General features: G+C 35.8%; 3 protein-coding genes and 2 pseudogenes across 3 annotated transcripts; 1 reads left to right on the top strand and 4 right to left on the bottom strand.

Moving 5' to 3' along the window:
• Positions 1–2,749: 2,749 nt before the first annotated feature.
• LOC122748091 (olfactory receptor 52E8-like) lies at positions 2,750–3,706 on the bottom strand. The gene has a single exon (XM_043993811.1). It carries the CDS (start codon positions 3,698–3,700, stop codon positions 2,750–2,752), a length of 951 nt encoding a protein of 316 aa, XP_043849746.1. The 5' UTR covers positions 3,701–3,706.
• A 16,482-nt stretch (positions 3,707–20,188) lies between these two features.
• On the bottom strand, positions 20,189–21,136 carry LOC122748092 (olfactory receptor 52E4-like). The gene has a single exon (XM_043993812.1). The coding sequence runs from the start codon at positions 21,134–21,136 to the stop codon at positions 20,189–20,191; it is 948 nt and encodes a 315-aa protein (XP_043849747.1).
• Positions 21,137–35,929: 14,793 nt separating this feature from the next.
• LOC122748094 lies at positions 35,930–36,871 on the bottom strand (annotated as a pseudogene).
• Positions 36,872–43,725: 6,854 nt separating this feature from the next.
• LOC122749114 (olfactory receptor 52E8-like) lies at positions 43,726–44,667 on the bottom strand. Its single transcript, XM_043995300.1, has one exon. The coding sequence runs from the start codon at positions 44,659–44,661 to the stop codon at positions 43,726–43,728; it is 936 nt and encodes a 311-aa protein (XP_043851235.1). The 5' UTR covers positions 44,662–44,667.
• Positions 44,668–61,567: 16,900 nt separating this feature from the next.
• LOC122749766 lies at positions 61,568–62,560 on the top strand (annotated as a pseudogene).
• The last annotated feature ends 9,529 nt before the right edge of the window (positions 62,561–72,089 follow it).

The raw sequence follows: 72,089 nt of genomic DNA on the forward strand, positions 1-72,089 counted from the left end.
TCTGTTCCCCCAGTTTTGGGGGAAACTGACTAAAAATCACTGATAAAACGAGTTTAGGTTTTTAAGGGTTTATTGGAAAATAGAAAGAAAAAGATTGAGAACAGAATTCTAACAGCCTGGCATTCCTATCTTTCCTCAAATTTCCTGTGAAGTCCTCTCCGCCACCACCATCAAGTCAGGAAGCCAAAAAGCCCCAGTGCTCTCTGCGCAGGCTCCCTTTCCTCCTTCCTGTCTCCTCCCAGACCATAGGAGGCTCCTCAAGTTGATTGGCTGGTAGCCTTGATAAACAGCACCCATGAGCAAACGTCATTTACTAATGCCAAGGAAAAGCCACAATGCCTCTGAGGCATTTTCCTCATGATGGAGCTTTCCCACAGCAAGTCTCCAGTAGGTGGCGTCATTCCAATCATTACAAAAGCCAGAGGAAAATGTCTCAGATGTTGTGTTCTTGGAATCCAGATTTTAAAAGCTGCAAGTATGTGGGCTTGAAGGAGAATACTATTCCATCTCTGTGTATACAAGCTGATCCTTTTACCTGTAAAAATATTTTTTCTTCAATGCCACTTATCTGAATCTATATCTTAATTGATCACTTAGCACAAGTGACAACTGCTTTATGTATCCCTGATCTACTAATTTCATATATTACTTCTTCAAATGTAATCAAATTTATTTGTATGTGTATTTATTTCTTTGGAGTCTACATTTGTCAATAAAATTCATACTTCCTGATTTCAGGAATAGTCTTGCTTTTACCTTTGTCCCCAATATCTAGACAGCACATATAGTAGACATTAAGTAAACGTTTGAAAAATTGAATTGGTTAGCTTTCTCCACCCCCTTGCCATTTAATAATTTAGCTATTATATAGTATTACTTATCTGCTTTAAACCTACAAACTACACGATACTTTATTAAGAGGAAGAACAAGTGTTTCCATGCTTCAGACCATAATATTCAGTATACATGAGTACAATACAACATAGTACATTTCAGTGAACCAGAGGATTTTTGAGTTGGAAAGGGCCATAGCAATCATCTAGCTCATCTCATACCTGAAAAGAATCTTTCATCTCATAGTATCTCCAACAAGGCTTGATAGCTATTTGTTAAATATGGTATAGTAGAGATACCTTTTGTGTATGGTTTTCACTGGGCAATGCTAAAGTGTTTTGTCAATCCCTATGACTTTTCTAATACTTTGAAACATATCACTGAATGTTGATTTGAATATATGGACTGAATCATGACAACCCTTACTTCTCTACCCTAATAAATGAACATTTAGTTTAAAAATGAAAAGGAACAGCTTTTATTAAATAATTTTTTCAAATTTATTTTATTTTGAATTTATGTCATAAAACAAGCATTGAAATAACATAGTTTATTAAAATGATTCTATGTGAAACTGCAAATCTATTATTTTACAACTTGCTATTCCTTTTGAATATGTGATAAAGCTGTCATGTAAATTTTTTTTCTTTTTTTCCCTCCCCCTCTCACTCTAGATATGACAACCATTAAACACAAATATATATATATATATGGAGATAAAGGTAAATATGTATATATATATATATATCTATAAATATATTATATATGCAAAAGCATTTTATATGTACTTTTATTTATCAGTTTATTCTCTGGATGCTGATAGTGTCTTCCTTCATGTTTCCTTTATACTTAATTTGGGTGTTTATAATAACCAAAATGACTTAGTTCCTCAAAGCTGTTCTTAAAGCAATATTGCTGTTACTGTATAGAATGTTCTTTTTGTTCTGCTCATTTTACTCTTATTTCATGTGTCTATCCATGTTCTTCTAAGATCATTGAGCTCATAATTTTTTTATAACACAATAGTAAAAAAAATGCCTTACATACTCTGTGTCTAATTTTCTTCGACATTTTTGAGTATGATAAAGTTCTTTTATCAAGAGTGAACTGTGTTAGGAGATGATAAATTCATATAGAATTGTATAATTTTACTTAGACCAGGAGGCACATAAAAGACCATCTCATTCATCCCTGCATTTCACCAATGAGGAAAATGGTCCAGAAAGGTAGTGATACCATGAGTGAAAAACAAACAAACACTGAATTAAGAATGAGAGAAACTATATCTGTGCTATGATACTTGCTACCACTGTTACTTTGGGAAACAAGTTAAATTTTCTTGTCCATAAAACTAAGGCACGAGACAAAATGCCTTCTAAGTTATGTTGTTAAAAGGTTCATTTTGGTTCTGAATTCTGTTTTAAGTATTATTCCCTGTAACTAAAAGTCATCATTTGACATCCCCATTCAAACAACATGTATTGTACTTCCCTAATATTTTTACATTAAAAAAGTCATCAAAAACAACTATATTCTAAACATTAATGCTTGACCAAACTTTCATATAGTCAATAGATGAATCATCATAAAGCATATTCCAATCATTCCTGCTCTGGAAGATAGGTAAGTATCAATGGGCCTCTAATTGAGATCAGAAGAAGAAACAGAAAGGAACAGGATAATAAACCTAATAGACTAGAGACAACCCTTTAGTGACATGTTTTGATAGTCCCTTTCCATAGGGCTGAATCAGTTCATTGTTGCCAGATTTACCACTGTCCAACAATAGTGTTAGAATGGCATATTTAGATTCTCTGTCACTGTAAAATATGTCTTCTATTTTAATAAACTCCTGAATAAGTACATTTGCTCATATGAGGTAGAGCACAGAAAAAAATATGCTATTTTCTTCATGTTACACAGATGAAAACAAGACTTTCTTAAATTGTCTTAGCACTAGTTCACGGATTTGCTTTGTTCTGATTCCATAGATAACAGGATTAAGTGCAGGAGGTACAACCACATAAAGATTAGCCAAAAGGATGTGGATATATCCAGGGATATTATGTCCAAATCTATGAGTGAGAACAGAGAAGAGGGCTGGGATAAAGAAGGATAAGATCACAAAGATGTGGGAGCCACAGGTATTGAGAGCTTTGATCTGAGCATCCCTGGATGGAAGGTGAAAGACAGCATGGAGTATCTTTATATAAGATATGGCAATAAGAATCACATCCCCAAATATCATAGCAATAATAACTAATCCAAACACAATGTTAATTTTAATGTTAGCACAAGACAAACGGGCAATACCCATATGCTCACAGTAGGTGTGAGGAATGATATTGTGCCCACAGAAGGGTAGCCTCCAGACAAGAAACACCATTGGAAATATCAGAAGGAAATTAATCAGGATCAGAAGTGCTAGAGTGACAGCAATGACTCTGTTGGTTAGTATCATATTATATCGAAGCGGGTGGCAGATGGCAACATAACGATCAAAAGCCATGGCCACAAGCACAAAAGTCTCCATAGCAGTAAACATGTGAATGAAGAACATCTGGGCAACACAGCTCCCAAAGCTAATCTCTCTCTGTTTAAGCCAGAAGATACCCAGCATTTTGGGAATGGTGGAGGTGGACAAGCCTAGGTCAATTGTGGACAACATGGCTAGAAAATAGAACATTGGCTGGTGGAGGCTACGCTCAGTCTCAATCACAAAGAGGATGGTGAGATTTCCCAAGAGTGCAATCAGATACACAGAGCAGAAAGGAAAGCCAATCCAGATGTGCATTTCTTCCAGTCCTGGGATTCCCAGCAAGAGGAAGAACAATGGATGAAATTGAGTGTCATTGGAAGGGATCATCTTACCAGTGATTGGTTCTGTACACTACCACATTTTTTTTTTTGCTGTAGTCTGGAAAAGAAAAAAAAATTAATGAATATATAGCCTCCCTGATTTACAATACAGATAATACTTCTCATATTATCTTCCTGTCAATGTTCTATCTAACCAACAACCTATAATTATAAGATGGTATGACCAGATTACCAGATACACAGATTGTGTATCTATTAGGTGAGAGCAGGATTTAAACCTATTCAAAAAAGGACCCATTCTGGAAAAGGCAGATTTTGGTTCCCCATAAGGAAAAAAAAAATCTTTGTAAGGATTAGAATTTCTCATAGTGCAGTGGGCCATTTCATGTGTTTATGAATTCTGTATCACTGAACAAAATTAAAGTGGAAAGCAGATAATCATATATAAGAATTTGTGTTGAGGGACTTCCTGCTAAAGTGTAATCTAAACTGTGTGACCTCAGATTCTGTTAACCTGTTTTTCCTACTTACTGCATTTCCTACTTTTTTGTTTCAGGTCAAGGAAACTGTTTAGCATCCTCCTTTGATCAGAGGAAGATCTCTTAGATCTTACAAACTAAGAAAAAGCTTAACTAGTCTTTAAACTCTTACTGCTTTTGATTTTTCCCTTTGCAGTGTATTTCTCTCCCCTTTCCAATCTAGTAGAGTAAGGGTACCATCCTTTTTAGCCTTGAATGAAGACATTCTTGGGGGAAAGTCTATAAATGTTTTACCAATTTCCACTGTATCATAGTGCAAGAGATGTCCAAACTGTAACCAGTAGAATTTTGTTCTCTTTCTATCCCCCCTTTGTCTACAGTTTCTCCCTTCAAAAATACTTTTCAGACCCTACCAAGCTATAGCAATATATAGCTGGTTTAGTTGATCAGGATTTTATTTTCCTCAATTAAGTAGAAAAGTACCTCTGATTCCAGTCTACAAGGTTTGAATCATTTAGTGGAGATTGGAGAGGAAACATAAATAGGTATTTAGGCCACATAGTCACATGGTATCCCACCATTACAGATCTGGGCTATGCAGAAGGTGTAGCAAACTATGAGGGGCTCATCATCATTCAGGATTATAACCCAGAGCTCAGCCACTCCCTCACCCTTTCTTGTCAACTCTTATTACAGTTTCCTGAGAAAAAGGAGTTTTCCAAAAAGGCAGCCTGAAACCATTCAGTTCACCCATCACAGAGGGATTAGTCAGTTCACAAGGGGTCTCTCTCTGTTGAACTTCTTACTTCCTATGACTACTCATATTAGATTAATAGTATGTGTAATTTTCACTCAGGTAATAAGAAAAGGTGATTCCCATTGGCATTTTGTTTTGAATGGGTGACAAAACATCTGAAGTATAAACCTGGAGCTTTTTAAAAAATTATTTCTAACCAAAGAGGAGCATTCATTTCCTCTCCCATAATCATTCCCATAGTCCACCACCTATTTAACATTCCCTCTTAGCCCCAGTCTTGGCCCTTTTCTGGACTGGCAGAAGTAAGAAGTTCTCTGGATAATATCATCTCTACAGGCCTTGTACAGTACCTTAGAATAACTGGAAATTTTTAGGGGACTAAAATTGGCCCCTTCCCTAATGAAGTTGCAGCTGGTAAACCAGAGACAATTTGAAGGAGGTAGATATACTGTGAGTGTCGGGGTGGAGTAAGAAGGTATTATTGTATAAATTTTTGTGTTAATATTCTCACATTTCTTACTCTAACTTATTCCCTTAGCCCTCCCATTGGCTGAGCCCTTGTGCCCCACATAGGAGACTTTTTTAGCTTCACATATAGTCAGTCACTATCTCCTTAATTATACAGAATTTACCATGTTTCACTCTCCCTCCAAGCCTTCCATAGGTGTTCTTCTAGCCTTTCTCTACCTGATTCTTCATTTATGAACCAAATATACCTCTGGAGTTCTACAAGATGGTCTCATTAATAAGAAAGATATTAATAGATATCCTCTTCCCTCATTCTGTGTGTTTCCCTGTCTACCTTTCTTGGGAGATTGACAGCTTGGTTCCTATAATTCAGGTACCTGCCTTTTTTTTCTTTTTGTTCTCTATAAAGTTACTATTTTGGGGTAAATATCTGAAACTATTAAGGAATAGACTCACCAACTGCCTTGAAAATGAGTAACCCTCTCTCAAGGACAGGATTCCACAGCTCCCATCTCTGTGCCTTCTCTATTTTTCCTGTACAACTGGGAAAGGTTTATATAGAGGCTGAAGTGCTTTCTTTTCCCCCTTTCCTGACTGAGAAAAATTTTACATAATGAGGATCCCCTGTGCCTGCAGTGTTCCTGGCTTCAGTATTTTATAGTCCCAGGGCACAGAAATAGCCAGAAGGAATGGAGAATGTCTTTGTGATCATATATTCACTATAAGGCAATGGGATTGATGACTAGAGACATTTTCTTCTGCTACCTACTCTATACCAGAGTTAGTCTGTAAATTCTGATTCTGCTGATGTCAGTCCCACACCTACTGGTGAATACTGACATACTATGACAGAAGAGAAGACAATATATTTAAAAATGGTTATTCCAGAAAATTATATATTCATATTGGAACAAAATAGAATACTGGACATGTCCTGGACCATACCAAAGCTCCACCCTAAGCTAATAATCAATTAATCAACAAATATTTATTAAGTTTCTAATATGTGCCAGGAATTATGTCAGGCCCATCCAAGAAGGTAGAATTTACTACCACTCCATAACTTAACACACTTTTTGATAGTTCTTTTAGGATGTTTTCCTTATATGTGATGAAAAGATGTCTCTGTGCAACTTTAACTCACTGATCCTAGAACTGCCCTGGGACCAAGTAAGATAAATTTGTCTTTACCATATGACAGTCCTTCAAATGTGGTAGAATAGGCATAGGTTCTCTATCCTAAGCCTTAAAATTTTATGATACCCTCCTCACTCTACAATGTAGAAATTTAGCTTTGTGAATATTTCCCAATATTTGGTTCTCAGAAATAAACATAATACTTTAGCCATGGTGTGACCAAAATAGAATATTGCCCTAATTTTAAACATTAAGCACATCTTAACACAGCATAGATCACATTAACTTTTTTTGGGGGGGGGGCAATGAGGCAATGAGTGACTTACCCAGCGTCACACAGCTAGTAAGTGTCAAGTGTCTGAGTCCAGATTTGAACTCAGGTCCTCCTGAATCCAGCATCCATGCTCTATCCACTGCACCACATAGCAGCTCCCATATATCTTTCTTTAAAGGGGAGCTAGTACTGTGGGTCCTAATGACTATAAATAAGTGTTGGAATTGTAAAGAAGGAAGTTTGATCCCAGAGAAAAAAAAGCACTGGCTTTATCCACTGTGCCACCTAGCTGTCCCCCACATTAACTTTTAAATTTACTAATATGAGACAGGAATCTAAGGTATTTAAATATATGCTGGTATGAGTAGATAGAGTTCTAGACTTTAAGTTAGGAGGATTTAAATACAAATTCTTACTTAGATATTTACTAGCTCTGTGACCTTGATCAACTTACTTAAATTCTCAGTCTTAGTTTTGCCTTCTATAAAATGAACATATTAATAGCACTTTTCTCACAAGGTTGTGTAACAACCAATAGATAGGAGTCAATTAGATAAATCATTTCTTCTATAAAGAAGGAAATTATATATCTTTATTTTTCTTTTTTTTAGAAAAATTTAAAAAAAAATTTTTTTGCTGGGCAATGAGGGTTAAGTGACTTGCCCAGGGTCATACAGCTAGTAGGTGTCAAGCGTCTGAGGCTGGATTTGAACTCAGGTCTTCCTGAATACAGGGTCCATGCTCTATCCACTGCACCACATAGCAGCCCCCATGTATCTCTCTTTAAAGGGGAGCTAGTACTGTGGGTCCTAATGACTATAAATAAGCATTGGAATTGCAAAGAAGGAAGTCTGATCCCAGAAAAAAGTTGAAACAAAGCATTTCCCTTCTTTGAAGAGTTGGTGGGATACTACTACATATTGTCAAATATGTTTGATATATTGGGAGGTTTTACTAAACTTATTTTTTTCATTCTTTTTAAAAAAATTCCTTGTTGGAAGGTATGGCTTTCTGAGTATGGTAAAGGAAACTATTTAGAAATGAAGTTAATATAAAAACGAAAATCAAGAAAATAAAAATTTTAAACTCTGTGGAAGATCTTAGACAATAAGGCCCATACAACCATTAAGATTCTGTTGGGCAAAGGGGAAAAAATGTAATTTCTCAGAAAAAGGTCTCATCTAAAATATATAAAGAACTTTGTCAAATATATAAAAATACAAGCCATTCTCCAATAGATAAATTGTCAAAGGCTGTGAACAGGCAGTTTGCCAACAAAAAAATCAAAACAATTGATAGTAATATGAAAAAATGCTCTAAATCATTATCGTTTAGGGAACTGCAAATTAAAAAACCCTATAGTGTTTTACACATATGAGATTGGCTATAATGATTGACAGGAAAGTGACAAATGTTGGAGGGAATGTGGAAAAATTGGAACACTAATTCACTATTGGTGGCATTGTAAACTGATCTATTTGGAGAACAATCTGGAATTATGTCCAAAGAGTTAGTATATCCTTTCACTTAGCAATAGCACTACTAGGTCTGTTTCCCAAGATGGTTAGGGAAAAAAGGAAAAGCACCTATATGTTAGTGAAGTGTTAGTGAAGAGCTGGAAATTTCAGGGATATCTGTCAACTGGGGAGTAGCTGAACAACTTTTGGTATGTGATTAAGATGGAATAATACCATGATATAAGAAATGGTAAGTTTGATGATATTAGCAAGACATGTATAGATTTGCATGAAATAATGAAGAGTGAAAGGAGCAGAACCAAGAGTACATTGCATATAGTAACAGCAATAATGTTTTAAGACTGAGTGACTAAGTCATTTTGACTATTAATAAAAACCCAAATTAACAACAAAAGAACTATGAAAGGAAGATGTTTTCTGCATCCAGAGAAAGAATGGACAAATAGAAGTATGTATAGAATGCTTTTACATACAAATATATATGCATATATACACACATACCTACCTACCTACATAAATAAATACATATTTGGGTCTAATGGTAGCCATCTCTAGGATGGGAATGGGGGAAGGGAAGAAAAAGGAAAAAGTTACCTGATAATTTTGTTATACATTTAAAAGGAATAGCAAGTTGTATATAATAGATTTGCAGTTTCATGTTCAATCACCTCTTTTTTTCCTATTCTACTATGTTATGTATATGCTTGTTTTATTTCTTAAGTTCAGAATAAAGTAAATATTTAATAGTCAAAGACAATACGCAAAAGAAAGCTGAAAATTATGTGGAGGGGGTAGACCTGGGGTACAATATTCTGTGAAAACCAAACCAAGCAGAACTGCTGATTGAAAATGGAGAGTAACTGGGTAAGTCCAGATTCCAGCCCTCTATAAAGGAAAACTTTGGGAGGAGTTTAGTGTTTCAACCTCCCTGCTTTCCAATCCGAGGGGAGAAGAGGATAAGGGAATTAGTGATTGTTGAGTGTCCAAAATTAAATCAATCTGGGTGATGATGAGATTTTAGGTGATCATCTTATCCTGGGTGGGGCAGGATATTATGTAGAGTCCAAACCAAGCAGAGCTTCCTGGAACATTCAGAGTTTGGGATCTTGTAATCTTAGAACATTCATCTTCTATGCAGGCCCCTTTCTTCCATGAGTTTGACCTGGTACCTAATTTTTAGCAGAGGCTCAGACTAGCAGGCACCCATTGTTTTCCTTTCGAATACCACCCCCTTTTATGATTTTCTCTGTCTATGTTTTTTTGTTTGTTTGTTTGTTTGTTTTTGCAGGGCAATGGGGGTTAAGTGACTTGGCCAGGGTCACACAGCTAGTAAGTGTCAAGTGTCTAAGGCCAGATTTGAACTCAGGTACTCCTAAATCCAGGGCTGGTGCTCTATCCACTGTGCCACCTAGCTGCCCCCTCTGTCTATGTTTTGAATCATCTCCTACAGAAATCATCTCATCCCATTAAAACAATACCCATTCTTTAAATCCCATCTTAATGGTCACCTTCAACAAGAAACCTTTCCTAATCCTCCCACCTCTTTTCTCTATGAAATAAGACATTTCAATCTCTTCTCCTTAATACTTTCTTTTCTCTTGGGTTTTCATAACACTGCTCTCCCTTGGTTCTTCTACCTTTTCAGTCTCCTCTGCTGGACCTTCAGCCAGTTTTCACCTGGTAACCATAATTGTCCCTCAGGGCACTGTTTTGGGTCCCTCTCTCTTCTTCTATACTATTTCATTTGGTGAGCTTATCATCTCTATAAAGATTGATTCTCTGATTTTTCCAATTCTATGCTCTCCCCTGACCTCCAATCTCAGTTCTTCGATTGCCTATTGGATATCTCAAAACTAGTGTTTATATAATGCTTTAGGGTTTTTACAGCATTTTGTAAATATCATTTCACTTTATCCTCACAAACACCGAGGGTGGTAGAGGTTATTATTATTCCCACTTTATAGCTGAGGAAACTGAAGCAGGCTGAGGATAAATGTCACATATCTAGCAAATGTTTGAGGCAGAATTTAAACCCAAGCAATTCTGGCTTAAGGTCCTGCACTCTCCACTGAGCCACTTAGCTATCTCAACATGTCCAAAATTAAGCTCATTATATTACACCCTTCTCCATTCTTCCTAAATTCTCCATTACTATGTTGGGTATGATGAGCCTCCCAGTCACACAAGCTCACAACCTCAGTTTCTTCCTGTACTCTTTCCTCTCTCTTGTCCCCCATATCCAATCAATCATCAAATCCTGTCATTTTAACCTTCACAATATTTCTAGTATATATTCCCTTCTTTCCTCTCACACTACCACTACTTTGGTGCAGATCTTCATCACCTCCATCCTGGAGTACTGCATTAGTCTACTATTTACTCTTCCTGACTTAAGTCCCCCCACACAACAGTCCATCCTCCACACAGCTGTCAAATGGATCTTCTTCTTCTTTTTTTTTTTTTGGTGAAGCAATTGGGGTTAAGTGACTTGCCCAGGGTCACACAGCTAGTAAGTGTTAAGTGTCTGAGGCCAGATTTGAACTCAGGTACTCCTGAATCCGGGGCCGGTGCTTTATCCACTGCGCCATCTAGCTGCCCCCAAATGGATCTTCTTAAAATGCAAAACTGACCATATCACTCCCCTATTCAATAAAATCCAATGGTGACCTATTGCCTCCAGAATCAATGCTCTCTTTGACTTTTAAAGCCCTTCATAACCTGTCTATTCCTATCTTTCCAGTCTTCTTATGTCTTACTCCGTATCAGATACTCTATGATCCAGTGACACTGGCCCCTTCTTTTTCTTTGAAAGAGATCCAATCTCCCAACTGTAGGTATTATGACTGGATATCTCCCATGCATGAATTCTCTCCCTCATATTCTTTGCCATCTAGTTTCCTTGGCTTCTTTCAGTTATCACTCGAAGTTCTGCCTTCTGAAAGAAGCCTTTCTTAGTCCTTCTTAAATTTAATAAATCTCTGAGATTATCTCCAATTTCTCCTGTGTATATTTTGTTTGTAAAGAGTTGTTTGCTTGTTTTTACCCCATTAGGTCATGTTCTCCTTTAGGATAGGAAGTATGTTTATTTTTCCTTTCTTGTTTTCCCAGTGCTGAGCACAGTGCTTGATGAACACAGTAGGTATTTAATAAATGCTTGTTCCTAGCTTAGGAAATGACATGCCACTTTGATATATTACATTAAAGTTATTACCTCTGACTTAGTATTATAACATAGAAGAAAGACTGAGCAAGGAGAGACCTAGAGTCATTTATCATTACATAATTCCTTTCATGATTCTCTTGGTCTCAATTTCCTATTGTTTATTTATGATACTAACACCTACATTGTTCTATAGGATTACTTTGAGGAGAGTGTTTTATGAATCTGAAAAAATTATAGAAAAATGAGTTTTGTCGATGGTGATGGTTAAACAACAGAAGCTGGAGAAAGAAAGACCTAAGTTTAACTTTAGCCTCAAACACTTACTAATTGTGTGACCCTGGACAAATCCCTCATCTGTAAAATAAGGACAAGAATAGCATCTACCTCCCTGGGTGGTTATGAAGTTAAAATGAAATAATGTTTGTAAAGAGATTTGCAAATATTAAAGCATTGTATAGATGCTAACAATTATTGTTATGATAAGATATTATTAATCAAGTTAGACATTACCAAGGAAAGTGGGATTCTGGGGACATTCTGAAATAAGAGAAAGTGAAGGACTGAGGTAAATAGCACTTCTATTGCTAAGGGAAGATCTGACTGTATTTTTTTTCCGGGGCAATGAGGGTTAAGTGACTTGCCCAGGGTCACACAACTAGTAAGTGTCAAATGTCTGAGGCTGGATTTGAACTCAGGTCCTCCTGAATCCAGCACCTGTACTTTACCTACTGCACCACCTAGCTGCCCCTGACTGCATTTTTATGCTCTATCTCTTTAGGCAAATTCTCTCAGTCAAGTCCATTTTTACCAATCCTCATTCATTTTACTCCATCAGTGATTAAAATAGCATAGGTTGTCTAACTTAATCTGGGATACACAAATCCAAATATCATATTCAAAAATGTGTTTCTAACTAATGGATCTTTAATGAAAATTATTTTTCTCCTCTGAAACTGCTACTTTCAATTAGCAACATTAATTAAAAGCACTTGTGATCTGAACTGATTTCATTTCTTGCCAGGATTTCATGATCCTCTGTACTGTGTGCCTGCTCCAGCTGCTGTTGGTCTTGGTAAGTTTTTTTCATGAGATATCATTTGTCTTTATTTGATTCAGTAGAAGTGAGAAGTGAAAGTCAGACTTGACAAACCTTAGAGGTTTTTATTTTTTTAATTACATCTTAGACATATTCTCCAGGAATAGAGCAGGTCTCTCTATTAATTTGCAAAAGTCACCTAGGCAGCTAGGTGGCATAGTGCATAGAACACTGGACCAGAAGTCAGAAATATCTGCATTCAATTCTGGCCTTAGATACTTGCAAACTGCGTGATCCTGGGCAAATCATTTAAACCTGTTTGCCTCTATTTAATTATCTGTAAAATAAGCTGAGAGGGAAATGCCAAACCACTCCAGTATCTTTGTCAGGAAAACGCCAAAAGGGGTTAAAAAGAATCAGATACCACTGAAAAATGATTAAACAACCACCATCTAAACAGAAAGGTATCTGGGTATGCCTTAGTAGTGTGTCATCAATTGCCACCATTTACTAAATCTGCCTTTGTCTTTGAGTAGATGAGAACTTTTTGAGAGTAGAGGGGAAAACAGCAGTTGCTCTGTAGTCAGAGGACTTGGGTTCAAATCCACTTCTGAGGTTTATCGTCTATGTGACCTTAATTAAGTCAATTACCCTTCTTGGGATTTTCTAGCTCTAGACTTGTGATCCTGTAATTATTCTTGGCAAAAAAGAAGCTACATTATTCTGATTGGACACAGTTCTGATTTTGATGGGAAGAGCACCAAATCTATTTATCAATAGAAGAATGACTTGTATTCTTATAAATTTGACTCAGTTTTCTATATATTTGAGAAATGAGGCTTTTAACCAAGCTATTTGCTGTAATTTCCCCCTATTTTTCTGCTTTCCTTCCAATATTAAATGTATTGGTTTTGTTTGCACAAAAACTTTTAAATTTTATATAATAGAAATTGTCCATTTTACATTTTGTAAGGGTCTCTATCTTTTGTTTAGTCCGAAATTCTTCCATTATACAAACATCTGGCAAGTAAATGATTTCATTCTCCCCTAATTTGCTTATGGTATCACTGTTCATGTCTAAATCATTTATCCATTTTGAACTTATCTTGTATATAGTATGAGATGTTAGTAGTTTCTGCCATATCTCTTTCCAATTTTCCTAGCAGTTTTTGTCAAATGAGTTTTTGTCCCAAAAGCATGGATCTTTAGGTTTAACAAGCACTAAATTACTATGATTATTTATTACAATGAAATGTGTGCCTAATCTATTCCACTGATCTATTATTCTATTTCTTTTCCAGTACCAGATTGTTTTGATGATTGCTATTTTATAATACAGTTTGAAATCTGGTATTGCTGAGCTACCTTCATTCATATTTTTTTCACTAATTTTCTTGATATTTTTGATCTTTTATTCCTTCAGATGAATTTTATTATTATTTACGTTAGCTCTATAAACTAATTTTTATATAGATGTATTGGTATGGCATTGATTAAGTATGTCAATTTGGGCAGAATTTTAATTTTTATATTGGTTCTGCCTATCTATGAACAATTAATATTTTTCCAATTGTTTAGAATTTATTTTATTTGTATGAAAAGTATTTTGTAATTGTGCTCATATTGTGTCTGGGTTTGTCTTGACAGGTAGATTCCCAAGTATTTCATATTGTTTACAGTTATTTTAAATGGAATTTCTTTTTGGCTTTTTTTATCTCTTGCTGCTGGACTTTGTGGTATTATATAGAAATGCTGATAATTTATGTGAGTTTATTTTATGTCCTGTGAATTTCCTAAAGTTGTTAATTATTTCTTTTGTTGTTGTTGTTGTTGTTGTTAATTATTTCAACTAGTTTTTTAGTTGATTCTCTAAGATTCTCTAAGTATAGCATCATATCATGTGCAAAGAGTGTTGGTTTTATTTCCTAATTGCTTTTCTAATTCCTTCAACTTCTCTTTCATCTCATTGCTATAGCTAGTATTTCTAGCACAATATTGGATAAGAGTGGTGATAATGTGTATCCTTGCTTTATCCCTGATCTTATTGGAAAGGCTTTTAGTTTATCTTCATTACAGATAGTGCTTGCTGATAGTTTTAGATAGGTACTACTTATCTTAAGGAAATATCCATTGACTCCTATGATTTCTAGTGTTTCAATAAGAATTGGTGTTGTATTTTATCAAAGGCTTTTTCTTTTCTTTTTGTCAAAGGCTTTTTCTGCATTTAATAAGATAATCAGATGATTTAAATTGGTTTTGTAATTGATATGGTCAGTTATCCTCATAGTTTTCCTAATATTAGAACCCTGCATTCCTCGTATAAATCTCACCTGGTTATGACTCTTGTGATAAATGCTGTAATCTCCTTTTACTCATATTTTTTGTTGTTTTTTTGTTTTGTTTTATTTTTGTGGGGCAATGAGAATTAAGTGACTGTCCAGGGTCACACAGCTAGTAATTGTCAAGTGTCTGAGGCTGGATTTGAACTCATGTCCTCCTGAATCCAAGGTCAGTGTTTTATCCACTGTGCCACCTAGTTGCCCCTCACTCATATTTTAATTTTGATGAGAGTAATGTTCAAGGGTTGCCCATAATCCCCCTATCTTTCCCTCCATTGTAATAGTTCTTTCATACCTCTTTTATTTGAGATAATTTATATCACTCTACCTCTCCCTTCCCTCTTCTCCCAGTGCAATCCTCTTTCTCACCGCTTAATTTAAAATAATATTTAAATAGTCCATCTTAGTCAATGCACACCTGCATCCTCTGTTTATGTATACTCATTTTAATTGCCCTAATAGTGATAAAATTCTTAAGAGTAACAAGTATCATCTTTCTGTGTAGGAATATAAACAGTTTGGCTATATTTAATTCCTTATATTTTTTCTTTCTTATTTACCTTTTTATGTTTCTTTTAAGCATTGTATTTGAAGATCATATTTTCTGTTTACTTCTAGTCTTTTCATCAAGAATGCTTGAAAGTTCCTTATTTCATTAAATATCAATTTCCCCCTGAAAGATTATATTCAGTTTTGTAAGTTAGTTGATTCGTGGTTTTTATACTAGCTCCTTTGCTTTTCAGAATATCATATTCCAAAATTTTTGATCATTTAAGGTAGAAGATGCTAAAGATTTTATGAGCTTGACAGCAGGGCAGTTAAGTAGTGCCATGGATACAACACTGGCCTTGGAGTCAAAAGGACGTGAGCTCAAATATGGCCTCAGACATTTGACACTTACTAGTTGTGTGACCCTGGGCAAGTCACTTCACCCTAATTGCCTCAAAAACATCTGGGACCATCTCCAGTCATCCTGATGTAGAGCATGACATTGGACTCAGATGGCTTTAGATAAGAAAGTGAGGCTGGATTGTACAGCCTTCTCTCACTTAAATCCAATTCACTGTAAGTCATGATATCACCTCCTGATGTCATGGTCCTCTTCAAAAATGAAGAAAAACAACAACCTTTCCTGACAGCAGCTCCACAATATTTGAATTGTTTCTTTTTAGTTCTTTGTAGTATTTTCTCCTTGGCTTGGAAGCTCTGGAATTTATCCATAATATTCTGTAGAGTTTTAATTTTGGAATCTCCTTAATGATGTGACTAGTAGATTCTTTCAATTTCTATTTTACTCTCTGGTTCTAGAATATTAGGGCAATTTTCCCTGATAACTTTTTAAAATATGAAGTCTGTGATCTTTTTTGCATTATAGCTTTCAGGTAGTCCACTAATTCTCAGATTATCTGTCCTTAATCAATTTTCTGGGTCAGTTTTTTCCAATGAGCTATTTTACATTTTTTATTTACTTTTTTATTCTTTTGAATTTATCATTTCTCGATGTCTCATGGAATCAACAGCTTCCACTTGCTCAATTTTACTTTTTCAAGAATTATTTTCTTTATTTAGCTTTTGTACCTACTTTTCCATTTGGTCAGTGATACTTTTAAGGAGTTGTTTTCTTTGGTGAATTTTTAAGTATCTTTTTCAGTTTTCTGTATGTTTCCTTTACCAGGCAGTTAACTGTTTTTTCATGATTCTCTTGCATTCCTCTAATTTTTTTCAATTTTTTTTCTACTTTTCTTATTTGATTGTTAAAATACTTTTTGAGTTCTTCCAAGAGTTATTTTTGGGTATGACACCAATTCACATTTATCTTTAAGGCTTTGCACGTATCCATTTTGACATTGTTGTCCTCTTCTAAGTTTGTGCCTTAACCCTCCCTGTCACCATAGTAACTTTCTAAGGTCAGGTTCTTTTTTTGTTGTTGTTGTTCCTTTTCCAATCTATTTCATGACTTCCCACTACATGGGATTTTGGGGGGGCTTTTCTCCTGGATTGGAGAGGGCACTGTCACAAGCTTCTTATGTTGAGCTTTGGGACCTTCTTACTTGCACCAGGCCTTAGGGCCCCACTGCTGGCTTGCTCTGGGGGGCAAGGCCTTACTGGTGGCTTGACCTATAGCCTAGTGCCTCCCTGCTAACCTCCTGGGGTGTAACCTGCTACTGACTTGCTCCGGCTTCACCTGAACTGGACCATACTTTCCTCCCACCCCAATGAGACAAACCTTTTCTGCTAACTCTTCAAGATGTCCTGGGCTCAAAAATTGCTTCACTTTACAGATTCAATGCAATTAATTTTGAAGAATTATTCCAAGGTTGTTTGGAGAGGAATTTGGAAGAGTTTAGATGAGTTCCTGCCTAGTCCACCATGTTGACTCTAGAAATTAAGGTCTTTTTTTGATAAAATTATTGATAGTTTAAATTTCTGCTAAACTTTCTGTTCATATTTTTTGATCATTTATCAATTGGCCCATGACCCTTGTTCTTATAAATTTGAGTCAATTCCCTACATAACATAGAAAGGAGACCTTATCAGAACAATTTTATACAATGATTTTTTTTTCTGAGCTATTTCTTTTTATCAGAGCTGTGTTGGACTTGTTTTGCAAAAAAACACTGATTACCTTTTAATTTTGTATAATCAAAATTGTCCCTTTTATCTCCTGTCATTTCTTTTATTGATCATGAACTCTTTTCTCCATAGATTTGATATGTAATTCTTACATGTTTTTCTAACTTATTTGTAATATTCTACATAATCTTTCACAGGCATAGGGCACTTTCCTTCTTAAAGTAACAACAACAACAAATCTAAAGTGACTTCTTATTGTCTTTAGGAGAAAATATGGACTTTTCAGCCTGCTATTTAAAACTCTTTGTGATCTACTCTTTGTGATTTCTAAAGCTACCTTTCTAGCTTTTTTGTTTGTTTGTAATTCTGACCATTAGAAATACAATATGCCAGACAAACTGGATTATTACCTACTTCCTAACATGATTTTGTTTCTCCCCAATCTGTATAGATGAACAGACTGAAATTCCTTTTCTTCCTCATTATTTTCTATCAGAATCCTCAACTTTATTAATTACTTAATTAATCTATCTATCTATTTATTTGTTTATCTATATATCTTTTCATTTATTTATTTATTTTATTTTATTCTTTTTTTGTGGGGCAATGGGAGTTAAGTGACTTGCCCAGGTCACACAACTAGCAAATGTCAATTGTCTGAGGCCAGATTTGAACTCAGGTCTTCCTGAATCCAGGGCTAGTGCTTTATCCACTGTAACATCTATTTGCCCCCCTCCCTTGACTTTATTTATAGCTAGATTCAGGGGTCACCTCCACCAAGAAGCCATTTTTTTATCTTATTGCTCCCCCAAATACTAATTGTTAACGTTTCCTTCTTTCTCAAGTTACCTTGTAAGTACATACTTTGTATACTGTTGTAGACCTCCCCTCGAATATAGGTTCCTTGAGCTATTTCATTTTAGTCTTTGAATCCCTAGCATTAACCCAATGCTTTGCACATTACATGGGCTAATTCACTGTTTTAAGGGTTGAGTTGATTTTGATTTTTCCATTTTTTTTCAAGAAGCATACAATTTTCTGAGATTGTGTTACTTTGGAGAGAATTCCTTCCATCTTTTGCCACTATATATGGAATAGACATTTGAAAACTGATTGGCATTCTAGAATTTGTTGTTCAGAAAGATAAACCTTTCCTCTTACACCTGAGATCAGTTTGAATTATCATGATTTTTGAGTAAAACAGCAGAATTGAGTCACACGAAGGAATTTTGGGAAAAAATGGACTCTGTGAGTGAGCAGACTGAGAGGAAGCAATTTGACTGCAAAAGTTGAACTGTAGGAGAAGTGGCATCTGCAATCCCCTTCCTGAGACTCAATGGATTGAAATGGAGATAAATGGTGCACCACCGAGAAAAGAGGAGAGAGAAACAGAGACAGAGACAGAGAGACAAAGACAGAGATTGGGGAGACAGAGACAGAGACAGAGAGGGAGGTAGACAAAGAGACAAAGAGAGAGAAAGAGAGAGAGATTGGAGAGGGGGGAAGATAGGAGAAAAGAGGAGAGGGAGAGGGAGATGGAGAGAGAGAGAGAAAGAAAGAGATAGAGAGAGAGAAAGAGAATACTATTACTTCTTTATTTCTTTTAATAAGAGATAGGTCACTGGGTGGCAAGAGGATGCATTTTGAAATGAAGATGATATAAAATATTTTAAAAGTCTTGACTCAAGTCTTGACTCAACTTATATAGACACATACACTTGTGTGTGTGTATATATTTCCTTCCAAAAACTCAGTTTAACAAAGAAGCTACTGGGTCTCAAGCAGAATTACATTAATAGTAATTTTGACCTTACCATATAGCTTCTATCTTCTTATTATTAGATTTTCAAATGCTCCTCTGATCTGTTTTTTCCTATATACCTTTTAAATGAATAATTGAATTTGTTTAGAAGCTACCTAGCTGTACTATCCTGATCCGAAATTTCTCCATATTGTCCACAGAAATAGTCTAAGAATTTTGTTACATGGTTATCTGAAATGTAGATATAATAAGTTGGCAGTATTTCCCTCATTTGCCATTCTATTAAGTCTGTCATAAAGGGCGAAGAGTAACTGGAATACTGACTCTTAAAGCCAGAGTCCTAAGCAGTATGAATAACTGTCAATGACAATATTACTATGGAATTCATCCCCTATTTATTTTTCCACATGGAATAGTTACTGGCTCCAGACTCTCTTCTGTAACCTTTAAGAGAAATGAAAATATCTCAATATCCCAATATTCCAGTTAATTGGAACCAGCCTCCTCATAAACAGAAATGAAAATAGAGCTTCATAAATAAATGGTTGAGAATAATGGCAATGGTTTATATGTTCACACATAGTACTATAAATTCAAATCACTGTTAGGCCTGAATTCACCAGGTTCTTCCAAAGAGTTGATGATAGTAGTGGTGCTGGAGAGGATTTTAAGATCATTGTTACCATATCATAATTTATGGAAATTTTAAACACAACGAGGCTTTAATTAACCATCTTAGTGCCAAAGCAATTTTAAATGTATTATTTTAAATTTCATGAGATTATTTGTATTTGGGGACTTGAGTATTATCAATGTTCTATCGCAATTTTTAAAAATCACATTTATTGGGAAAATTTTTTGTTATATTCTCCTTTGTAACTTTGTACAATTTCTATAGAAACAAAATTTCTATTTCATGTTAAAGTTTATGGAAGTATGTACAATTATTGATTAACAAAATTTACTTTATAGCTAACTTTTCAAGAACACATTTCTTTCATTAAAGTAGTTGTACATGCATTTCTTCTATCTGGATGGAGCTCTTAAAGGCTGTCTCTGTGCCTCAATTAGCCTCGATTTTTCCATATGAAGAATGTTGCTACAACCCTCTCCCGGATTTGCTTGGTTCTGACTCCATAGATGATAGGGTTCAGTGCAGGTGGTATGATCACATACAGATTGGCAAGGAGGATGTGGATATAATGGGGGACATTGCGTCCAAAGCGATGAGTCATGAAAGAGAAAAATGCAGGAGTGAAGAAGGCTAAGATGACACTTACATGGGAGCCACAGGTGTTGAGAGCTTTTATTCGAGCTTCTCGGGAGGGGAGCCTAAAGACGGCATGAAGAATCTTCACATATGAAACAGCAATTAGAACCATGTCCAAAAGCATCATACAAACAAGAAACAACCCAAAGATCACATTTACCCTAATGTTAACACAGGCCAGTCTGGCAATTCCCATGTGTTCACAGTAAGTATGAGGAATGACGTGGTGTTTACAGAAAGAAAGCCTAAAAATTAGAAACACCAATGGGACAATTAAAACAAAATTTTTTATTACTGCCATCCCTCCAATGATGCAAATGGTTTTATTGGTAAGGATGGTGCTATACCGGAGAGGGTTGCAAATGGCAACATAACGATCAAAAGCCATGGCCACAAGTATATAGGTCTCCATTCCTGTGAACATGTGGATAAAGAACATTTGAGTGACACAGCCCTTAAAGCTTATGTCCCTTAAATGGAGCCAGAAGATACCAAGCATTTTGGGTATTGTGGCTGTAGATAAGCCCAGATCAACCACAGACAACATAGCCAATAAGTAGAACATGGCCTGATGCAGACTCTGCTCCATCTTGATCACAAGCAAGATGGTGATGTTACCCAATACTGCAACCAGATACATAACACAGAAAGGGAAGCCAATCCAGATGTGCATGGCTTCTAGCCCAGGAATGCCCAGCAGCAAAAGGGAGGAAGGATGGGATACAGTATCATTGAGAAAGGACATTCTGCCAGGATCTTCCAGTGACTACACTCATTGCAATGAGGCTTTAACTCCCAGGAATGAACACATCTGTCTTCCAAGTAATGGAAATAAGCAGAAACAAAGAATATATTATGAACTCCATTCTCTTCTGGGAGCTTAGAGGATAAAAGACTGTTCCTTCAACTTCTATTCTTTACTCTCCCTTCCAACAGTCTTAAGAGTTAATGAAAAAGAGTGTAAAATGGTGGGCTGCATGGCCACTGGAAGAGAACATTTACACCAAGGTAATAGAACAATGTAATTGGAATAAGGAGAGCTGGGTTCTATTCATTTTCTACCATTAACTAACTATATGACCTTTGACAAATTCTGTGTTCTATGTGTGCCTGAGTTTTTAAATTCTCAAATAAATAAATAAACAAATACACGAATAAAAAAATAAATGGATGGAGGAATAATTCAACCAGGTGCACTTGCACATTCCCTTTTTTCCTTTCCTGGGTCCCCTAAGTACTCTGAACTTCACCATCTGCTCCTATCCATGAATCTTCCTCCCTACCTCCCTGGATTCTCTGCTTTTTTTAGCTCCCTAAATGTTGCCATCATTTATTAGAATGTAAGCTCTCTGAAACCAGTCAATAAACATTTTAAAACACTTATTATGTGCCAGGCACTATGCTAAGTTGTTATTTGTCCTTCATTCTTGAAGAGGACCATGATATCACGAGGTAATATCATGACTTGCAGTGAGTTGGAATTAAGTGAGAGAGGATTGTGCAAAGTCACTAGCCTCACTCTCTCCTCCAGAACCATCTGGGTCCACTGTCAAGCTATACATCAGGATGACTGGAGTTGGTCCTGGATGTTTCTTGAGGCAATTTGGGGGAAATGACTTGCCCAGGGTTACACAGCTAGTAAGTGTCAAGTGTCTGAGGCTGTATTTGAGCCCAGGTCCTTCTGACTCTAGGACCAGTGCTGTATCCACTGCACCACCTCACTGACCAACTATGCTAAGTACTGAAGATACAAAGAAAGACAAAATACAGTCCATGTTCTCAAAGAGTTCACACTCTAATGGGGGGAAAACATTAAAATAACTATGTACTAACAAGTTTTAGACAGTTCAAATTAGAGGTAACCAACATATGTAAGGCACTAGAATTAAGAGAGATTAGGACAGTCTTCCTGTAGAAGAAGGAATTTACATACCACTTAAAGGAAGACTGGGAAGCCAGAAGGTAGAGGTGAAGAAGAAAAGCATTGCAGGCATGAGAACCAGCCAGTAAAAATGCCTGGAGTCAAGAGGTGAAATATCTTGTTCAAGGAACATCAAGAAGTCCAGTGCTATGGGATCACAGAGTACATGGGGGGATATAAGGTGTAAAAAGATTTGAAAGGTATGAAGGAGGAGTTATTATTTGAATGCCAACAGAGGAGTTTGTATTTGATCCATCCTGAAACATATAGGGAGCCATTGGAGTTTATCAAGTGGAATGATGGGGAAGGTAGTGACATGGTCATATCTTTATTTTAGGAAGATCACTTTGTACGCTGAGTAGAGGATGGATTGCAGTATGCACACAATTCTGGTAAGTAGACCAACCAGCAAGTTATAGCAATAGTTCTAGTGTACAGGAAGGAAGGCCTATGTCAAGATGGTGGTAGAGGAGAGAAAGGGAGGCATGTATACAAAATAAGTTACTAAGGGAAAATTAACTTGCTTATGCATTTGTGCTCTCAGTGCTTATCAAAATGCTTAGCACATCATATGCACTTAGTAAATGTTTGCTTAATTGACTCCTAACTCTCAAATTCTAAGATTCTGAGAGGAGGGCAGAAAAACCAGATAGACTGATGCCATGAATATTCCTTTCACAGCTTTCTAATTCTAAAAGGCATAGACTAATATGATCTAGAATTGGAAAGAACCTGAGAAGTCATTTAGCAACATTTTACAGATGAGGAACTGATGCCCAGAAAGATGCAGTGACTTTTCTTAGAGCATACGTGTAGTAAATAGGGTAACCTGGTAACTGCTCCAGAACGTCTTATTCCAAACCCAAATGTCCTTACAACTATACCTTGTTGTGTCATACCTTCTAGCCATCTTTCTTACAGTGTAGAACTTCCAGAGTGATCTCTTAATTGCCAAACCAATGGCATTTTCTCAATCCTTGTTTTTCTTTATTTTTCTGCAGCCCTTGACACTGTTGTTTACCACATTCTCCTTGATACCCTCTTTAGGTTTTCAGGACAATACTCTTTTCTGGTTCTCCTCTTACCTATCGGACTATTCCTCAATCTCTTTTGCTGAATCCTCATTCAGGTCAACTCCTTCTAACGGTAGGTGGTCCAAAGGGAGCTGTCCTGGGTCTTCTATTTTTCTGCTTCCATGCTACTTCACTTGGGGATCAACTTGATTCCCCAAAATATAATTATCATCTTTATAATGTAATTGTCAATTTTGCTCACCTCCAGTCTAGCATCTTGAAATATTTTTCACACATCTCAAATTGAATATCTAGTAGACATCTTAAACTCAATACATCCAGAAGTGAATTTCCTATGTTTCTCCCTAAATTCTCCTCCCTCAACTTCCCTATTACTATCAAGGGTACCACCATTCTCTCAGTTCCCCAGGATGACACAACCTTGGTATCATCCTATACTCCTCACTCTCTCTCATCCCCCCACCCCAATCCAATCTGTTGCTAAGATCTATTGATTTCCCCTTTGCAACATATCTCAAGTATGGCCCCTTCTCTCATTTAACTCTGACACTACTCTCATTCATGTCCTCATCACTTCACACCTGGATTGTTGCAATAGCCTGCTGATTGATAGGGCTGCCTGTCATATCTCTCCCTACTCCTATCCATTCTTTATTCAGACCTCAAATGAATTTTTATAAAGCACAGATATGACTATGTCACCACCACCATTAGTCACATAAATACCCAAGAACTCAAATGGCTCCCTATCACATTCAGTATCAAATATAAAATCCTCTGTTATTCAAAGACCATCATAGTCTATTGTCACCCATGCCACCTTTCTAATCAGAGTTGGGGGGAAGTTGAATCTGGTGCTCAAAATGATTCATTTAAAAATGTTTTAGCGGGGCAGCTAGGTGGTGTAGTAGACAGGCCCTGGATTCAGGAGGACTTGAGTTCAAATCTGGTTTCAGACACTTGACACTTACTAGCTGCATGACCCTGGGCAAGTCACTTAACCTTCATTGCCCTGCAAAAAAGCTTTAGGTTCAAATAATTAAATATTATGTTTTAAATTCAAAACTAAAACTACTTTAATAACTCTAACATGTTAAAATAACTAAATACAATGCATTCTTCTATTAACTTCATTATGTAACTTGCAACTATCTTGTTTGCATATAATTATTTGTATGTTCCTTTTCCCTCCCCCATAGATAGTGAGCCTTTTGAAGGCAAGAACTATTTTTGTCTTTCTCTGTATTCTGTTTTTAGCAAAGTATCTGGTACATAGTAGGCATCGTCTAAATGCTTGTAGACTTTATATGTTGACATATATATGCTAGAAATTTTTTCCCCAGTATCTTCTAGTTAATTTGGAAATGGTTAGATTTCTTCACATACCTAAATACATGGAGTTGCTATGATTACTTATATTTTCTATTTAATGGATTCATCCATTAGACCAGAAACTCCCTGAAAGCAGGGAGATTGTCTACTATTTCCTTTCAATTTCCTCAATGCATTCATTCAAAATGATAATGGAAAAGTTATTGGTAGAATCATTTGTGATCAGTTGCCATCACTGTAACTTACATAAAATAGACCCTGTGATAGGAAAAAAATCCTCACATTTTAAAATTTATGTATGTGTATACTACATTACTGGATGTCCAGAGACCTTTCAAAGACACATCTCCTTTCTGAAAGTGTGAGAGAATACTGAAGGACAAACTATGTTAGCATCATATAACCTCACATTGCTCAATTACTTTATAACATCTTTTTTTCTTTTTCTTTTTTTGCAGGGCAGTGGGGGTTAAGTGACTTGCCCAGGGTCACACAGCTAGTAAGTGTCAAGTGTCTGAGGCCCGATTTGAACTCAGGTACTCCTAAATCCAGGGCTGGTGCTTTATCCACTGCGCCACCTAGCAGCCCCAACTTTATAACATCTTTGATTATAAAATTACTGTGAGCAGAGCTCATTTTTGTATTTCAAGTGCCTATATCAGTGCTTTACCTATATCAGCATCTTGTATTGAATTGATTGTATTATCTCAATGTTACGCTGATGTCATAATCTCTCTTTTGGGTTTCCATTGCTTTAGATTACTTAGATGCTTCCAAATTTGACTATAACTTCACTGTGGTCCCTGATCATCATAATGAGCTAAGTTCACTGTTTTCCTCTTCACTGAAAACTGGTAGAGATGAAATGGGCTTTAATTGTACCAGGGAGGTATGCTATTAGCTATTGTGATGACTTCCTGAATTTATATTTGGGGAATCAAATGAAAACCTGGTTTCTGTTACCAGGAGTAACTAGACTTGACATACTGGGATGATCATTACAATTTCTGTTGTACCTTCTGTGATCTTTGGAGTATGAATCCATTTTTAGGAGTAAAGGGACATAATGTCTTCATATTGCAGAGCTCAGTTTCTTACACATAGCTATACTGTCATTTTTTCCTAAAGAACAGTCTTCTTCTATCTCACCAGGAGATGCATTGCAATTAAACCATGAGTTATTATTTCCTGAGTTTATTATGGATTTATTGAAGTTCTATCTGGAGAGTAGAAAAGTTTTGCAAATTAATAAATACTACCAGGGAATTTCTCTGGGAAGAAGGAACTGCTCTATTGGATTTCATCAAATGTTTGTAGGTATTCCCCACACTCAAAGAAAGAATGAGAACTACCACTTTGGACTTAATTCTAACTAGCTAGGAAGAAATTGTTTGTGGACTGTAACTCATGGGAAATCGAGAGAAAGTCATTCTCTTCTAGATTGCAAAATCCATTACACTTGCTGACTGAATCCTACCACTTTATTTTAGGCCCTCATTAGCATTGTGCCTGACATAGAATAGGCATTTACTAAATGTTTGTTGATTGACTGATACTCACCTGGACTATAATAGCCTCCTAATTGATCTTCCTGCTTCAAATCTCTCCCCACTCTAATCCATCCTTCTCACAGCTATCCAAGTTATTTTCCTGAAACATAAAACTTACTCCCCTAAGTCATTTAAACATACAATTTACTCTCTATATGTCACTCTCTCCTCCTACTAAATCAATCAGTCAAGAAACATTTATTAAATACTTGCTATGTGCCAGGCCCAGTGCTAAGTACTGAGGATTCAAATACTCAAATTGGAGTAGCTCCCTATTGCCTCCTGGATGAAATTAACTCCTTAGATATACTTTAAAAGCCCTTCACAGTCTGCCTTCCACCTATCTTTCTGGTCTCATTTTACATTATTCCTCTTTTCCACGCTCTGTGGTTTTAGCTATACTGGCCTTCTTTTTGCTTCTCACACAGAACAATACATCTTTCATCTCCATCTGTTTTTGCTGGCCATTTCCCATGCCTGAAATTCAGCACCTCCTCACCTCCTCCTCATAGGATCCTTCTTCTTCTCTAGTGACCTTATATTTACTTATCTTTTATTTATTTTCTATATATGCATTTGATATTGACTTATATGTGCACATATTGTCTCTCTGATATAAAGTAAGTTCTTTAACAGGCAGATTTCCTTCACTTCTTTTGTACTTGCATCCTTATTTTCTTGATATATAATAGAAGCTTAATAAAATCCTATTGATTGATAAGAGTAGATATAGTACAAGTATTCTTTATCTGTGATCTCATTTTGTTAATATTGTGATAACTGAATTTTAATGTAACTGGTTTCTTTTTACTCCTACATGTTTTATTTTATGTTTTTAAAACATTATCATGATAAAAGGTTCATAGACTTCACCAAACTACCAAAACAGCTCATGACACAAGAGGTTAAGAACTCACAATTTAATATAATCCACAACCTAATTCCCAATACATTATAATCAACAGTCACCCCATGCTGCTGCAACACTGCCACTTTGTATGATATTTGATCATTTAACATCTCCTTTATCAGTTTCCTCATTTTTAAAATGGGTATAATAATAATAAACTACCTATGCCACAAAGTTGTAAGAACATGCTTTGCATATCTGTAAACAGGTGAGACATATTTAAATGATTGTCATGTGAAAGAATTTGAGAGCTACAGAAATTTATGTCCCTAGTCATGCTTGAATCTCCTCTCCCTAAATTATTGCTACTTGATGCTTCATCCCCTTATGCTTCCAAAGGAGTGGAGAGAAGTGTCAAGGGTTATCTCAGGCCACAAAGGTGTTTAGATTTTCAGTGTCCCATGAAACTCCCCTTTCCTTCTTTTGGGGGAAACCTTGGGGTCAAGAGATCAGTGACCTCTTTTCAGCCAATGATCTATGTTCTACCTAGCAGCCTCTCTCACCAGGATCCTATATTTGATTCACATCCTTCATAAGGGCAACTCACCAGCCTTGGCTGCAGCCAAGTCTCTGACTCTGCAGCCCAGCATCTGACTCAGTTTCGTGTCTGTCCAGCTATAAGAATGCAAGATTCATACTGCAGCTGCTCTCCTTCCTTAATTCCTCAGGAGCATTCTTTTTACCAGAGCTCCCTGGGGCTTGGACTATGAGGAACTGTGGCCAGGTCCCTAAGCAAAGACTTTGGAGACATCTGGACCCAGGTGTAAGGATGTGGAAAAAACAATTCCCTCAAGCTTTTATGCTTCTAGACCAAGTAGAAAGAAATATTTACTCCCCATTATAACATTGTGAGGCCAAAAACTTTCTATGTAGAGACCCTGCCATTTTCTGTGATGAACTTACAGGGTTTTGGTGGCTATAGTTCTCTATAAAGTGGTAGTGACTGGATATATTCTATGTCCTGCACTAAAACCAATTGAAAGGCACTGCTCTAGATACAAAAAAGAAAAGAAATACAGTCTCTATTTTAATATAGATGTCTGTCAGATAGACACAAATAGGTATCTAGAGAGGTAAAATGACATCAGAACAAGAGAAATTCAGAAAAAGTATCCATGGGGGATTTGAGGCACATTGACCTTTTCTTGGGAGAGAGAGTGAGTATCAGGGAACACTTAATGCAGAAACAATCACTTAATGTGGACCTTGAATGAAGTGGATGATTATAAATATCCATTTATCAATTCATTTGTCAATAACATTTATCCTTGGTAGATCATGATCTCCTGGAAGGTCAGGGACTATTTTTGTTTTTGTCTTTCTGGTATCCAGCTTTAAGAGAAATGCTTTAAAATGTATATTGATATTTTTGATTTTTTAAATCACTAAATTTCCTCCCAATATCCCACTTTCTTCTCCTGTCAGAATGCTATCCTATACAATTTATTTAAATTAATTTTTATTTTAGTTTCAAATGAAGACCTGCCCTCTTTCCTTTTCCCTAACTCTTCTACTTCTTCCCATTGAAAAATTAAGAAAACAAAATCACTCTTATGAACTTTAATCAAGCAAAAACAAACCCCCCTTTTAGCTGTGTCTGAGAAAACACATTTCAATTTGCACTTTTAAGTCCATCACTTCTATATCAGTAGGTGGGCAGCATGTTTCATCATGCATCCTTTGGAATTGTGATTGATCCTTGTGTTGATGAGAGTTCCCAACTCTTTCAAAGTCATTTGTCTCTACAATATTGTTGTTATTGAACAAATTGTCCTCTTGATTCTGCTTACCACACTGCATCAGTTCAAACAAGTCTCCCCAGACTGATGGGAAGCAGTCCCCTTCATCAATTCTTACAGAACAGTAATATTCCATCACATCCATATAATTTGTTCATCCTTTCTCTAATTGATGGGTAGGTACACCCTCAGTTTCCAATCTTTATCACCACAAAAAAGAGTTTCCATAGTTGTCTGCAGATGAGTCCTTTTCTTTTTTCTTTGATCATTTGGGAATACAGATCTAGTAGTGGGCTTTCCCTCAAACCCTCCCCTCCTCCTTCTTTTACAAATGCCATTGAGGATACTAACATTCAGTGACCCAGTCCTGAAATCTAGGGGTCATTCTCAATTCCTCACATACTCTCATCCCCCATCCTCATCCCCTTCCAATCTCTTGACCTGTCCTTTCATTTCTACCTTTGTAACAACTCCCATTTATACCTTTTATCTTCTTACAGTACCATTAACTTTATTCCGGCTTTCACCTCATTCCAGTACTATTGCAATAACCTTCTGGTTAGTCTTCTTGCCTTGTCTTTTTTACTCCAAATCATCAATAAGCAATTATTAAGTATTTCACATGTGCCAGACACCGTGAGTATCCACCCTCCACTCAGCTGTCATATTGATCTTCCTAAAGTAAAAGTTTGAAGATGTCACCTCCATATTCAGTCAAATCCATTGGCTTCTGATTACCTCTATGATCAAATATAAAATATCTTGCTTTTAAAGCCTTTCGTTGCCTGGTCCCCCTTTTTTTGGTGGGGCAATGAGGGTTAAGTGACTTGCCCAGGGTCACACAGCTAGTAAGTGTTAAATATCTGAGGCTGGACTTGAATTCAGGTCTTCCTGAATCCAGGGCAGGTGCTTTATGCACTGTGCCACCTAGCTGTCCTTCCTGGTCCCTTTCTTGACCCTTCTCCCCCTTGAAGCTAATGCCTTCCCTCTGAAATTAAATCCAAGTTAACCTATTACATATATATATACATATATATATATATATATTTAATCATTACTAGTATTGATGTCTATATCTGTATGATTTGTATCTATATATCATTTGTACATTTTTTTTGCCTGTTGTCTCCCTCAATAAACTGTAAGATCCTATAGACCAAAGGTGTTTGTGTTTGTGTGTTACTTTCTATCCCTAGTACTTAGCATATAAGTACTTATCCTGGCACATAGTAGGCATTTAACTCTTCTGTAAAGCAATGTTTTATTGTTATTTTTGTTCAATCTACCTAAAGATAACCCTAGTTCTTCAGATCACTTCTCCTCCCACTCACCACTACCACACCCAGTTTGTTATCCATTTCTCTACTTTTAGAGTTTTGCTTATTAATTTCTTCTCTCTATTTACTTAGTTCTTCTGCTTTTTTTTGCGCTCTCTCACTAAGTTAAGGAGTTAAAAACAATCCTTCATTGTCCACTCTCTCTAAACATTTTGTTAGGTTTTCTTTTTAATTTATGAGATCTTTCCCTTTTCCCCACTATCCCTTTACTTATTTTTAGCCTTCATTTTTTAAAACTTGAGTTCCACTTTTTCTCTCTCCTTCCTACCCCTCCCATACTCATTGAGAAGGGAAGCAATATGATAACAATGCAAGTGAAATTATGTAAAATATAATTCTATATTAGCCATATTGCAAAAACAGAGGAAACAAGAAACATAAAGAAGGTAAAAAAAATATGATTCAATCCCTTCGTGGTTGCCAAACTGTGATGTTTAAAATCTAAATTGTGGTCGCCTTAAATCAGAAGCTTCAGCTCCAGTCTAGTCTAGAGTTCCAGCCTGGTTGGGTTCTTCCTGAAGTCCTCCTCCACGAGCCTGCTTTAATCAGGAACACTCTTAGCAAGCTGTTTGTGGAAGCTTTTTTATACATCTGAAACAGAGGCAGTCCTTACACACTGCTTCAAGGTGATTGGTTGGCGTCATCCAAATCCATTGGCTTTGAAGGTGTTCTCAAGTTGAGTTCACAGTTTAGTTTCTGAGAACAATACCTTCTTAAGGGATAGCCAGGTGTGATTACAATCCAATTAACTTGAAGTAGGCTTAATCAGCAGTCAATCACTCTCACTTGATTCAATCAGTATGGATTAATCTCCAGGTGGGTCTTTGAGTATCTGCTAAATCCCATTATTTCATCACACATGTGTCTTCCCAGGTTTTTCTGAAACTCTCCTGATTATCCTTTTTTATTGCACAATAGGATTTCATCACATTCACATTGAGCCATTACCCGATTGATGGGGATGTCCTTGATTTCCAATTCTTTGCCACAAAAAAAAGAGCTGCTATAAATATTTTTATGCGTATAGATACTGTCTCCTTTTCAATCTCTTTGGGGGTGCAAACCTATTAGTGGTATTTCTGGGTCAAAGGTATGCTCAGCTTTATAGATTTTGGGGCATAGTTCCAAATTTTTCTCCAGAATGGTTAAACCAGTTCATAACTTCACCAATAATGCTTGTGTCCCAATTTTTCTACATCTCCTCTAGCATTTATTGTTTTTCTTTTCTGATATGAGCCTTTTACTTTTAAGAAGGATACATTTCCCTCATTCTTTTCATTAATTTTCATTATTTTATTTCATTTCAGACTTTCATTCTTTGATTCCTGATATTTGCACATATTTATTCTTTCTTTAGTCTCTGTATTCCTCATTGAATTAAAGCTTTCAAATTACCTATTCCATGTTTCCTTTAAAACTTTCCATATTACTTCTTTGTAAATCTTATTCTCTCCTCTCTTCTTTAGTTATACCTCATCAGAAGTATCGTTTCATGCAAAAGGTGGAGAGTATTAATGTATTATTGTTGAAAATGTTCTGTGCTCTTGATTGTGTAGTTCATTTACCAACCCAGGACTTTCCATGATCATTTTCCCCCATTTGCCATAATATATCCTCTTTGGGTCCATATCCTTTTATCCTTCTAGATATCAATTATCCCTAAAAGATGAAATTCTCCTTCTGAGCAATATGCTGTCCACAGAGAAACAATACTGTCTCAAAGATAGTAGTCTTTCTAAGCACCAAATCCCTACAGATTACATTCTAGTCAGGAATACCCTAAAATCAAATCTGACTTCAGACACTTACTAGCTGTGTGATCCAATGCAAGTTACTTAATCTCTGTTTGCCTCAGCTTCCTCATCTGTAAAATGGGGATATTAATAGCACCTATCTATGAGGGTTTTGTGATGATCATATGATAAAATAATTGTAAAATGCTTTATCACAGTGCCTGACACATAGCAAGCACTATATCAATATTGGCTATGATGATTATTATGGTGCTCATATCTACCATTACAGAATCTCTCCCTCCCTCCATTGGAGTGTTTGTTCTTCAGTGGTACTTCCTTCACCACTGAATTGGCATCTTTCCTTTTCCACCATTTCAATTGCTGTCCTTGCCACTTGACCCTTTCTCCCTTAGCACCTCTTCACCCTCAGAGACTATAATATTTATTTTCCTTTCATTGTTTACTAAAGACTTGTTAAGTTCGTATCACATATTCCTTCCTATCTTCTTTTTCTTCTCTCCCCTTTCATTTGATTATCATTCTTCAATTTAGTCCATGTTGACTCAGTCCTATTCCCCATCATCACTTCTATTCAAATTCTGCTTTAACTTTTACTCTTGATGTACTTTTATAAAGATATCTTTTAACCATGTCTATGTTTTTATGGTCTTGTTCCTACAGTTTTTAACCCTGTTTATGTCATTCTCTTTCTCTTTTTTTCTGGAGTGATTTATTTTACTATTTGAACTTTCTTTGCTATATCTATTTAATGTTATTGTATTCCTATTGTCTGTGGTGTTTGCAAAGCAAATAATCTGATTATTTCTAGTCTGTATTGTAGGAATATTTCAGAGAATTCATCTCTTTTGTTGAATGTTTTAATGAGTGTTCATCTTGTTATGGACAACTAGGCTCATATTTTCAGGGCATACTATTTTGTGTTGCATCTTCAGCTGCTTTGTTCTTTAGAACACATTATTCCTTTTTCTTCTGTTGTATCTGATAAGTACAGAAAACTCTTTCATTACTCAAATGTCTTATCACTTACATTTGAAGATCTTTCTCTCAGTCACTTGCACAATTTGTTTTTCATGAGAATTTGACATTTTAATCACTATGTGTTTTGGAGTTTTCAACACAGGATTTTTGTTTATTTGTTTCTCTTTCTGGAGGTAATTTATGGATTCTTTGAATTAGTACTTTGTTTTTGGTGTTCAGAAGTACTGGAGAGTTTTCTTATATTTTTACTTGCATTATGTGGTATAGGTCTTTTGGCTTGTCATCTTCTTGTATGAGAACCATGATCCTAAATTTGTCTCTACACATCCTATCTTTGAGATTTATATATTTTGCTTGAATGGATATTGTGTATTCCTTTGTTGTTATTGTTTTTGCATTTCTTTTTCCATATTGTCTTTCACTTCTGTATATGTGTGTTCCATATCAGTTGTTTTCTCTTTGGTTTCTTTGGAAAGAAAATGTAATCTGGATTTAAAATTTTCTATTACAACTATTTCTGCTATGTTTTTTTAACTGAGTTTTCTTCTTTTCTTAAAACAGTTTTACATGAAAATGAACAGAGGCAGTTTCATTCATTTCTCTGTCTTTACAGATATTCTTTCTGTTTTATACTTGGCTTTCTTAAAGTTTGTTATCATATTTTAATGGCACGAAATGTCATAATTTCACATTCAACTTTTTTCAATTTTTCCTAAGCAAAAGGTATTTTTTCTGCCTCCTTCATAACTAAATGTTTTAGCTATGAGAGTCAATATCCTACTTCCATCAGAAGTTAATTTAATGCTCTTTCCTTTGCACAAAAGTTAATTTTCTTTTCTCAAATTTCATTTTCTGTTTCTTCCAACAACCAAACTACAAACACATTAAAGAGGTGGTACCTTGGAAAAGAAAAAAATATTCCTAAAAGTAAAAAGCATTGAAAGTTGGAAAGTAATCCATTAGGAAGAAGTGAATTCCCTGTCATTCCAGTCATCCAGTGGAGGTTTAGCAACCCCTTTCTTTCATAAACATGTTTCAAAACCAGAGAATCACATAGTTGGGCCTTCAAAGAAGAGGACATCAACAGATTGAGACAGGATGGGAACAAGTTCACTTGAGGCAAGTAGAATATGAACAAAGGCATAGAGATTGGAATAAGTAGATTTAAAAGAGGGAACATATGGTAAGCCATCTAAGTTGAAACCTGCATAGGTGAAAAGTTAAGCAAATATGTAAATACATTTTGAACACCAATTGAATTTTATCTTTTCTCTTTGGAAGGAAACGAGGACCCACTGAAGATTTTTTAATAGAGTAATGACATACTCACAGCAGTATAATTAAAAGATTATTTAGGAAGTAGAATTATGTTTAGCTTAAAGAAAAGTAATCCAGAAGCAAGAAGTGTGTATGCATATATTATAGCAATATATTCAAGAAGGACTGAGAGTAAACTAAATAGGGTAACAATAGCAATTGCAGTGGTAATGCACAGACCTTAAGGGACAAATTCATAGAACTTATCAATTGATTAGATGAGAGAGAAAAGGCATAGAAGGAAAATAGGGAGAAGAATAAGAGATATCTCTAAAACTTTGTTCATAGAACAGAAATAGAGAATTAAGGAGAAGGGATAGGGTGATAATTAACCGCAGGATATTACCAGGTAACAAAAAACAATCCATATATGCACTGCTGGTGAAGCTGTAAATTGGTCAAGACATTCTGGAAAGAAAATTTAAACTATATTGTATATGCCCTTTGGTGAAACAATTCTATTATTAGGAGTATATTCTAAAGAAAACAAATTAATCAGGAAAGACCTATACATACAAAAATATTTATATCCACTATTTTTCTAATGAAAAAAGAATTAGTAACTAAAGTGGAATCCATCAACAGGGAATGATCGTACCATTTATGGTAAATGAATATAATATAAAACTATTGTGCTGTAAGAAACAATGAAAGTTACAGTTTCATAGAAAACCTGGGAAGATTTATGAAGGGATATAGAGTGAAGTGAGCAGAACCAGAACAATTTGTACATTAAAAACATTATTAAAAAGACAAATAATTTTGAAAGATTTAAGGACATTGATTTCGGGGGGGGGGGGTGAGGCAATTGGGGTTAAGTGACTTGCCCAGGGTCACACAGCTAGTAGGTGTCAAGTGTCTGAGGACAGATTTGAACTCAGGTCCTCCTGACTCCAGGGCCAGTGCTCTATCCACTGTACCACCTAGCTGCCCCAAGGACATTGATTTTTTTTTTTGGTGAGGCAATTGGGGTTAAGTGACTTGCCCAGGGTCACACAGCTAGTAAGTGTTAAGTGTCTGAGGCCAGATTTGAACTCAGGTACTCCTGAATCCAGGGCCAGTGCTCTATCTACTGCACCACCTAGCTGCCCCGACACTGATTTTTAAAATAACCAACCATGAAACAAGAAGACAGATGAAGCATTATCTGTAACCCTTGAGAGAATGGAAATGGATTCATAGTGTAGAATAAGACATATTTTTTTGATATGAACAATTCAATAATTTTTTTATGTATGTTTGTCATAAAGATTTTGTTGTTGTTTTTCATTTTTTGTTTTCTTTTGTTGTTTCTCTGATGGGGGACAAGGGGAAAGTAAAATATATTTTTGCTAGTTTAAAAAAAAGTTTAAAAATGATTTTATTCTCTTTTATTATTCACTCAATATAGCAGGCCTCACAAAGGTATGATATGCATTTACTGACAATATAAAACTAATTCAATAAGTAGGATAATATAAGAGGCCTTGAAAGCCTGGTAGAGGATAGACAATGAAAAAGGGAACTAATGAAAAAAAATTTGAGAAAGCTAGTTCCATATTAAATTCTGTGTTAGCCTATTATTTTAGCAATAGTATATAAGGTAAATCACAGAAAAGAATGCTTTAAATCAGTGAAACCAGGTAGAAAAAAATAGGAAGCTCTTCCCCTCTTGTCTTTTTGTTCACTGTGAATCTTTCCTGAAAATTCTAAATACTCGCTCATGAATCTGTTTGGTTCTGACCCATAGATTACAGAGTTGAGGCTAGGGGGTATAACCACATACAAATTGGCCAAGAGTATATGGATATATTGAGGAACATTCTTTCCAAAGTGATGGGTAAGGAAGGAAAAAAGTGCTGGGGAATAGAAAGCTAAGATGACACAAATATGTGAACCACAGGTATTGAGGGCTTCGAATTGGGCATCCCAAGAAGAGCATAGGAAGACAGCTTGGAGGATCAAGGCATAAAATATTGCAATCAAAATAACATCCAAGAATAATAAAGAAATATTACCCAACCCATATATGATGTTGGCTCTGATACTACCATAGGCCAACCAGGCAATGTCCATGTGCTCACAGTAAGTATGAGAGATGATGTGGTGCCCACTGAAAGGAAGCCACAGGACAATAAATACCAGTGGAACCACCATTAAAACAACTTCTCATATTAGCTAACACTGCTATAATGCCAATAATCTTATTTGTGAGTATCATACTGTACTGAAGTGGGTGGCAGATGGCTATCTAATGATCAAAGGCCATGGCCACAAGCACAATGCTCTCCATGGATGTGAACATATGGATACAGAACATCTGTGCAAGACAATTTCCAAAGACACTTTCTCTTAGACTGAACCAAAATATGCCTAACATCTTGGGGATGGTGGCTGTTAATAGACCCAAGTCAATGGTGGCCAATATGGCCAGGAAACAGAACATAGGCAGATGAAGGCTATGTTCAATCTTGATCACTTACAGAATAGTAATATTGCCCATGATTGCAACCAGATAAGCAAAACAGAAAGGGAATCCAATCCAGATGTGGAAATGTTCCAGTCCTAGGATCCCCAAAAGCAAGAAGTAGAGGGGGTGGAATTCAATGTCATTGAAAGGAAGCATTTTAGTGGAGGCTGGAAATTATGCTCATCAAGGATAGAAAAGACATCCCTATGAAGAGACCTGGCCCTGGTTCTCCTTTGAAATCAATATCCTGTAGAAATACAAAAAAACATAGTTACTTCATGAATAATCTAATTATGTTTATAGACTATAAGCAAACATGTACAAGTAGAAAGTCAGTGGTGTTGTATAGTGTATACAGGTTTGGTCTTGGAATCAGGATGAACAGAATTAAATTTCTCTCTATAACACATACTAGGAATTTGGCCATGGTCAAATCACTTAATCTATTACAGCTTCCCAAACTAAGAACATAAATGAAAGGCAAGGGGAACATGTAAGGAAACTTATATACATTTGGGGATACACCCATAAAGTTCAAGAAATACATCACAATAAATAATTATGGCAGCTCAAAAACTAACCGTGCCTACTCCAATTCTCAAGAGAATACAACATATTAACAAGAATTTGTTGTGCCTACTATGTGCCAGGGACTTTACTAGGCACTTGGGATATAAAGAGCAAAATTAAATAATCCTTTACCTAACTATTACATTCTGTTTTCAAAGAGTACATTTATAGATATAGTGTCTATAAGAAGATGAAAAGATTTGTGTGCCATGGAGAGACAAATCTAATATTCTTAAAGGATTATACTTCTGCCACATCAGATTGAATAGTCTCTTCCACAGAGATGCTATTACTGTTTCTTTAAGAGAAAATGAAATCTGAGACAGTGACAGTTTATCTTTTGTTGTACACGGAGACTAAGAGTTTAACCATCATTATGGAGTGACTATTCACTGTGTCTGCTGAAAAAAAGAAGAAAAAGGAAAGAAGAAAAAAGACCAAGAGAATTTACGTACTGAGAGAATTGTGTATCTAACCCCACCTTGAAAAGCAACATCAAAAGAATCCTTGAGAATAAAGTTTGATGTCCTGACAGTACTAAAAGATGGGAATATGGTTCCAGAATTAATAAGTTATTGGTTGTAGTAAACATTAAAGGTGACTTTGGCTTTAATATTTTTTATGGCTGACATATTGTAAATATTGATTTATGTCTTTGTTTTACTCTTGGTTATATTGTTAACAAATCATAGCAGTAACATAGCTTGTGTTGATTTAAACCTTGGAGATGGGGGATAGAGAGAGATTAGTAAAAGCTTATAGCAAAAAAAGTTTCTTTGGTTTATTTCATAAATCCTATTTAATAAATTGGGGTAGTGCTCGGTGCTAAATAATTAATTAGCGACAGATGTATTGCAAGATAAGTAATTGCCAATAAAATTCATATAGCTCTTTGTTTTGCAAAGTGCTTTACAAATATTATTTCATTTTATTCTTACAATAACCCCAGAAAGATGAGGAAACTAAGGCAGTCAGAGGTATCAGTGACTTACCCACAGTCACACAGTTAAATAAATGTGTGAGGTTTGGGGCCATTTAAAGGCTATGCAGTTTCACAACTTAAAACACATCCAATATCCCTCTCCTATGAAATTTTTAACATGATACCTTTGGCAGATATATGTACTGATGGTCTAACTTAATTGTATGTCACATATCCTAATATGGACAATATGAATTGTTCATCTACTTGTATGTTTTTTTCTTGGTACAGTCTGCTGTAATGGGATATGTTTTTAAAAACCACTATTTTAAGTAAAATCATACATTAAAAACCACAGGGCTTATGGAGAAAATAGAGTTAGGGTCCAAGCACTCAAAAATTTTGTCAGTGACAGAATTTTAAAAATCCTAATACAATGATATCACAGTTTTATAAATGTTAAATTGATAAGAAATACATGTGTAGAATAGTGACTGGTGTGTTATGTAGGTTATATGTGGATTTGGCAGTGAGGAAAGAATAGTTATCTCTAGCCTCTTCTTTCTTTGCATCTCCAATGCCTTGCATATAGTAAGAACTTAATGAATGCTTGTGAGATTGGGTTTGGACTTTGGTTAACAAAGAAATCAACACGTATTTGTTAATCACAGAGCAAGTGTCAGGAAAACAATATGTTTAAAATGGTAGTCAAAAATAGCAAATGTCACCTTGGCATGAATTAAGGGAAACTGAAGAAAGGAAAATTGAACTCTGGTGTAAGAAAAAACTTCCTAACAATTTGATTCATCCAAAAGCAGTATGATCTGGACTGGAACATTATGGATAGTCTTTTACTAGAGGTATATGAGCAAATACTTGTCAGATAATCTGGATAGTGAATTCTTGTTCAGGTTTGAATTGAACAAGGTGACCTGTGAGATCTCTTCTAACTCAGAGGTCCTGAGTAAGCTTCTATCATGACCATGAGCAATTCATATCACTTTTCTGGACTTCAGAGTTTCTTTTATTTTTAGAGGGACAGTGTTGGACTTCATACTCTCTAAGGACCTTTCTAGTTCTAAATCCTTTAATCTTGTGATTTTATGAGGTAATGTGACAGGAAGTCAGTAAGTGTTGATAACCACACTTTTTTTTTTAATTTAAAAATAAAGAGGATGAACATATAAGTGTCTATACTTGATTCACAAATCCAAGGATAAATAGGTACCAGACTGACAAGCAAAAATACCTGGCATGGTCTTCTTCATTGGAGGTGGGATAATAGTAGATTGTAAGGAGATAAGGTACATATTGGATAGGAATGGGCAGAGCAGCTGACAGCCAAGCATTTCCCCTGTCCAAGGACTGCAGGACAACCATTGTGTACATTTTGTGTAACTGTGTAAGAGAATATGCATACCCTTATATACATTTGTTTCCACTTATCTATTCTTGTTTTCTTATCCAGTCTTATTGCCCTTGTCTACCCACACGTAAACTCATCTACTCACTTCTCTCCACCTTGGTTCTTTAGTAAGATTAGGGTGTGGGCTCCAGGCACATCATAATTCATTTTTTGGAGTAGACTCACCAGTCTTGGCTGCAATTCCAGGATCCTTTTTCTCAGGCAGAATTCTGAGATGCTCAGCAGTTATCTCATTGAGGCTTATCCATAATTAGTATAGAGAAGTGGGGATTTATTAAAAAAAATTGTGATCTCATAAGGAAAGGGTTATGCTTTGGAGCTCCCTGGAGCTATAGCTATGCAAACAGGATTGCAGACTGCCCAGGAGAGGGGGTCATTCTTCTCTTACAGAGAAAAGTTCTCACATACTCTGCCTCAAGGTCTTCTGCTGGACATGACACTGTTGTCTCTCTGCTTCAGAACACCATCTGAAGGGTCCTGTCTCCTGTTGCCCTCTCCCAGAGACTACCTTCCTTAAAACTCTCTTAGAAGTAATGGTTGTATTCTGGAGTGAGCTACATCCTCTCCTAGAGCAATTGTCTCAGTGCTTGAATAGACCAGTTCCCCAATACCTATATTCCCATTGACACCACTAGTGCCCTACCCCAAACAGTATAAGGAGCAAGTTTTCCTAGTTATGACTCTGTTATCATACCAAAAGGGTAAATACGATGGGATGACATTTATTGTGGACTCTATACATAGTTTGATAAAAGCAATTATACAAGACAAAATAAAGAAATGTGTTTAAATGTTCATGTAAAGAAGACATAGGAGTTTTAATGGATTGCAAATGAGTCAAAAGTATGACATGAAGCAAAAATGCTAATGTAATCCAAGCTTACATTAAAAGAAAAAGAATGTTTATAGTATAGAAAGAAATGTTCCTATTGTACTTAACCCTGGCTAGATGATATTTGGAATACAGGTTTCAGTTGTAGGAAATTTAGGAAAGGCACTGGCTAGATGGAGTATATGCAGATTAGATGTTGAGGGTACTGAAAACTTAGCATGGGAGGATAAATTGAAGTAGACAAGGAAGCTTACTCTGCTTAAATGTCTGAAAAAATGCTGAATAGCAGAAGAATTACATGATTTTGTTTGACCTCTGAGGCCATAAGAAGTGTTGGTGAAAGTTGTAAAGAGATACTTATTTGACAGAAGTAAAACCTACCTAAGAAATAAAATTGGCCAAAAGAGGACTCATCTGCATAGGGTGGTAGTATGTTTCCAATACTAGAAGTCTTGAAGTGGTGTCTGTCACTTTCCAGGAATTTTTCAGTGAAAAGTACATTTATTAACTGTGTGATTTAGAGTATATTTACTTCTTGAGACTCAGTATCAGTTATAAAATCCAACTGATATTTATACTACATTGTTCTTGTGAGTAAAGCATTTTTGTTTTTTAGTGTTTGTGGGGTTTTTTTGTTTGGTTTTGGTTTTTTTGGTGGGGCAATGAGGGTTAAGTGACTTGCCCAGGGTCACACAACTAGTAAGTCTTAAGTGTCTGAGGCTGGATTTGAACTCAGGTCCTCCTGAATCCAGGGCTGGTGCTTTATCCACTGTGCCACCTAGCTGCCCCATGTGAGTAAAGCATTTTAAAAACATTTTTAAACAAATTTAACATTCTGCAAGAACATGGTTTTGTGTTTTATAGTCTCTCAAGAGAGAATATGGATACATTAAAAGTGGGAAAAATGATTTCTCACAAGCCTATATGGCCCATGACCAAGAGTTCCACATGCTCTGTAGTCAAATTGATGAGATCTGAGTTTAGGGACTGATATCAAAAGGGTCAGGTTCTTATTGACTCATTTGGACTCCTTCCAGAATTTATTCTAGGAAATCTCCAAACGTTGCTTGTATCTGTATCCACAGACATAGGTAAAAGATATATTTGAAGGTAACAAATGATTATAAGGTATAGTACTGCCTTTGTTTTTCATCCTGTGAAAAAATAAAATGCATAAAAATTTATGGTAGATCATAAAAAGATACAAAATTTAGAAAATATTCACAAAAACCCATAAGTTCCCCAGAGAAGACAAAGAAATCTTGGGGTTTCAGGGAAGAAACTCTTTCTCAGTGTACCTGTATTGTGGATAATGGGGCATGGCAAGAAGATGATCTATTGTTTCTCCGTATCAACACGTTAGTCCTATTGATACTGGATGACATCGTTTTGTCTAAGTGTAAGCATATTATTCAGGAACTCCTGTTCTCTGACACATAAAGACAATTCTTCATTCTTTTCCTCCTCTTTGCAAGTTACTTTGCCCATATTCAGGTACTCTCCCATAACCACCTTCTAACTTCCCTTTATATATTGTTTTTCTCAAATATAATAAAAGATTCTTGGAGGTAGGGACTATTTTGTATAATTGTACTTGTAAATCTACTATTTAGCACAGTGCATGTCACATAGAAAATGCTTAACAAATCTCTGTCTCTGTCTCTCTCTCTCTCTCTGTGTCTGTCTTCCATATTTCTATTTAATCTATTTTTAGAGGCTAAATACCCAAATTCTTAAATTTAGACTTAATCATGAGTTAATCTCAAGCCTGCTGCTTCTATACCATACTATAGGATAGTACAACCTATGGAATCAAAATGTCCTTTCATTTACAAAAATGGTGGAAATTCAGGAATAATGTCTATGAAACTTCCCTCTCGGGCCACATGGAGAAACACATATCTGTTTCTTTTATGTGCTTCACTAACAATTATTGCTGTTCCATCACTGCCCAGATATGCTAAAATTACTTGAACTAAGGAAGTATAGTTTTTGTTCTCCAATTTCAGACCTATACTAAAAAGAAAGGAGGGAAGGAAGGAAGGAAGGAAGAGAAGAAAGAAGAAGGAAAAAGAAAGGAAGGAAGGAAGAAAGAATGAATGTTAAGGTCTCAGAGCTCTCTCTAAGTCTACCTGGACAAACACATATAGCTTGCAATGTGCTTTTACTCTAAAGCAGACATCTGTTTGTTCCAAAGCAGAGGAAGCTATTTCTACACTTAGATCTTAGGGAGAAATCTCACAAACCCCCAATAAATGCAGTCCAGATAAGAGACTCAGGAAAAAAAGCAAAAAAGGAACTGATAACTGATATTAGTTCTTCTTCTCCTTCTCCTTCTCCTTCTCCTTCTCCTTCTCCTTCTCCTTCTCCTTCTCCTTCTCCTTCTCCTTCTCCTCCTCCTCCTCCTCCTCCTCCTCCTCCTCCTCCTCCTCCTCCTCCTCCTCCTCCTTCTCCATCTCCTTCTCCTTCTCCATCTTTGTCTTCGTCTTCATCTTCGTCTAACTAGGCTATGTATGGAATTGCTGCTCATACAAAAGTTCATCTTCCTAAGTCTCAGTCAACCATATCACTCTGGGCAGCTCTTGTTAATAGTATGTATCAGAAGTTGTCTTTGTCCTCTTAATAAAATGCTAAAGAGCATGTCTATATCCTACCAGAAAAGCAATATGGATTATCAGCTAGGTCTTGCAGTGAGTAGCCCACTGGATCTAGAGTCAAGAACAGTTTAGTTCAAATATGGTCTCACACACTTATTAGCTTCATAAAATGGGAAAAATAATAAGACCTACTTGCTAGAATTGTTGTAAGGATCAAATGAAGTACTTTGTATGCTATTATTTTTGTACGCTATTATTATTGTGAAAGTTTCAAAGTCTTGCCTGTCTATAAGCTCATCAAATTGACTGAGGATTTCTTCTAATCATTTACATTATAATACATGATCTCATATGACCCTCAAGAAATAAACAAATAAATGAATAAATGAATGTATGATTAATCAACTAATTGATTGATTGATTGATTGGTAAATTAAACTCTAGGAGAGAGGTACTATTGTCATTTTATGGATGAATAATTTGAAACTCAAAGAGGATACATCATTTACCCAGGATAAAATAACAAATGTTTTTATAACAGGATTTGGAGCCAGGTCTTCTTGACTCTAGGTCAATCTTCTATCCACTATAAAATAGAGTTTACCAGTATTCCTCCATGAGTGAGTCCAAGGGGGTTTATCTGTTTTTTTTTTCCTGTTAGTATCATTCTTTTTTCAGGAAGATATCCATTACTCTATCACGAATCTGCTTAGTCCTAACCCCATAAATGACAGGGTTGAGAGCAGGTGGGACAACAACATAGAGATTTGCCAGAAGGATATGAATATAATGAGGGATGTTGTGGCCAAAGCGGTGGGTGAGGAAGGAAAAAAATGCAGGGGTGAAAAAGGACAAGATGACACAGACATGAGAACCACAGGTACTGAGGGCTTTCAGACGGGCATCCTGTGATGGGAGGCGGAAGACAGCATAGAGGATTCTCACATAAGAAACTGCAATTAGAATCACATCCAATAATAAGATGGAAATATTTCCCAACCCAAATATAATGTTGACCCTGATATTGGCACAAGCCAGTCGGGCAATACCCATGTGCTCACAGTAGGTATGAGAAATGATATGTTTTCCACAGAATGGAAGCCTCAATAGGAGGAATACTAAGGGAGCCACCATGCACAGACTTCTCAGGACAGCCAACTCTGCAATAATGCCAATGATTTTATTGGTAAGGATTGTGTTGTAGCGGAGGGGGTTGCAGATGGCAACATATCGATCGAAGGACATAGCCACCAGCACAATGCTCTCCATGACTGTGAAGAAGTGGACAAAGAACATCTGAGTCAGGCAGCCTCCAAAAGTAATCTCCTTTAGGCTAAACCAAAAGATGCCCATCATCTTAGGAATGGTAGTTGTGGACAGGCCTAGATCAATGATGGCCAAAATTGCCAAGAAATAAAACATGGGTTGATGGAGGCTTCGATCATTCTGGATCACTAAAAGGATGGTCATATTCCCCATGAGTGCAATTACATATACAATACCAAAAGGGAAACCCATCCAAAGATGTACAGCTTCCAGTCCTGGGACCCCAAGCAACAGGAAGAAGGCAGGGTGAAATTCTGTGTTATTCAGGGACATTCTGCCCCAGATTGTTGTCAGCTTTCATCAACACAAATAGATATCTCTTCCCAGAAAAAGACCTCTGTATTACTCCTCCTCCTGAAACAAAAACCTGAAAAAATATAAATGTTTAAACCTAATTCTCTCCAACTCAGAAGAAGGAATCATCTTCCCTAAACCACTATCCTTTCCTTATCTCCTATCAACTTTTCCTTGTTTTGGGGGCCAGCAAAGTATTAAGTATACCTCTACCTGGCTGGTCCTTATGTAGCAAAAGGTGGTTTTGAGGAACCATGGGAAACAGAAACATCATAAGTAAGACTTCTTCATTTACTTGCTCCATAGGACACTACATCTGATTTATGACAAAGGAAATCATTTAGACACTACGTTTATACAGTCTCCAGGTAAAGGGGTTACAGAGTAGGTGAGTGAGTAATGGTAATAGCCAGGACTTTTGCATAAATAAGGAGGACTTCTTATCAGGTAAAACTCATTCTAGTATACATCCAGGCCAATCCACCAACCAACAAGCTTTGATAGCCCCTGTTATGGACCAGACTAGTACTGGGGATGAAAAGCACAAGTAACATGGAGCTGCTTGATTTCTGGGAGTTCCTATTCTCTAGCAGGAAACAATAAATATATTTACAATTACAGTTTATGCAAAACACATAGAAGGTGATTTGGAGTGCATCATTCACCCTTGAGGAATGATGAAAGTCTGAAAGTAGGAAATGAGTTGTGTTTTAGCTGAACTTAGTAAATAACAAAGCTCTCTAAGAGAAGTCGTGGAGGAGGAAGTTCATTGTAGTTATGGGCATAGCTTGTGAAGGGAATGGCAGGGGAAGGAGGCAATTTCTAAGAAACTACCAGAATGCTAGTTTGGCTAGACTGTATCATGCTTCAAGATACATGATTGATATAAAAAAGCTGGAAAAGTATTGCAGCCAGATTTTGAAGCACTTCCAGGGCCAAAGGAGCTAATATTTAAGTCTAAAGGCATTAAGGAGTCAGTAGATTTCATTGAGCAGAACCATGAGCTGGTCATATCTGTCTTTAGAAATATCATTTTGTAAGATGATCACTAATGTCACTTTCAGCTCTTTTTTTTTTTTTTGCGGGGCAATGGGGGTTAAGTGACTTGCCCAGGGTCACACAGCTGGTAAGTGTCAAGTATCTGAGGCCGGATTTGAACTCAGGTACTCCTGACTCCAGGGCCAGTGCTTTATCCACTGTGCCACCTAGCCGCCCCCACTTTCAGCTCTTAAACTCAGAAATTTCAAGATACACATACATACATACAGTCATACAGTCATATATACAGTCAAACAGTCATATGGTTCCTGAGTCAATGTTGACTTATTCTTCCCAAAGATATTTTCTATAGCTGGTGTCCAAGGCCCTATAATTATTACAAAAGTTCATAGCCACTTCCAGGGATTGTCTGTGCTACTTTCCTGAGTCAGTCACATCAAGTCTTTTCTGTTATTCCTCATTTTGAGAAAAATTGCTTCTCAGAATTTAATTCTGACTCAAAACAAATAGCTAATGGTGGAATGGAAACAATGGAGTGGCAATGGTTACTCAATTTTAGATCGAGGAAAGGAACACCAAGAAGAGTATGACATGGACCTTGGATATCAGGAGACGAGATTTCAAAATAGTCACTTTGTTGAAATGGATTTTTGAGCATATTCTTCTGACCTATTTTTCCCTTGGCTTTCACTCCATCTGTGTTTGACACCTGCTTTCTACTCTCCCTTCATTCTTTATTCTAAATAGCCTGGGCCTGAGTTCTTTTCTTTTATCCCCATCTAACTCAGGGTCAGATCAAACTCACCTTAGTCTTTGATACCCTCTCATAAATGATACTGTGCGGTTCACATTGGATGTCTGTCAGAGCTCTATACTCTGCTCATCAGTGGCAAAGAGTTTAGGTTTATGTTGGAGCTTCAGTCCCCATGGAAGGGAAATGTAATCTCTCAGGTTTAGAGTCATAGACAGAGGCTCATTGGACCGAGTAATCCCCTCTAGATGCCTTGCTCCCTAAACAGAGGTTATGGATGACTGAAAACCATTATTGTCTTTCTGTCCCTCCTCACTCTTCATTCCCTTCATTCTAGAGAAATACTTTAGCTGTTGACACACACCTAAAACCTTGATCCTATTCCCTTCATCCCTTAAAAGGAATGTCTTATCATGCAAAGCATTTTTCTCATATGTATTGTCCATTTCTCTCCCCTGTCTTCTTCCATACTATTTCCAAACATACTCAGGTCTCAATTGTCCTAAAAATACCTCCCTCTCAGCTTGCTAACCTTTAGAGCTGAGCTCATATTTCTTTTTAATTTTTTTTACTACCAAATTTCTTCAAAAATAGTATATATTCACTATTTCTAGAAGTCCAAAGTGACTAAAAGCAAAGAAGCCATGATGCTGATTATGTTTGTCTGGCTTAATTGTCTGGAATTGTGAAAAGTCACAGCTTTGGCTGTGGAGCAAAGAGGTCATTCAGGAATGGAAACAGTGAAAGAAAGGGGAAATTGTTGGCCTGATGAAGGAGGAGCAGTTGAGAATCAGTTGTTCCCTGTGCTTCTTGGGAGCAAGACCTAGAACTTGGGAGATGTAAAAATATGGCAATGGTTCATTAAGAGTGAAGAATTTTCTTCTCCTCTCATAAGTGTATGAGACTTCCTATGCAATTAGCTTCCCTGCAGGTCCATTGTCACCCCTTCTTCCCTCTGGAGATGACTTAGTTTCAGTCATCTGATTCTGGAAATCATGAAGGTTATACCACTGAATTCTCCAAAATTGGATAAGAAAGATTATTATTTGAACTTTGTAACTGGATCTTGGCACTTAGCATGGTTTTTGACACATAGAAGGTTCTTCATATATATATATATATATATATGGATGGATGTAGTGTTTATATATGTGTATATATATATACATATACACACACACATATATATATATGTATGTATATATATATACATACATACAGTTACATTGTATTATGTTGCATCAATGCAGAGTCTTTTCTTGGTGTAAAAGGAAAGAAGCTATGCCCTTAAGACCAATGGAAATGTCATCAAATTCATACCCTTTTAGTAGGGAAGGTCAACCCTAATATGGCCCATAAATCATTATGTGGTTGTCTTTTTTCTGTTTCTTCTAGTCCTCTGTTCAACAGTTTATATAGATGATGCTGGGACAATGCACTTAACACCTATTGTTCTTTGATTTTAATGTTTGTTAAACTATTGCTCTAGGGTATATAATTATTGCTTTTTGTAATTAGGTTTTAAGATGTAAACTAATCTGTTGGCTCACTCAAACATTGTTGCTTTTAGTAGGAGACAGAATAATAGAAGTGATATATAATTCATTCTTTTTCTACATTATTTTGATTTCTTCTACTAGGTTACCATATTTAAAGAATTTTTCATTCCATGCAGATTGAAGGTTGTGTGGACTATTATGGTGATATCTACTAAAAATATTCTTAGAATTGTAAAAATCAATATTATATTTAAGAGATTTGGGGCAATAGTTTTTTCTTTAATGATGTTGCGGTTTCAGTACAATTAATTGAAGGTTCATGGATTTGGAGTTATATTTGTTGTAGAGGGATTTATTATCTTTTAAGTTAGACAGGTAGTGTTGCACAATGCCTAGAGAACTAGCCTTGGAAGGATGAAGACCCGAGTTCAGGTCCTGATTCTGATACATACTGGATATGTGATCCAGGGAAAATCATTTAACTTCTCAGTGCCCAAAGCAACTTTGTAAAAAAGTTGCAACATATATGTACCAAATGTTATAGCATCCAAAATTTTTAAAAAGTTAAATGAGTTATAGGAAGAAATAATAAAATATATTACTGGGCCAAATTTGATGGGATATAGCTAAAGCAATTTTTAGGGGAAAAATTATATCTCTAAACATTTACAATTTACATCAATAAAATAGAGAAAGAGCAGATCAATGAATTAAGCATGCACCTAAAAAACTAGAAAAAGAACAAATTGAAAATTAAATTAACAAATTAAAAATCTCCAATTAAACACTAAATTGAAAATCCTGAAAATCAAAGGACATCTTAAAAAAAACCTAAAAGTAAGAAATCCAGCTTCTAGTTTTAGGTGAAAAAATAGGCAAATCATTGCTTAATTTGGTTTTTAAGAAAGGAAGAAGAAAACCAAATTATCAATATAAAAATGAATCATGAAGAGGAAGTTGAAGCAATCATTAGATGTCTTTGCCCAATTGCATGTCAATAAATCTGACAATCTAAGCAAAATAGATGAATACTTATAAAAACATAAATTTCCCAGATTAGAAGAGGAAATAAAATAACCACATCTTAGAAAAAAGAAATTGAATAAGCCATCAAAGAACTCCCTAAAATACCTATGGTCAGATGGATTTATTTTTAAAATTTCTTTTTAGGTTTTTTTTTTTTGGTGGGGCAATGGGGGTTAAGTGATTTGCCCAGGGTCACACAGGTAGTAAGTGTCGAGTGTCTGAGGTTGGATTTGAACTCAGGTCCTCCTGAATTCAGGGTCAATGCTTCATCCACTGTGCCACCTAGCTGCCCCTGCACCACCTAGCTGCCCTGTCAGATGGATTTACAAGTGAATTATACCAAAAATTTAAGCAACAATTAATTCCAATACTATATAAAAACTATTTGGAAAAATAGGCAAAGAAATATTCTTACCAAATTCCCTTAAAAACAAATATGGTGGGGCAGTTAGGTGGTGCAGTGGATAGAGCACTGGCCCTGGATTCAGGAGGACCTGAGTTCAAATCCGACTTCAGACACTTGACACTAACTAGCTGTGTTTAGGCAAGTCACTTAACCCCCATTGCCCCACCAAAAACCAAACAAACAAAAAACTTAAAACAAAACAAAAAGCAAATATGGTGCTGATACCTAAAATAGGAAGAGCAAAAACAGAGAAACAAATCTATAGACCACTTTCCCTAAAGAATATTGATGTGAAAATGTTAAATAAAATACTAGGAAGATTACAACAATATATCACAAAGATTATACATTATGACCAGGTGGCATTTATACTAGGAATGCAGGGTTTCTTCAATATTAGGGAAACTATCAGAATAACTTGCTATTTCAATAATAAAACCAATAGAACTAATATGATTTTTCAATAGATGAAGAAAAATCTTCTGACAAATGATAACATCCATTCCTACTAAAAACACTAGAGGGCATAGGAACAAATAGAGTTTTCCTCAAAATGATAAATAGTATCTATCTAAAACTATCAGCAAGCATTATACGTGATGGAGATAAGCTAGAACTTTTCACAATTAGGTCAGGGTGAAGCAAAGATGCAAATTATCACCACTGTTATTTAATACTGTACTAGAAATGCTAGCTATAGAAGAGAAGAAAAAGAAATCAAAAGAATTAAAATAGGACATGTGGAGATAAAACTATCATTCTTTGCAAATGATATGATACCATATCAGAGAATACTAGAGAATCAACTAAAAAACTAGTTAAAATAATTAACAACTTTAGCAAAATTGCTGAATATAAAATAAACCCATATGAATCATCAGCATTTCTATATAATACTAAAAAAGTCTGACAGCAAGAAATAGAAAGAGAAATTATATTTAAAATAATGATAGAAAATATAAAATACTTAAGACTCAATATGAACAAAATTATATAACACATTTCACACCAATAACTAAACAATTGGAAAAATTTCAGTTGCTCATGGGTAGGCTGAGACAATATAATAAAAATGACAGTTCTACCTAAATTAATGTACTTATTATTCAGTGCCATACTAATAAAATTACTAAAAATATCTTATAAAACCAGAAAAATAACAAAATTATAGAAAGAACAATGGTCAAAAATATTAAGGGAATTAATTTTAAAAAAAGAAGAAAGGTAGCCTAGCCATATCAGATTTCAAACTGTATTACAAAGTAGTAATCATCAAAACAATCTTTTACTAAGAAATAGGTGGTAGATCTGTGCATTTGTTGTAGTAAGTGAGCACAGTAATGTAATATTTGATAAATGCAAAGATCCAAGATTTTGGGGTAAGAACTCACTGTTTGAGAAAAACTACTGAGAAAACTATAAAAGAGTTTGGCAGAAACTGGGTGTATACCATCTCACTCCATATACCAAGATAAGTTCAAAGTGGATGTATGATTCAGATATAGGTAGTTACTGTGGACAAATTAGGGGAGTATTGTATAGTTTAACTGTAAGATCTATGGATAAGGGAAGAAATTATGACCAAACAAGTGATATAAATCATAACAAAATGTAAAGTGGATAATTTTGATTATATTAAATTAAAAGGCTATTACAAGAACAAATTCAATGCCACCAAGAGTTGAAGGAAAGTAGAAAGCTGGGGAAATTTTTGCACAAGTGTCTCTGATAAAGGACTCATTTCTTAAATATATAGAGAACTGAGACACATTATAAAAATACAAGTCATTCCCAAATTGCCAAATGGTCAAAGGATATAAACAAGAACTTTTTCAGATGAAGAAATCAAAGGTATCTACAATTAAATGAAAAAATTGTTTAAATAACTACTGAATAGAAAAATTAAAATTAAAACAACTTTGAAGTACCACTTCATACCTATCAGATTGGCTAATATAACAGAAAAGGAAAATTATAAATATTGGAGGGAATATGGGAAAATTGGGAAATTAATGCACTATTGGGGGAGTTGTAAACTGATCTAACTATCTGGAGAACAATTCAGAAATGCCCAAATGGCTATAAAACTCTGCATACTTTTTAACACACCATTACCACTGTTAGGTCTATATCCCAAAGAGATTTAAAAAGGGATGGGGGTTATTTTCCCTATACATATATACACAAACATATATGTATGTATTTGTGTATATACATGCATATACACATACATATAATGTTATGTTATTTCATATGATATATGTGATATGTTATATAATATATTTTGTTATGCCATTAATATCATTTAAAATTATATATTATAGATATTTATGTGTATGTATGTACATACACACACACACACACACATATATAAGCTCTTTTTTGTGGTGGAAAATAATTTGAAATTGAGGGAATGTCCATTGGAAATGGCTGAACAAGTTGTGGTATATTATTATAATGGAATATTATTGTGCTGTAAGAAATGATGAGCAGGATGATTTCAGAAAAACTTGGATTTATATGATAGAGTGAAGTGAGCAGAACCAGCTGAACATTGTATACAGTAACAGTAATATTATGCAATGATCAACTGTAAATGTCTAGCCATTCTTAACAAAACATTTTATTAAGTGCATACTTTGTGCCAGGTACTGGGTTAAGTGCTTGAGACATAACAAAAGGGGAAAATATGGTCCAAACTCTCAGTGTGAGGAGGGAAGCAACATATAGACAGCTATGTACAAACTACTTACAAGATAAATTGGAGATAATCAATGGAGAGAATGAATGAATATTAAGAGGGTTAAATATTACTTTCAAATTGGGTGAGAATAAAGATAAAAGAGTTGATTACTAGGGACTAACAAATTTGGAGATAGTGTATAGAGCACTCATTCAAGAAGTCTGGAGACATATAAGGGAGAAAGAATGGAACTAAAAAAGGAAGAAGGGCATAACACAGTCGTTATAGTGTGCGGAAAAACCTCAGAATTCATGGAAATAGGTTAATGATAGAGGAAATTCCCAGGAGAGGCTGAGGAGGTGTGAGATCTTTATCCAGGACTCAACTCCCAAGAGCTAAGCTGTGGGGGGGCAGCTAGGTGGCGCAGTGGATAAAGCACCGGCCCTGGATTAAGGAGTACCTGAGTTCAAATCCAGCCTCAGACACTTACTAGCTGTGTGACCCTGGGCAAGTCACTTAACCCCATTGCCCCACCAAAAAAAACAAAAACAAAACAAACAAAAAAAACCCAAAACAAAACAAAAAGAGCTAAGCTGTGGTAGTTTGCTGTCAGCGCCACTTGATAATGGTCCTGTCCACCTGGGCTTAAGGGAGTCCTTATGGATGTCTTTTTCTATAGACCCAATCACATGGTTCAGTTAATGTCTCTCCTGCTGGTACTAACCTTAGATCTCAGATGTTGCTTCCAGTGAGCTGCTGAGGTCTGCTAAAGACCCAACTTAAGGACAAACCCAAAACACAGCAAACCCCAAAGGAATCTTTAGGGTTTCAGACTTTCCCCCCTGTTGATAGGTTTAATTTTATGGGGTTGGGACATATCAAAGAATTTGGGACTATTAAAATTTAAATTGGTTTACTAGCTGAAGGAGGAATACACCTAGAGAAGGGAGATAAGCCTATTTGGTGTGGCTCCTACCTGATCAGCTCCAGGGGACAGAGACAACTCTAGAAGTCCCAACCACCACCTCTCATTCAAGCCTTCCCCCACACTGAAAGGGAACTTTCCATTGTCTGGTAGTGACTACCCCATCTACCACTGACAAAAGCTTTTTGCTTTTCTTCAGTTCAAGGAGAAATACATTTCAGGGAATTATGTTTGTAAACCATCTTCTCCCCTCAAGAGTCGATCTCTCTTGGTTACTTTCCCTAGTGTCCAAATAAAAGACGATTTTATTCAAATTGGATTTGTGTGCAAGAGGGTATAATTCTTTAAAGAGAAATACCTAAGGACCCCCCACCACCAATTTTGCCTGTGACAAGTTTGGATCAAAATATTGTAATAAATAAACTTACAAATAAGATTGAGTAGACCTAGAAATCACACAAAAGATCTTTTACTTAAACATATACACATATTTTTGTTTTAATTTTTTTAATTTTTTAATTAAACGTTTCTTCCTAAAAGTATTTCCCTTTCTTAAAAACAGCTTAAAATTTAACCTGATGTTAAAAGGAGTAATCACTAGACTTTTGTGAAGTAAGGTTCTAGAATAACAGATATCTATTATTCAAGCTTAAGGCAAAAAATACATATTTAAAATTGTAATTGTCAAGATTAAGTTGATGGAAAAATATCTATAAGTATCATAAATAAATCCCCAAAGTATTATAAAATGAATAAAGTCCTAGTTACCATGATCAGCAAAAGGTGTTTTCAATGAAGAAGTTTCAATTTACTTTCTAAGGCAAAAAGAAAAATACCCAATTAATTTAGCCTTATTATAATGACAAATTTTACCAGGCTCTTTAAAATATACTCAATAGGAGCAGCTAGGTGGCACAGTGGATAGAGCACTGGTCCTGGAGTCAGGAGGACCTGAGTTCAAAACCGGCCTCAGATACTTGACACTTAGTAGCTGTGTGACCCTGGGCAAATCACTTAACCTCAATGGCCTCACCAAAAAAGATATTGAGTATACATCTTTTGAAATCAAGGAAAACAATTACATGACTATTTAAGCATTAGCAAGCAGATGACAAGCCCTAGTATTAATGTACCTAGTTTGGGATATGGAGCGACCACATATTTAGAAACTTGCTATAAAAAGGAAAAGCAGAGAACAGCAATAAACTGGTCTTTTAGGCCTGGGTCTAAGGTACAGAATGACAACACCTGTATGCCAGGATGGAGTATTCTTGGTTCTGCTTGATTCCAGGTAAGAATCACAGTTGAGCCATCGGACAAGTACACCTGAATTCACAACTCAAAACAATGTCAGTTAAGGTTTCTGCAATTATTTTTCCTCTTAGGGAATTGCAATAAACAATAACATTTTTATCAGAGCTCACATGAACTCATCCTGGTATGAAGATCATTAGAAATCACTTCTATATTATACACAAACCTGTAAATTCTCATGAATCTGATTTCTTTAAGAGCTCCACACCCCAAACAAGTTATTTTCCCAGGGCTGATGATCTGTGTGTGTCCACATAGTTGGTTTCCAATAACCTGATAACTATAAAAAATAAGGGAATCTACAGGGCTGAGCCAGGTGCTCCTGCTTTGTGCATCCTAGCCACCCTCAGAGCTTCTGTGTGCTGGGCTCCTTGACAACTCCACCTCATCATTTCTTCCTTTTAACACAGAATAATCAATGACCACTTCTGGGTTTTAACATTATGCCTCAAATTGCAATGTTTCAAAATATCACAACACAAGGTCAGTAGGCCTGAGAAAATAACCTAACAGTTTTCAGCCAGATCAAGTCTTTGTCTCTACTTTTGTTTATCTATCTTTCATGATAAATTGCTGTTTTAAGTATTCTGTTTCCATGTACCCACCAGGCCCTGGAATGCCAAGCTGCATCTCACAAAGAATCACATAAAGCTTTCCATATCCCAATCTGAACAAGAATTCCCAAATAAGAGATCACACTGCCTTCCCCCTTAATCAGATTGCCTAAACCTTCTGTTCATATTTATATACCTCTCCCTTATGGTTCAAAAACTCCAACCTACTTATATCTTTCATAGTTTTCTTTCATTCCTTTATTTTTTTGTCTTTCCATGTCTTCTAACCCAGTTATTCAGACTACATTACTCTCCTGTTCTTGTTTAGCCATATTTCAGACTGTATTTAATCTACTGAATATTTTCTCATTTTTACAATTTTAGAACAAAACAATGCTTATTAAGCCTTACTTTTAGTTATGTGGTTAATTTAAACTGAAGTGATCCTTTGAGCTGTAATAATAACAAATAATTACTGCTATGTTATTCGCAGAAGTAGCAAAAAAGAACATTTTTTTCATGTCTTCTCAAATAAGCTCCTTTGGTATGTGTAAGGAGCAGGATAATACTTAAAATGTAAATACACATTATTATATAACTGAGTAGGAATTTCATACAAGTTATAGCAACACACCATATAAAAGGTTACCTTTAAATTGATCAATACTTAACTTCAGTTTGTATGATTCCCTAAATATTTAACTAACTAGTCCAATCAAATTCAATTACCTTTTTGATGATTTCCTGATATCACAAAACTTTTCCCTTGTTGGTGAGGCAGGAAGGCTAAGTGCCTGCCCAGCTTTCAAAACCAAGCCAGGGAACCTTTCCTAGCAAAACTCCCTTTCTATGGTCAATGAAATGGCCGTCTTTTCTAGTTGAAAAAATTTTTAATTCGTCCTTTCTGGGTTGGATTTACAATAGAGAATTTACATTTTAATGCCACATTCAGTTTCTAATTAGTTTGCATGGTACTCTCAGAGCAGCAAGATTCCTTCTGTTCTATTACCCTGTGTGTGTGTATGTATTCATTAGCCATCTCATTTGTATCTAGATTATTAAATTTTACATAACACTAACTAATTAAATATAGGGTTGAGAATGAGGAGCTAAAATAAATAACAAAATTGTAACATTGTTTGGGAGAAAGAGGATTAGCATTGCTTAGGATATATGTTGTATGGTATATACTAGCAAGATAACTAGGTGAATATGCCCTGTACAAGATCTCAGTAGAAAGATCCAGGACACAGATATGTATATGGTAGACATTTACATATAAGTAAGTCTTAAAGTTATTTAAAGTAGTTAAAAGCTCACAGATTTAGATCCTGAAGGGATGTTAGAAGCATTTGTATTCAACTGCTCATTTTACAGATGATATAACTGAGGAGGACCAGAAACATTAAATTACTTAACTTCCATAGAGTTACATGGCTAGTAAGTATCTGTAGTGAGATTAGAACTCAGAATGCAATAACTCTAAATACCAATACTCTGAACCATTCTGTCATAAATATGTATGGATAAATGTGATGTGAATAAATACAATATGATATACAATTATATATGCAATATATATACATATCATATATACATATCTATATATCTGTGTCTATGTTTATGTCTATCTATCTATCTATCTGTCTGTCTGTCTGTCTGTCTATCTATCTATCTATCTGCATATGATATGTATATGTGGGTATGTTCTGCCCTGGATCACTGCTTTGTCATGGTGGAGGGGCTTGCATAACTCAATAATGTCAAGTTTGGCCTTGGAGTATAAAATGAATCAGAGCAGAGACTACTTGAGTTTCATTAAGATAACTCACAGGTCATAATCACCACTGTTTTTCAACAACCCAAAAGGTGACTCTACACATTAACATCACCAGATGGATTAAACTTTTTTTTGCTGTTTTAAACTAGGTTGAATGGGTTTTAAGTGGATTAAAATGGACGGTTTAAACTAGTTTGAACTGGGTAAAAATGGTTTTTTTTGACTGGTTTAAACTGGACTAAACTGTTTTATTCTGTTTAAATGTTGTTTTTTCTTGTTTTAACTGCTTTTAACTGGCTTTAAATGGCTTAAATTGGTTTTTACTGGCTTAAACTGGTCTGAACTTTTTTTTCTTGTTTTGTCTGAACTGGTTTTGGTCTATTTAAGTGAGTTCGAAGTGGTTTTTACTGGTGTTAATTGGTTTTAGCTATTTTGATATGGTTCAAACTTTAAATTGGTTTTTAACTAGTTTTAATTGGTTTTTGCTCATTTGAACAGCTTTAAACTGTTGGGTTTTTTTACTGGTTTGAACTGATTTAAGCTGTTTTTTTTTTTTTCTGTTTTTAACCCTGGGAATGATTGAAGGTAGAAAGAAAATGGGAGGGCAGAAGAAATGGATAATGTCATAGAAATAGCAAACATGAATTTAGATAGTCTTCAAGAGATAGTAGAGGATAGAAGAGCCTGGCATGCTATGGCCCATGGGATCATGAAGAATGGGACATGAGTCAATGATTGAACAATACCAATAAAATGTGGGTTTGAGCATATATTCAAGTATATATGGATTTACACACACACATGCATATAGTATATGTTGATAGTGCACTTACATTTATTTTTATAATCTGTCTCTTTTGTCATTTTTATTCACATTTCATTCCTCCCCCCCCCCACAATGCAAATTCCCTTCTACTTCAAAAACTGAATTAAGTTAGATCCTTATTGTTGACACTTTGTAAGGTTCTGGTAAGATGATTTCCCTCCCCCCATTCCCACCCTCACCCCCACTTCTTGTGGGATGTTGATGAGCTAAGCAAACCAAAAGAATTACTGTCTCTCAGGCAATTCCTATACATTTCTGTGAAGGCCATTCTATCTATCTATCTATCCATCCATCTTTCCTTCATCTATGTATACCTATACATTGTGCATCTATATGTATCAATATATACATGTATATTGTGATCAAGGAAAAAAAATTCTAATGGTTGCTGGAATCCCAAAATGCAACAGGATTACTTGGATACTATTGTGTTCTCTTTTTCACTGGAGGTCTAGAATCTGGAGAACTACTTGTCAGAGATGTCATAAAGGAGACTTATCTTTATATCTTTGTATATCTTTATATCCTTGTATATATCTGTATATATAGCAAGTTTTTAAAAGGGCCTATTGAATGGATTATTGAATTTAACAATATCCAAGCATTAGATGAATTTGATAAAATCTAAAGTTATGCACTAACATTCAAAATCTTATGCACAAATACAGGATAGGTGCTATATGACAACAGTTTATATTAAAAAGAACTTGGATTTTAGTAGACTACAAACTCCAAGTATGACATAAGCCAAAAAGCTAATATATTATCAAATTAACAGAAGTGTAGGTTTTATAAAGAGTTAAATGTTAGCCCTGCTGAATTTTCCCATGATCTTACTACTTTTGAGGATTGTGTTCAATTCTGGGAACCAGTAACAACAACTGTTAAGAACCCTATATGTACATAGCATTCTGCTAGGTGCTACAGAAGATATAAATGACTTGGTACCTAGCCTCAAGGAGTTTATGGTCTAGTAAGTGCATATGATGCCCAAACAATCCCATAGGAAAGAAATATTACATAATAAGTACATTAAAGAATTATAAAACAAACAAATGTATAAAGTCTGAGAGGGAAAATTATCAAATGGGAATAGGATGACAGGGCAAGGAAGGCTTTTGTTTTCATTTTTTGGAGAAGATGGAATTTGAGTTAGTTTTCAAAGAGTGAGTAGGAATTCAACAGGCCTTGAGAGTGACAGGGGCAGGGAATTCAAAACCAAAAGAACCCTTGGTATTTGTCTATGCATTTTTTTCTCCAAATTTTTTGGTTTCCTTCTGATCTTTGCTATATTTGGTGGGAGGTTTTTTGTGCATATGTTTTAATTGTACAAAATCATTTTAGTTTAATGTAATTGAAATTATACAATTTTGCACCGAACACTGCTATTTCTTGTTTATTCATAAACTGTTTGCTTATCTATAAGTGTGATAGGTAATATGCTCCATATCCTTCAAATTTTCTTGTACTATCTCTATAACTAGGTCATATATATATATATATATATATATATATATATATATATATATATATATATATATATTGACTTATCTTGGTGAATGGTGTAAGACATTAATCTGTGCCCAGTTTCTGCCATAATGCTTTCCAATTTTCTCAATAATTTTTGCCAAATAGTGAATTCTTATCCCCAAATCTTTTCTTTATATTTGTCAAATACAGGTTACCATAGTAATTTGCTGCTATAAATTTTATGTCTACTATGTTTCACTGATCTACCTTTCTATTTCTTAGCCAGTACCAAACAGTTTTTGATAATTACTGACTTACAATATAGTTAAAGATCTGGCACTGCTAAAGCTCCTTTTAATATTTTTAATAGTTCCTTTGATATTCTTGACCTTTTGTTCTTCCAAATGACTTTTGTTATTATTTTTTAACTCAGTAAAATAACTTTTGTTAATTTAATTTGTAGAAAATAATATTTAAATTAGTTTAGGTAAAATTGTTCTTTTTACTATACTGGTGAACAATATATAAGTAAACAATATATAAGTAAATTCCCATGAACAATAATATTTCTCCAATTACTTAAATCTGATTTTATTTGTATAAAAAGGTGGGGTTTTAAAAAATAATTTTGTTCATATGGTTCCTGGATTTGTTTTGGCAAGTGTATTACTAGGAATTTTATACTATCTAGAGTTCATTTAAATGGCAAATCTCTTACTATGTCTTTTTCTTTTCTTTTTTTTTTTTTTTTGTGGGGCAATGAGGGCTAAGTGACTTGCCCAGGGTCACACAGCTAGCGTCAAGTGTCTGAGGCTGTATTTGAACTCAGGTCCTCCTCAATTCAGGACTGGTGCTTTCTCCACTGTGTCACCTAGCTGCCCCACTTACTTTGTCTTCTTATAGGGTTTTGTTGGCAATATATAGAAATGCTGATGATTTATGTAGATTTACTTTATATTTAGCTACTTTGCTAAACTTGTTAATTGTTTAAACTAAATTTTTAGTTGTCTTTTTGATTTTCCAGGTATATCATATTTTCTGCAAAAAAAAAATTACCTCATTTCCTATTTTGATTCCTTCTTTTCTACTCATTGCTATTGCTAGGATTTCTAATACAATATTAAATAATACTGATGATAGTGGCCATCTTTGTTTCACACCTGATCTTACTGGGAAGGCTTTTAGGCTTCCCCATTACAAATGATGCTTGCTGGTGACATCAGGCAAATACTCTTTATCAATTTAAGGAAAGATCCATACATACTTATTGTTTCAAGTGTTTTTAATGCAACTAAATGTTGTACTTTATGAAAAGTGTCTGCATCTATTGATATAATTGTATGATTTTTGTGAGTTTCATTATGATTATAATTAAGCATGTTAACAGTTTAATTTATATTAAGCTATCCCTGCATTTCTGGTATAAATCTTGTTTGGTCAAAATGTATAATCTTTATAATATGTTATTATAATTTTAGCTAGTATTTTATTTAGGATTTTTGTATTCATATTCATTAATGAAATTGGTTTATAATTTTTTCTTTGTTTATACTCTTCCTAGTTTAGGTATCATTATCATATTTGTTTCATAAAAGGAGTTTGGTAGGACCCCTTCTTTGCCTATTATTCTAAATTTTGTATTTAATATTGGAATTAGTTGGTCTTTAAATGTTCAATAGAATTTACTTATAAATCCACACTTAACTGTGAGGGTCATACTTTTTAGCCTTTGATCCTGACCAATGTTATAAGCTCTGCTCATTGGATGATAAAACCTATCCCATTCCCCTCTAATGCCTTAAAAAGGCTTGCCCCTATGCCTTTGCTCAGACTGTGCCTCTTCTTTGCAACATTCATGCCAATATATCTCTGCCAATTTATGTACTTTTGGGGGAAGAATTTATACAAAGCTAATTTTATTATGCTTCATCTACTTAAACCTACTTTACTTTGTAGAGTCTTTACTCTAATTTGTTATGCAAATAACCATAAAATATTAGGATTGAAAAAAATTTTAGAGTTCAATGAGTCTTATCCAATAATTTTATAACAGGGGAAGCTCCAATTTATAATGTTTAAGTGACTTTCCCTAGGTCACAAAGCTAACCAGTGACAAGAGCAGGTGTAGAACCCAGGTTTCTTGACTGATAGCTTATTGTTCTTTACACTACATTAGTGTGTGTGTGTGTGTGTGTGTGTGTGTGTGTGTGTGAGAGAGAGAGATAGAGAGATAGAGAGAGACAGAGAGACAGAGAGAGACAGAGAGAGACAGAGAGAGACAGAGAGACAGAGAGAGATAGAGAGAGAGACAGAGTATGTACCTTTCTATGATATTATCCGCAACAGCATAGATAGATTCTCTACTCCATTCGCATTCCTCCCAGTGTCAAGAACAGGGCTCCCCATACATCTAGTGTGTCTGCAAATATTTGGCTCATTGATAAAGCACTTAAATTCCCATGTCTATAACTATATTTACGTGACACCCCACGCTTGAGAAATTATTTCTGAAAAATACGGGGGAATGAGGGGATTTGGAAAGACAGTAGATGGAGATACTTCCTTTGTCATATTTTCTGGCATAGTAAAAGTACACAGAAGATTTTGACATTTTTCTTGTATTTCTCCAGGACTCCAGAAGGAGGTGGATGGAAGATACTTCAGAAATGATGATGGTTGTTGGTAGCCCCCATAAAGATGCTGTATTTGAATGACACAGAGTTCCATCCTCCCTTCTTCCTGCTTCTGGGAATCCCAGGGCTGGAAAGTACACACATCTGGCTTGGCTTCCCCTTCTGTGCCTTATACTTGGTTGCCCTCATGGGAAATATCACCATCCTATATGCAATTCAGACTGAACAAAGCCTCCACCAGCCCATGTTCTACTTCCTGGCCATGTTGTCAGGAATTGACTTGAGTTTGTCCACAGCTACCATCCCCAAGATGCTGGGAATCTTCTAGTTTCACCTGAGGGCTATTGACTTTGGGATTTATGTTACCCAAGTGTTCATTATCCATTTTTTCACAGTCATAGAGAGTATTGTACTCTTGGCCATGGTTTTTGGCCACTGTGTTCCATTTGCAATTCTCTCCACTACAGCATGATCCTTAGTCACAAAACCATTGCTTTCATTGCTCTGGTGGTTTTCCTAAGGAGCTTGTTTATGATAGCTCCTATTGTATTTCTCCTGCTTCGACTCCCTTACTGTGGGCACAGAGTCATCCCCCACACCTACTGTGAGCATGTAGGTGTGGCTCAACTGGCCTGTGCCAGCATCAGAGTCAATATCTTTTTTGGCCTTGGAAATATTTCCATATTATTTCTGGATGTGATTCTGATCATCATCTCCTATGCCAGGATACTCCAAGCTGTGTTCTGCCTCCCTTCCTGGGATGCTCGACTCAAAGCACTCAATACCTGTAGCTCCTATATCTGTGTCATCTTAGCCTTCTTCATGCCAGCCCTTTTCTCCTTCCTCACTCACTGTTTTGGTCACAACATCCCCCATTACATCCACATCCTCCTGGCCAATCTTTATGTGGCTGTACCACATGCCCTGAACATCTATGCATCTACTTCATCTATGGGGTCAAGACCTAGCAGATCCGGAGAGAGTTTTGAGGTTTTTCTATAAAAAAGAATGACATGAAAAGGGCAAAGAAGTCTCAGAAACTCTTCATTCTTCCACAGAAAATGAGTCCACTTGAAAACTTGATGAGGTGATGTAGAATAGTCAGTAGAGTGCTGGCCTCAGAAATGGGAAGACGAGTTCAAATTTCCCATCATCTGTGGGAATTCTGTGGTTTGTGCTACATTTTGGTGCCCTAGGCAGCTGTCTCATGCTCTAAGTTGTAGAGAAGGTGCTTTCCTGCATGGGTAGATTGTTTTTTGTCATTCCAGAGTACCTTTTATCAATGAAAAAAAATTTAAAACAATAGTTTTAAAACTCTCCTAGTAGGTACCGATAATATACTTATGTATGGAAGTGGGTTTCCCCTTGATGGAATGTATGTATAAACAGGTTGACTTATGGATGGGTGAGTCTAAATAATAACAGGGATTGTGTGATAGGTGAAAGACTAAGGAAACAAAGGTTTGAGCTTCTGAGAATATCAGTTTATTATTAAGCAATGCATACCAATCGCCTAATAAATTGGGACCAAGTCCTCTAAACTTTATTACTGTACCCTGAATTCAGAAGGACTCAAAGTTTATGCATTAAAATAGTCAAATAAGTCCAATTAAAAGAAAACAATTAACTACAGTATAAAATTAGGTAATCAGACTTTTAATTGGAGGAAAGATTAGGAACTTTACAAGTGGGGAAGGGGAGAACAAATAGATGATGCAATCCTCTGTAATCACAAAAAAAAGAGATTTTCTACTCTCTCCCAAGTAATATAGTCAATCAAAAGAAGATGGAAACAGTAGTTGATTTTTGAGATAAGACATATGTGCTGCTTGAGACATATAATTCTGAGAAAACTCCTTACATCAATTTTCTTATCTGTCTGGGTTTCTGGTCAGCATAAACTATTTCCTTAGTTAAGGGTCTCTATGGAACAGTAGAGAGAGTTTAGTTTCCCAGCCATGCAAGACTAGGTTCAGATAATACAAGAAAGTTTTCTCACAATTCCCACAATTGAATAAAGTTTTTTCAGAATCAGAAATTGGACTAGACACATAATCAAATAAGGGAATTGAGCTAGATTTAGAATTAAGTCACAAGACAGAATTAATGTAGTTTACTTAATTGCTTAGATTCCCTCACACAAGGATTATGCATGGATACACTAGGAACCTGATTATTGTCATTCCCTTTTCCGCAGCAAAAGTCTTAATGATTATTGTTGCTAAAGCAAAGATAAGAAGTGGAGGGGTGAGTGACAGGCTGGTCTTTAAGTGAATAATGGAATGAAAGACTGATATCTTACTTTACTATTTCCTTCTTCATTTCAGTATCTGATCCAGTACACTTCTCCAAGACAAAGTCAATTCCTCTATATGTATGATTGATTTCACCCCTTGGCATCTTCTCTGGAATATTGTCCCTGTTATCATCCCTAATTTCTCTCTTATCTTCAATCTCTACCTATGTACTAACTAGCTCATCCTCTCCTGCCTATAAACATATCCATTTCTTCTATATTTAAAAAGCCTCAATTTGATCCAACCACAATGATCTTTTCCTCAATCCTCTTCCTTGATTTCTCTGCAGCATTTGATTCTGTTGATAAAATCTTCATTTGAGTTTTCATGATACTGCTTTCTCTTAATTCTCTTCCTGTTTGACATTTTCTTCACAGTCCTCTTTACCATGTTTTTATCAATACCATGCCATGGGTCTTCTCCAAGGCTCTATTTTAAGTTCTCCTTCATTCAAATATGGTGAATCTCTTTATCTACAATAGGACCAATTATCATTTCTATGTAGATGACTCCTAAAATTTCATACTCAACCTTAGTCTGTCTTATGAGTTGTAGCCCTGCATCACTGGTGTGGTATTTTTTTTTTAACATCTTGAATTTTACATATCTTAGTTCTCAAATTCAACATGTCCAAAACACAAATCATTGTATCTCCCCCCCCCAAAAAAAGAACACCCTCCTTTATTCCAAGATTCCCCACTATTATGGAGAATACTATGAGCTTTCCAGTTGCCCATGTTCACAATTGGTGTTTTCTTCCCTCATTTGTCCCACATATTGTTGGGATCTTCACAAAATCTTTCCTACATGTATTTTTTCCACTTACATGGCCAATACCTTAGTTCAGGCCCATACATATCATACTACAAAACAGTAATAGCCTTCTTATTGGTCTCCCTAACTTATGTCTCCCCACTCTAATCCATTTTTCATTCAACTCCCAACTCAATTTTTTAAAAGTATAGATATATGTATAGATTCAGAATCAATGGGCCTGCATTATAATTCTAACTATAATTCTTCTTATCTGTGTGATCTGAGCTGTTGTTTCCTGATACATAAAATGAAGGGATTGTACAATATCATTTTGGTGGACACAGCCACCTCTATAGTCATGATTCTACAATTCTGGGGTAAAACTTTTTAACTTCTCTCAATCCATTTTAATCTCTTCGAAAACAATATGGAAAGAGCTGAGAAAAAGCTAGAACAATTTGTATCCACATCCAGTTGACTGTCAGTAGGGTAAACCTGTGCTCAAGGTGCCAATGGGCAAATCTATGAGATTTGTGAGAAAATCTGACATTTTTCTTTAAGTACCATTAGGAAAGGAGGATTATAGTAAAGTATATTAATATTATAGTGATGGGGAATCAACTATCTTAATTTTTGGTGATTATTTCTTTTGCCTTAGGGGTTTCTACCTCCAAGACTCATGATTAGGGTAATGATCTGGTTAGGAGTTTTGTAGGACTATGGGATAGGATGTTACAATTCAACTAAACAAGCACAGATCATCTTGATTGATTGTGATTTGTTGAGGATTAAAAAAAAACTTCCATTAGGCTAAAATTCTGGGATCCAGAAAGAGGAAAAAGATAATTGAGTAAAGAGAATGGAATAAAGGGGATCTCTGGGAAAAGGTGGTCAGCAGTAGTGACACAGGACACAGGATAGGTACCACATGCTATTGTTAATATGAATATATAGATCACCTGGATTTGATGGAGGTACCTTATTATTCAAAATGAGTTTTATGAAACTCTGGATTAATAGAAGTAATAGGAGCAAAATGTTCTTCAACTGAACTCCAGGCTGAGCCCAGATAGCTAGCAGATAAAAGAACCTACCTAGTGACTTCTTTTCCCTCAGGATAGTAAGTTCCTATTTTATGGTAACATCTGGGCATCCTCATCCTTGCCAAACCCTTTTTTGGAATCCTGTAGTCTTATCATAATGCTTCTGTATTTCTTCCATACTTGTTATAACTGAAATTGTTAAACTACTTTTTGCTTCTGGGTTGATTTCTGTATCATACTATTGAAACTGACAATGCCCTGTAATCAGTGGACTAAAACCTTATATACCCTCAGAACTGGGGAGTCCCTTGAGCTTCTCTTTTAGGAGGGAAGTCTCCACATGATCATGTGTTTTGTTATCTTTCTTCTTGGGACAATAAAATATTAAATTGATATTTACATTTTTTCTGTCTGTTTTTGTAGGAAGACAGGTATTTTTTTCTGTCTGTCTCTGATTTGTAGGAGAGTTTAAACATTATTTCTCTGATCTGTTTGTAGGAGGCAGGCAGACACAAAAGCTATTTGACACTATAATGTAAGAAATACACGCATTGAAAGTTTTCAAGCAGAGGCTAAATGATCTTCTGTTAATGCATGTTGTAGATGAGTTTCGTGGTTTGGTTGGCAGGGAACTTAATGTCTTCTGCGGTCCTTTACAACTCTTAGGATATAGAAGTGTCTGGAACATGGGGGAGTCTTGCTAAGGGCAGGATGGAGAAGCCTCTTTCTTTGAATATAAGGAAAGAAAATATCAAAGTATTGACTTAGGGTTTTCTCAAGTCAGAACAAGAGAAGGAATCACCTAAACTAGTTAGTCTTCCTCCTTATTCACCTTCACTCCATTATTTCCCCTCCAGCATCCATAGTGCTAATTTTAGAGTTCCTAGGACCCCAGAAATATACTCAGGAAAGTGGTAGGTGTTGAATGTGTGTAAGAGGAGTCCCATGTGGGAATACTAGTAGTAATAATATTCCTGTGACTGGAGAAAAGTATTCTCCCATCCCCACATTATGGACTATAGAGAGACCCAATGGAGCCCCCCAGAGAATTGCAGCTTTAGGAGGAAAAAAAAACCTTCTCTCTCTTCAAAACAAAGGAAGCTTGGACTTCAAATGCTGGCATGGAAGCAGCCAAGTTCTGCCTTGAGGCAGACATTGAGGCAGGTAAGTCTGCTCCAAGATAATGGATGGTAGGGTAGAAGAAATAAAGAGGTTGGGGATGGAAAAGACAGAGTCTACCTAGGTTCAGGGTAGGGAATTTAGGGTCATAGAGGTTTGAGGAAGAGTGACTGAGAGAATCTCTCCTACTAGAGAAGTGTTTAAAAGCAAACTGCATTATCCTCATTTGTCTCTATGTTGTAAAATGTAAGCTATTTCAGGTATCTCAGTGCCTATCAGTACTTCAAATATATTAGGCATTTTAAAATGTTACCAAATAATTAACAAATATAGCATACACAATTATAGCAAAGAGGAAAGGATGAAAGGAGCTAGAGATGAAAAACAAGAGAGTATAAACACACGAGAGCTACAACCTCACTCAGTATTTTCTTATTCTCACATTCCTACCAATATATTCTGGTAGATGTGAGTTTATAATACCCAATAATCTCCATTCACTTTTCAGTCCCATCTAGTTGCCTTTTCATTTCTTTCCTCTCACCTCATAAAAAGATTTTATACCTAGTGATTCTACTTCCTCCTTGTCTAGTAGTATCTTCATTTTTTTTTAACTCACAGAATCTATCCTTTACCATCATTGTATTAAAATCACTCTCTTAAAATCTCTAGTGACTACTAATCCACAAAAAGTGGATTTTGCTCAGTCTTTATCCTTCTTGCATTCTGGAGCACTTAACATTGCAAGCAATAATCTATAGTTCTCATGGCTCTCCTATATATACCATCATTTTATTTTCCAACCTTTTAATTCAGACATTCCCAAATGATATATGCTATGAACATTTTCATTTTTTACTCTGCTCTCTTCCTTGGAAATCTCATTCACTTCCATAATTATTGAGTCTTTTCATATAAATTCTAAATCTGTATTTAAAGCTTTGATCTCTCTTGAGAGTTCTAAGTCTGCATCTCAAATTGTCTGTAGGACATTTGTTCTGTAGTCCACCTGAACTGGTATCTCACATTCAACATGGATTTGTTCATATCCTCCATCTTTCATTTACTATCTGTGTGACCTTGTGTAAGCCAAATCGCATTGCTTCCCAGTTTTCTCATCTGTAACAAAAGAGGGTTGGACTACATAAACTTTAAAGTCCCTTTTAGTGCTAGACCTACAGTTCCTTTTGCTTTAAAATATAGGATCCTACATACCAGACCAAGTTTATTCTCTTTCCCCTAGGTCTGATCTTACTTATGACTTCTCCTCTTTTCTCTGTGGTATAGAGTCAATATCTTTTTTGGCCTGGGAAATATTTCCATACTATTTCTGGATGTGATTCTGATCATCATCTCCTATGCCAGGATTCTCTAAGCCGTGTTCTGCCTCCCTTCCCAGGATGCTCGACTCAAAGCCTTCAATACTTGCAGCTCCCATATCTGTGTCATCTTAGCCTTCTTCATTCCAGCCCTTTTCTCTTTCCTCACTTACCATTTTGACCACAACATTCCCCATTACATCCACATACTCCTGACCAATCTTTTTTTTTTGGGGGGGGGCAGGGCAATGAGGGTTAAATGACTTGCCCAGGGTCACACAGCTAGTAAGTGTCAAGTGTCTGAGTCTGAATTTGAACTCAGGTCCTACTGAATCCAGGAACATTGCTTTATCCACTGCACTACCTAGTTGCCCTCCTGACCAATCTTTATGTGGTTGTACCATGTGCCCTCAACATCTATGCATCTACTGCATCTATGGAGTCAAAACCAAGCTGTCATATTATCCCCAATTCTTCTCTCTCCCTTACCTCACACACCCAATCAGTTACCAATTCCTGAAGATTCTACCTCTTTAACATCTCTGATATACATTCCCGCCTCTATTTCCTCTGCCATTACCCTAATATGGACGCAGATCAATATTTTACTGCACTACTGCAATAATGTTATACCAAGTCTTCATCATTTCCCTCTCGCAACTAAGCTATAATTTTCTTTTTTGCATCAATACTGGTTACATTATTCTTTAAATCTGAGGTCTTTAGTATCTCCCTAATGAGTACATAGGAAAAAGAGAGCCAAACTTCTTTTAATGCATTAAGTCTTCTCACCATTTTACATTACCTTAATTGCCCCTCCTGTCTCATAATACTTCCCTTCATGGACTTCACATTGCTGGCAAGTGAACTACTTCATCCCTCTACCAACTCACCCAACGTACCTGTGCTGTTCCAGCTTTGCTCATGTTTTTCCTATTCCTAGAATGATCTCCTTCCATCTCATCACTTGTTAAAATTCTAACCTTTCTTTAAAACATGACTAATGCCTCCTCATTCAAGAAGCCTTCCCTGAGTGCTCATTGATAATGATTTTTCCTTTTCAATGCCACATAATCATTTGTTTTGCAATTATCTAAAAGTACTTATTCTTTTTTTTGGTGGCAATAAGGGTTAAGTGACTTGCCCAGGGTCACACAGGTAGTAAGTGTCAGGTGTCTGAGGATGGATTTGAACTCAGGTCCTCCTGAATTCAGGGCTGGTGCTTTATCCACTGTGCCACCTAGGTGCCCCCAACTACTTGTTCTTTAATGTATATATTATTCATTTTCCTCCTATGTCAGATGAAAACAATATGTACAAAGTGTTTTGCAAACCTTAAAGGACTATAGAAATGTTACATACTTATTATTACTACTCCAAATGCCTATTGATCTTCTCCAACTAGATATTCCATTGATCTCTTAAGTTTAAATCCAAAACTGAATTCTGACTTCCCCCAAAATTCTCCCTCCCCCTTTCTAAACTTCCCTATTAATGACAAGGACACCACTACCCTAACCTGTGAACTCAGGTTCACAACCTAGGTGTCATCCTCAATTCCTCATTCCTTCTCACCCTTCCCCCATTTCCGATCTGTTGCTAAATCATATCAATTTTATCTTTTTTAACATCTCTCATATATATCCTCTTCTCTCCTCTGGCACTGCCACCACTTTAGGTCGGGATTGGATAACTTCATTCCTGGTCTATCACATTAGCCTTCTCTTTGGTCTCCCTGCCTTAAATTTCTCTTTACCCTGGTCATCATTCACTCAGTTGTCAAATTAATCTTCCTATAGCACAGATCGAATCAGATCACCCCTTATTCAATAAAAACCAGTGACTTCCTATCCCCTTCAGTATAAGATATAAAATCCTCTATTTTGCATCCAATGCCCTTTATAACATGGCTCCCTCCTGCTTTTTCAGTTTTCTTATAGCTTTCTACCTGATTCCAACCTCCATGTACCGCCCCCCACACACACACACCTGCTCCATGAAATCCTCCACATATATTCCATCATCTAGTGACTCTGGCTTCCTTACTGTTCCTCACATGAGATATTTCATTTGCTCCAGGTATTTGTGCTAGCTGTCTACCATCCCTGGATTGTTGTCCTCATTCCTACCTCTGGTTTCCTTCAAGGGCAAGCTAAAATCTTTCTTTCTTGAAGCATTTCCTGATAACCCTTAATATTAGTGCATTTCCTCTGTTGATTATATCCAATATATCCGGTATCTAATTTATTAGCACATATTTGTTTACATAGTGTTTCCCTTGTTAGATTGTGAGCTCCTTAAGATAGAAATTGTTGCTTGCCTTTCTTGGTAGGCCTCTGGCTTAGCATAGTTCCTGGCACATAGTAAACACTTAATAAATGCTTATTAGTTGATGGACTCATTATTATTTTTTTCATCTATGTCTTATATTCCTCTGCTGGAATCTTAGGCAGTATGATACAGCTGAAAATAAGATCTGGAGCTATATTAGGATAATATGAGTTCCATGCCTGACTCCAGAAAGATTGTAAACCCTTTAAGGTCAAACAATGTTTCATTTTTTTTTAACCTACGATACCTAGAAAATGGGAAGTACATAATAAATGTTTGATGAACTGAACTGAATTAAAGTGAGTTTACTGTTTCTTCCTATGTGACATTAAGAAAATGTTCTAGTGTCTCTGGTTCTCAACTTCCCCATTTATATAAAAAAGGATAAATGATCTCTAAAAGCTTTTCAATTTAAAAATCCTGTAAGTCAGAGCCTGACAGCTTCCTACAGCAGGAGACCCTCCTGGAATCTTTGCAGTCCAAAGATAGATAGTCAATTCAGGTGCTTTTCTTCCTTTCCCACCCCCAACCCCCAAGTATGCATGTCTCAAATAGAGGTTAATTTGGCAACTCTTCTAGGTCAGGGATGATGTTTTCCAGTACTTTAAATATATACATATGTTAATATGATATAATGTAGTATAATCAATATAATGTAATGCAATAGAATAGAATGTAATATAATATGTAATACAATTAATATAAATATATGATATGATAGGATGATACAATACAATATGTTACAATATAACATGATACAATATGACATATGATATATAATGTTTTGTATATGATGTATTATATTATATGATATATAATACAATATATGCTGGTTGCCTAGTGGATAGAGAGTTGGGCCTGGAGTTGGGAAACTCTGAGTTCAAACATAGCCTCAGACACTTACTAACTGTATGACTCTAGGAACGTCACTTAGCTTCTCTGGCTCAGATTTCTCATCTGTAAAATAGGGATAATAAGAGCACCTACCTCCCTGGACTGTTGTGAGAATCAAATGTCATAACATATGTAACGTGCTTACCATGGTATCTAGCACATAATAACTGTTATATAAATATTAGCCTATTTATACACAAGCATGTGTGTATATACATATTTGTGGGTATGCCCAAGCTTCTCCAAAGATAATGGCTGACTGTAACATACATACAGGGCCTGTGGTAAATAATATGGAGCCCAATTAGATATTTCCTGGTCCTGGGGGGGGGGAGCTTCAGGGCATAGGATTCTTCCTGTAGAAAGATACCATACTTCTCCTGTACCAGAGATTATCTTTCTCTGGGGTAGAATGAAATTTGGGATGAGCAGAATAAGAAGAAAATAATAGTGCATATAGGTGAGAGAAAGGAAAGTGCTGGATCTAGATGGAGAAAGGACACAGAGCAAGAGACATCAGTGCAGATCAAGTGTGAGAAATAGAGATAGTCACCCAATCCTTGTACTTGATGTTCATCGTGTCTATTGTTATATCCACCAAAAAAATAAAGCAAATACAGTAGAAGGTATAGTCATTATCTTGGGGAAACTTCAGGTACCTTAAGGTATTAATGTCTAATTTCTCCTTATCTATCCCCTAAAAACGTCAAACCAACCTTATTCCTATCCATTCTTCTGAATGCATATGATAGCCCATTTTGAGCATAACAGATCTACGCAAT

Source organism: Dromiciops gliroides, chromosome 3 (genome assembly GCF_019393635.1).
Source record: "Dromiciops gliroides isolate mDroGli1 chromosome 3, mDroGli1.pri, whole genome shotgun sequence".
Classification (NCBI taxonomy): Eukaryota; Metazoa; Chordata; class Mammalia; order Microbiotheria; family Microbiotheriidae; genus Dromiciops; species Dromiciops gliroides.

What these genes read in the sequence shown, in the direction of transcription:
- LOC122748091 (XM_043993811.1), bottom strand. Translation starts at nt 3,700, where the DNA reads ATGATCCCTTCCAATGACACTCAATTTCATCCATTGTTCTTCCTCTTG.
- LOC122748092 (XM_043993812.1), bottom strand. Translation starts at nt 21,136, where the DNA reads ATGTCCTTTCTCAATGATACTGTATCCCATCCTTCCTCCCTTTTGCTG.
- LOC122749114 (XM_043995300.1), bottom strand. Translation starts at nt 44,661, where the DNA reads ATGTCCCTGAATAACACAGAATTTCACCCTGCCTTCTTCCTGTTGCTT.